Raw genomic sequence first — 72,089 nt, 5'->3', positions numbered from 1 at the left:
TAATGAAAATTCGCCAAAAGCTTACAGGGGCTCCCAGCCGGGAGGGGTACTGGCGGCCGGTCCACCGGTTGGGACAACACAGTACACGAATGATTCAAAAAAAACTCCCAAACACTTTGAAACCAACCAAATCGTTTCACAACAAGTATTTACGTATCCTAGCATGATTCTAACTAGGAAACACAACATGTTTGAGATGATACTTGACCATTACGGATTTAAATGATAAAGCATGAGACTTTCACCCAAACATGTGAGAATTTACAAACAAGCATGTTATTCAACATCCAAATTAGCACAAATCATGGAAGATACAACTTTTAACATTCATATGAGTATAACACTACGTAAACCACACAATTTTAACATAAAAGTCGAGTAACCCATCACCGTTACCTTTTTGCACTTCAATCTTCCAAAGAGTCGTCAATGATGTAGCTATCCTCTTCCGGGTTGTCTAAATCTTCCCCTAAACACAAAAATAAAAGAATTAAGTCAAGAATCCACATCCTTGTAAGATGAGAATTTCAAAACAAGGGGAAAGATGGCAAGTTTCTTACTTAGAAAGAAGGAGAACGAGACAAGGAAGAGAATGGCGCGAAAAAGAACGAAATTTGTGAAGAATTGAGTGAGATATGATGATTTTAGGGTTGAGTAAAGATGGTTCAACAATGGTGGTGTGTTTGTTGTGAAATTTCAGAAATTAGGAGTGAGGGAGATGAAGTTGTGAGGGTTTAGTTGGGGTTTTGTGAAGAGAAAATAGAAGGAAAAGGCCCATGAGTCAAGGTAAGCCCAATAACTCAAAATGAGTCAGTTTCCACTAGGATTTTCATCTCAAACCTACTATAATTCAAGACAGAGAATATTATTATTAGAATCTACACTATTATCCCCGTTATACGACTACGGCGATATTTTATAAAAATAAGCTTTAAATTATAATTATTTAATAAAAATCACTTAAAAACTTATTTAAAATATAAGAAAAGTGCGGGGTGTTACAATCATCCCTCCTTTTAAAAAGTTTCGCCCTCGAAACTTGATACGAAAGGCATTACCTTACGAAACAAACTAGGGTACTTGACATGCATGGAAGCCTCCGGCTCCCAAGTCTCCTCTTCTACATCACCACACTGCCACAAAACCTTTACCAAGGGCACCACTTTGCTCCTTAGCTTCTTCTCCTTTTTATCCAAGATACGGATCGGTCTCTCCTCGAAATAAAGACTAGGCTCCAGCTCGGGAATCTCATTTTGCAACACATGACTAGGGTCACTAATGTATTTCCTAAGTTGAGACACATGGAAAACATCATGAACTTTACCCAAACTCGGGGGAAAATCTAATTTATAAGCCACGGCACCAATCCTTTTTATCACTTCATAAGGTCCAATGTACTTCGGACTCAACTTCCCTTTCACTCCAAACCTCTTTACTCCTTTCATCGGGGATACTTTCAAGAACACCTTATCTCCAACTTCAAACTCCAAGGGTCGACGGCGAACATCGGCATAGGATTTCTGTCGATCTTGGGCGGCTTTTATTCTTTCACGGATGAGCTTCACTTGATCAATTGTCTCGGCTAACTTGTCAGGTCCTAGATCACGAACATCACTTGCTTTATCCCAACAAATCGGACTACGGCATTTCCTACCATAAAGGGCTTCATAGGGGGCCTTCTTGATAGAAGCGTGATAACTATTGTTGAAAGAAAATTCCACCAAAGGTAAGCTCTTCTCCCAACTAGAATGAAAATCAAGGGCACAAGCACGCAACAAGTCTTCCAAGGTTTGAATCGTCCTCTCGGATTATCCGTCGGTAGCATCATGAAAAGCGGTACTCATCAACAACTTGCTACCCATAGCATCTTGCAAAACTTTCCAAAATCTCGAACAAAAACGCGGGTCACGATCCGATATGATCTCCTTAGGAACACCATGGTAACGAACGATTTCCTCAACATAAGCACTAGCAAGACGGTCTAAACTCCAAGTCTCTTTGATAGGAATGAACCTAGCACACTTGGTCAACCTATCCACAACCACCTACACGGCATCCTTTCCACCAACGGTCTTAGGCAAAGCCATCATAAAATCCATGGAAATGGACTCCCACTTCCATAAAGGAACATCCAAAGGTTGTAGCAAACCACCGGGTCTCTTATGCTCAATCTTCACTTGTTGGCAAGTAAGACAACTTCCAACATATGACACAATGTCATTCTTCATGTTAGGCCACCAAAACTGAAGCTTCAAATCTTTATACATCTTGTCTCCTCCGGGGTGAATCGAATAAGGGGATAGATGAGCTTCATCTAGAACTCTCTTCCTCAAATTAACGGCATCGGGTACATACATGCGTCCTCGGTAACGAAGGTAACCTCTAGCATCAATCTCACAATCCTTAGCTTTCCCTTCAAGAAGCTTGGCTTGAAAACTTTTAAAGGTAGCATCGCCCACAAGGCTATCAAGGATCTCACGGTGAAGAACGGGCTCGGCAATCATGGCACCAAGGTAATCAAAACCACTCTCCACAAGTTGAAAACTTAACTTATGAAACTCAGCACAAAGGTCATCGGGAAGCACACGAATAGCACTCAAGGAATGAGCAGACCTCCTACAAAGGGCATCGGCAACCACATTGTCCTTTCCTTCATGATACAACAACTCTACGTCGTAATCATTCACCAATTCCAACCATCGTCGTTGTCACATATTCAAATCTTTTTGGGTGAAGATATACCTCAAACTCTTATGATCGGTGTAGATACGGCAATGAACTCCGATGAGATAGTGTCTCCACATCTTCAAAGCATGAACAACGGTGGCTAACTCCAAATCATGAGTGGGGTAGTTCACCTCATGAACTCTCAATTGTCGCGAAGCATAGGCAACAACTCTCTTATTCGGCATGAGAAGACAGCCCAAACCCATCTTAGAGGCGTCACAAAACACATCAAAATCAACTCCATCCTTGGGCAAGGTCAACACGGAGGCGGTAGTCAACCTCTTCTTCCAACTCTTGGAAAGAACCTTCACAAGCTTCGGTCCAAACAAACTTGGTCTCTTTCTTCAAAAGTTGAGTCATCGGTCTAGCAAGCTTGGAAAAATCTTTCACAAAGCGACGGTAATAACCCGCCAAACCCAAGAAACTACGGATCTCACCAACATCGGTTGGACTCTTCCACTCAATCACGGCCTCAATCTTCGAAGGATCTACCATGACACCATCCTTAGATATTACATGGCCTAGAAAAGACACCTTAGACAACCAAAATTCACACTTGGAGAATTTGGCAAACCACTTTTGACGACGGAGGATCTCCAAAATGATACGAAGATGATCGGCATGCTCTTCTTCGGACTTGGAAAAGATAAGGATATCGTCAATGAAAACCACAACACACTTGTCTAAGAACTCACTAAAGGTCCGGTTCATTTGGTCCATGAAGATAGAAGGGGCATTGGTTAAACCAAAGGGCAACACCTTAAACTCGAAATGTCCATATCTCATGCTAAAGGCGGTCTTAGGGATATCGGACTCACGAACGGGAATTTGATGATAACCGGATCTCAAATCAATCTTGGAAAAATTAGAAGAACCTTTGAGTTGATCGAACAAATCTTCAATTCTTGGTAGAGAATACTTGTTCTTGATGGTAACACGGTTAAGCTCGCGGTAGTCAATGCAAAGTCTCGTGGATCCATCTTTCTTCTTCACAAAGAGAACGGGAGCACCCCAAGGTGAGGCACTAGGTCCAATGAATCCTTTCTCAATCATCTCATCAAGTTGATTTCTCAACTCCTTCAACTCGGTTGGCGCCATACGGTATGGGGCTTTAGCAATCGGACCGGTTCCGGGTACAAGGTCGATAGAGAATTCAACATCACGCTCGGGAGGAATTCCGGGCAATTCCTCGGGAAAGACATCGGCGAAATCACAAACCACGGGCACTTCTTCGATCTTTGGTAGGGAAGGGGAGGGAGAAGTCACCACACATAGAAAGATTTGGTAACCTTTCCTCTTCATACTCCTCAACTTCAAAGCGGAAATCAACTTCACACCTTCTTGGGAGCGGACTCCTCTATAGGACACGCGGGTGCCTAGCGGACTCTTGAGGCAAATCTTTTGGTCTCTACACTAGAATCTTGCATCATACTTTGACAACCAATCCATACCCAAAATTACATCCAATTCCTCAAGGGGGAAACGAAGTAGGTTAGCGGGGAACAAGGTTCCCGAAATAGAGATAGGAATGTCGGAGATAGAAAGGGAACAAGAGAACATTTCTCCGGAAGGTAAGGATATAGAAGTTTCCTCACTAGGAATGGGCTCAAGGGCTAGTTTTTCCGAAAACTTGGAAGATATGAAAGATAAAGATGCGCCGGTATCAAATAAAATAAGGCAAGGTTGATCAAAAACTGAGAACATACCTGTAATGATATCAGGATGAGCGGCGGCTTCGGCTCGACTTATGACAAAGATGGTTCCTCTTGACCTAGCATTTGGAGTAGGAGCATTCTTCTTCTCGGGGCAATCGGCAACACGATGTCCGGGCTTCTTACAATTAAAACAAGTCAAGGGCTTGCCATTGCATCCAATTCCGGGGTGTAGAGCTTGTCTACAATGGTAGCACTTATGGTCTTTCTCAAGCTCATTGGTTGAGGTGTGGGCTTGTACTCTAGGTTCTTGAACTCTTGGTCCTTGTCCTCTATGGTTTTGTATCCTTGGCACAAACCTCCTCTTGTTGGCATAGTTTGGAGTAGAAGGCACAAATGGTCTCTTGCCATGAAAGTTAGAACGGTAAGAAAGAGAAGAGGAGTGGGGCTTGGCTTCTTCTTCAATGGCCTTCAAAGAGCTTTCGGCCCAAATGGCATCATCATAGACTTCCACAAAGGTAGTTGAGTTTCTTCTCACCATGCTTTCCACCTTAGGATTCAACTTGTTCTTGTAGAAGTAGACACGATCCTCTTCATCTTTCACGAACTTGGAGGCATAATGAGCAAGTTCATTAAATTTGTCAGTGTTGGCTTGAATTGATAGCTTTCCTTGCTTGAAGTCCATGAAATCCTTCAACCTTTGTTGTTTGAGCTCCTTAGGGAAGAAGCGCGTCTCCACAAGTGACTTGAAGCGGCTCCAATCAAAGTTGGGGTCTTGAGTAGCGGTAGGGCCGGTCAACGTCCACCACCTATCGGCTTCCTTCACAAGAAAGTGAGAGGCTAACCTCACCTTGTCCTCCTCTCGGGCATCAAAGAGGGAGAAGTTCTTCTCCATATCACGAAACCACTCCGAGAGAGCAACGGGATCCACTTCACCACCATAGGTCCTAGCCTTGTTTCTTGCTAGTTGACTTGCAATCCAAGCATAGCTTCCTTGACGGTTGGCTTCATTTGGAGGGGGAGCGGGTTGAGCATTTTGTTGATTAGCAAGCACTTGGGTGAGGGCTTGCATGATAGCATTCTCCACATTGGTTGGTCGCACCATCTTTTGTACAAGACTAAACATGTGAGAACCTACCACAAAGAATACACAAAAAGGCTACCAACTTAGGTTCTTAATCCTACCCATCTCTCATTCATTATTCAAGGTCAAGTTAAAAATTTAAGTTGGGGTACACGTGTGTACGTCGGAAGCAACATATGCTCTGATACCAACTGTGATACCCCTCGTTAAGGCAATGAAAGTAAATAGTAAAATGCAGCGGAAAACACGGGGTTTTTAGAACTTTTTTAGGCTTCTATTGAAGTCTAACGTGAGGTATCACTAACAACGATAAATAAGTGTAGTTAGTTAAATTTAAGTTTATAACACAAGTCTATTTATTGGGGAAAAAATATCCCGCGAATGAACACGAGTTTAAAAGTAGGTGAGTCTATTAAAGTGATAACTAAATAAGGTCCAGGGTAAGAAATCGCTAGCTCACACGGTCTTCCCCACTTAAGCTTCATCACCAACCTGCCATTCATAATAAATATGAAAGCCACAGTCAGTGGGGAATAACTCAGGGCTCTCCCAGCCACAATAAGTCAAAATACAAGAAATTAAGAATTTAATTAAAGAAAACAAGCACAAGGACAAATACTTACGGTAACAAGGAAATCACGATTAGCAGGCATAGTGAAATAAGAATAATTATGCACTTATGAGAGAGGAATCATTAGGTCAAACGGGCACATATTGACTCGACTCAAATGTAAGACAAATACAAAGTATAGATGGAGTATCCGACTCAGAGGCTACCTTTAAAGCATGTTCGAGATACCACACACAAGACTACATCCTAGACTCCAATCTCCTGGTAGGACGACGATCATAATACAGTCCTAGTCTAAACCTGGCCAGACTCTCGGGATGGACGACACCCGATTCGACATGCGTTGACCCATCCGCATCCAAGACTCAAAACATGGTATACATAACCGTGACCGAAAGGTCGAGTAACCCCAAATCGGAACCTTGTCACCTAACCGTGACCCGTGGCCCGAAGAGGCGGAAGGATAGCCTAATCCAGAAACATGGCACCTAACCGTAACCAAGGGTCCGGAAGGGTAATAAGGAGTGTCAAGTCGTCACACAATGTAAATCATCACACTTGGATCCAAACGAGAACAACACTAATTTTGCATGATCATAACATAAATAAGTCTTAAATTAACCAATTATCAACAAGGAGGAAGATACATGCATAAGTCAATGATTATTAGAAGTCACAAGTGAAAAGAAGCATACAGGGGACTCCCAGCCGGGAGGGGCACCGGCGGCCGGGCCACCGGCTGGGGCAACACACCAGTATTTGAAATTAATAAAAACTTACAGCGCTCTCCCAGCCGGTTGGGGCACCGGCTGTCGGGCCACTGGCTGGGAGCACATGCCCAAATTCAAAAGTCACAAAAACTTACAGGGAACTCCCAGCCGGGTGAAGCACCGGTTGCCAGCCCACCGGCTGGGAACACATGCCCAATGTCAAAAATCCACAAAAGTTTACAGAGAACTCCCAGCCGCGTGGAGCACCGGCTGCCGGCCCACCGTCTGAGAACACAGGCTTAATGAAAATTCGCCAAAAGCTTACAGGGGCTCCCAGCCGGGAGGGGTACCGGCGGCCGGTCCACCGGCTGGGACAACACAGTACACGAATGATTCAAAAACAACTCCCAAACACTTTGAAACCAACCAAAATCATTTCACAACAAGTATTTACGTATCCTAGCATGATTCTTACTCGGAAATACAACATGTTTGAGATGATACTCGAGAATTACGGATTTAAATGATAAAGCATGAGACTTTCACACAAACATGTAAGAATTTACAAACAAGCATGTTATTCAACATCCAAATTAGCACAAATCATGGAAGATACAACTTTTAACATTCATATGAGTTTAGCACTACGAAACTACACAATTTTAACGTAAAATTCGAGTAACCTATCACCGTTACCTTTTTGCACTTCAATCTTCCAAAGAGTCGTCAATGATGTAGCTATCCTCTTCCGGGTTGTCTAAATCTTCCCCTAAACACAAAAATAAAAGAATTAAGTCAAGAATCCACATCCTTGTAAGATGATAATTTCAAAACAAGGGGAAAGATGGCAACTTTCTTACTTAGAAAGAAGGAGAACGAGACAAGGAAGAGAATGGCGCGAAATAGAACGAAATTGGTGAAGAATTGAGTGAGATATGATGATTTTAGGGTTGAGTAGAAATGGTTCAACAATGGTGGTGTTTTTGTTGTGAAATTTCAGAAATTAGGAGTGAGGGAGATGAAGTTGTGAGGGTTTAGTTGGGGTTTTGTGAAGAGAAAAGAGAAGGAAAAGGCCCATGAGTCAAGGTAAGCCCGATAACTCAAAATGAGTCGGTTTCCACTAGGATTTTCGTCTCAAACCTACTATAATTCAAGACGGAGAATATTATTATTAGAATCTACACTAGTATCGCCGTTATACGGCTACGGCGATATTTTATAAAAATAAGCTTTAAATTATAATTATTTAATAAAAATTACTTAAAAACTTATTTAAAATATAAGAAAAGTGCGGGGTGTTACAGCCTTAGGAAGCATTCCTATTCCTTCTTGACCTTAGAGTTCATGAGCTCTTTCCTCTATGATGCGGCGGCTAAGACCGTCCAATTTCGCCTCATGAACACTAGTTTCCTCTTGACCATGGACATGTTTGCTACCCACCTTGGCCTTGCCCGACCGGAGAAGGGAGCCCTTAGGGATATCCCGACTGAGTGTGGAGCCAGTAGTTACATTCCTTGCTTTACCGGTAAGAATGCCCCTACCTCTAGCAACATGGTGATAAACGATGTTCAACATGTCACCTTGAAGATCTTTCTTCGTGCCTTGACTTGTTTGCTCTATGACCGGAAGGATGTGATTAAGCTTAACTCACATGAGGTGATGTTGCTTGTTGCCTACCTTAACCCCACCCGAGGCCCGAGAGTTTCTTACAGTGCCCCGGCCATAGTCTGTGCTAGCCTAGCTTTGATGGCCACCTCTGGGACTCGTTACTTGAGTTGTGGTGCTATTGCCACACGGTTGGCTGAGAGGTTGACCACCTTTGAGGCCTCCTCGGCCTTTACACCCATGGCCCCGTCTGTGCCTACCTTGGACCGTGAGTACTTCCTCGACCAGAAATGGCTGAGAACTTTGGAGGGTGGTGGGTTGGCCAGGAGAGTTTGAGGTATGAGCTGGATGAAGATATCTAACCCTGAGCACCTTCCCGTGACTGAGCCCTTGGCAGCGACGGTAGTGGCAGCGGACTCCGATGATGATGAGGAGGCTCCTGCGTGTCAGTCTTACCTCATTGATGAGGGTCTTCTGGAGGTGATGCAAGAGCCGACTAAGAAGGAGCAAGCTAGACCCGAGGATAGGCTGCATAGAGTGGGGAGGGGACCGAGACGGGTGAGAGAGAGTCACTGAGAACCAGCCACAGCAGCCCGTGCCTCCACAGCACCAGTTTCCCAGCTACCCTTCGTTCTTTAGTCCTGAAATGAGGGTGAGTGAGCTCACGGAGAGGGTATCTGCCACCTTTACGCTTCGGAACCTACACGAGATGGCGTATGTGCAGGGCATCGGGACTGCTTCGGCCCAAACGGTGTGATGGAGAGGTGTTGGAGATGATAGTGGAGTCTTCCACTCTTTTGGTGTGGATCCGACTACTTGGGGAGAGCCTCAGAGTTACCCTTACGGTTGTTTGGCACCTTGGCGCGTGGGAGCAGGCTCAGGGGTTGGAGCCACCGCGGGTTAGGAGACAGGAGGAGCTGGCACATCCGGAGGTGGAGGTGGAGATGAGGAGATGGAGGAGCCTGCCGTGGAGTGATGTTGCTTCTTTGGTTTCATATATACTCGTTTTCATGGATTTGTCGTAGTTAGTATTTGGTTTGTTGGTACTTTTGTTAAATTTCGGTTTTTATTTGGCCATAAGGCCGTATTTTGGATGTTTTTAGAACTTGTGATGCAGGAGGTTAGTGTCGGAAATGAAATTTCCGACTTATTATTTGTTTCCTTGGTTTTACAACACGCCCATTTGGAAGAATGTGACCTGTGATTACTCGATCGAGTGCCCCTCACTCGATCGAGTAACTGCAGGAGGGATTTAAAAATGCTCTCTGGACTCGACGTACTCGATCGAGTAGCTGATGAACTCGATCGAGTAACGTCAACTCGATCGAGTAACTTATGAGCTCGATCGAGTGCCACCGGATATTGGTTATTTCGTTCTAATTTTGTTTTGGGTCTTCATGCTTGTGTACCTTGCTGATCATATGTTCCTATATTATTGTTGGTGATCACGTGGTTGTGTTTCAAGTACGGTTTTTATGATATAAACATGGTTTTGTGCTTCCACACTTGTTGACATCATATACTAATTTGCCTCGGGTAACATGTTGAACGGTGGTTTTAATTTTGTTGCATGTTTTGTAAGACTGCATAAGCAATTAATTGATGTCATGTATGATAATGGATGGCAGAATGTGTAATTATGTGGTTCACTATTCCGATGGTTTTCATATAAATGCATCATATTTATGTAATGTCAAGGAAGTATCATGGTCGTTGTGAGTCTCAATGTATAATATGATTTGTTCATAATGTCAATGTGGAATAAAAAAAAAATTAACGCCTTGGGTAATAGTTACAGTTGTTTTTATGGTGAACTTCGGTGACAAAGTTCCTTTTAAGAGCGGAAGAGTAATGTCACATGGGAAAATGACTTAATTATGACAATCTTATAGTATTTTAAGTAGTTGTTTGAGTAATTAGTAGTGATTATTGTATAATTGTTGGCAGTTGTTGATTAAATTAGCATGTTGTTGTATTTCGTTTCCAAGTAATTGTTCACAATGTTGGTATATAGTTGAATGGTAGTTGTTAAATAATCGAGTTGTTGCTGCATGGTTGAGTAATAGAAATGACTTAAAGGAATTAATGTAAATGAATGATATGTTGTTTGTGGGTAAGTGGTCGATAATCTTTTGCTTTTGGGCGTCTTGATAACTGGTAATTGTTGACAAGTAACTGATGGAGGAATAAACAGATGGTCGTGTTGGGTTATACTTGAGTAATGACATGAGATAGGTGGAAGTAACGTTGTGTTGGTTTGTTCTCGCGTATAATCTATGTTTGACAATTTGATAGGAAGTCTTGTTAAGTGATGTGTGCTAAGGTAGATGATGATGATGGTCGATGAGCATTCATATCGAAATGGTAGTCGTGAGCGTTTGCACTTGTCGTTGTCGGGGTGGGTGGTTGTAGGTTACCTTGGTTCCTGTTGTCTTGTGCCATGGGGGAGGATGAGTTGAACTTCGGGGGACGAAGTTCTTTTTAAGGGGGGGAAGATTGTAATAGCCGTCCTTTTAGAGACCCATTGACCGACGTTGACTGACCTTAGACACCTATCTTAACCTTCGGAAACCTTATGATGTTCTGAGCCTTTAAGTTTGTGTTACACGATCTAGCGGAGGCTACTCGATCGAGTAGTTTGGGCACTCGATCGAGTAGAGGCCACTCGATCGAGTAAGTGGGTTACTTGATCAAGTAACGTGAGTTCAGCGGGGAATTATAATTGTAAAATCGTGAAACCCAAATCATTTCTCCACCTTTCTTCCTAAACCTAGATGCCGTCATTTCACTCCTCCTCCACTATGGTTCTTCTCCTTGAGGCCTTGAGAGTGATTACACCATAGGGATGGGATGCTTGAGTCGGGTAGCGGTCTTGACGCCGGATTGCTTCGCTTAGGTATGTTGTCATCATCATCATCGTTTCCCTTGATTTCAGTTATGGTTATGATAGTAGTAATAGATGGTTATGCTGGTTGTTATAGGTGGTTTTGGTGGTTGCTTGTTATCTTATGGTCGTGCGCGGAATCGCTGCGGTGTGCTAAAGGTTGGTTTTCCTACTCGGTACTGTTGGTGGTCTAGAGTGTCTATTATTGTTGTTTGGTTGGTTTAATGTCAGTGTTGTTGGTGTAGATTGGTTGTTGCAGACCGTTCTTGTGGTATAATGTGGTGGGTTGTGATTGTTTGTCTGTGGTTCTCGAGGTGCGTCCTCTGCTGAGTTGAGTCACTTGCGGGAGTGGCTTTACGCCCTTGATTCGCCCTCTGTGGAACCCGCCACATAGGGGATGTGCACATTAAGGAACATGGGTTATCGCTCAGATAGATGAGTGGGGCTTAGGTGGGAACGGCTGCGGTCCCCCACTGGCAGGACTGGACATTCGGGCAGTCGGAGATGTGTGGTTGGTTGGAGGAGGCAATGTGTGTGCGTTACTGTATTTGTGTTGTGTCTGCTTTTATACTTGTTACCTCAGTTACTGACCTTGTGTGGTATTGTTGTGTTTTCTTCTTGTGTTGTGTCTGCCGTGATCCACTATGGTGAGCAGTCAGTCTTAGCAGGTTGAGGTATGGATCGTAGTTGGGTGCTTGGAGGGACGAGTCTATCCGAGTCTTCGCAGAGATAGTTTTACCTAGTTAGTAGTTATCACGAGTTGTATCTTTTGTATCGTTTGTTTGGTTTAAATCACTTGTAATATAACATAATCACTCTATTATCGACATTTGACTATTACTGTCCTCGGACAACCGAGATGGTAACGCCCTTATCTGCTCGGGAAGGTCTTGTTAATGCTCCTTGGTGGATGGGGGTGTTACAGTAAGGGCCTCAATGCGACTTCGGGACATCTCCTAAGTCTTTGCGGTAGCTCCAAACAACTCTCCCCGGGTTCATTTTATTTAGAATCCCTATATTCATTGGGTTCATTAGTTTTAGGTTCCAGAATCGTCGCTCTGATACCACTTTGTGACACCCCCACATACCAAGGTGCCTTACCAGGACCACCCTAGCATGAGAGAGCGTCACCATTCCCTCGAGTAGTGAAAGCTCTTGATACAAACATGAATATGTACCGCGGTATGGTTGACGTCAATCGCTATCCATCTTTAGGTCTAGATAATAATTTGGACCGTCCAGACGGAACGATTTGATTGGGTTAAGTCTAAGAAGGCCGAATAAAATGACCTAAGAAGGTCGAGTAATGAAAATCGACAACTGTCTTGTATAAACTATTCCCTAACCTTGTTCAAGTTTCACCCTGGGTAACACGTAAGTGTATCATTCCCAGCGGAGTCGCCAAACTGTGGACATGGACCACCCGCGCGTTGGTTTCAAGGCGGCGGCACTTCTCCCACGGAAGCTTGGTTTGCATAAGCACGTCATGGGCCGTTACCGATTTGTGAGGCATTGAAACCGGTGAAATATTGAATAAGCCTGCATTTGTGGAGTTGCCACCAATTTATTGTGAAAAAATTGGATACCGTTCGAATACCTCGTGCCATGTCAAGACACAAAGTAATGACATGAACACTAAGAACTCATTACCCTTAGCATTCTATGTCTAGAATGACTCTCGAGATGCCAATGGACACGGATGTCCAGAGATAACTGGAGTAAGGGGTGAGGGTACGTATTAGGAAGCTCTTTAATTCGAACACCTAATCCCGCCCGCCTCGATAGCGGCCTCTACTAATGATTAGGGAAATCGTCCATATTTGATATGTCGTCGATGTAATGCATGCAATGCAACAAACACAGATTAATCCTAGCATGTGAAATTAGACTATGTCGATTTACACGTATTTTAGCAAACAATTGGGGTCGAGGTAGACGTTAGATTAATTACATGTGAAGGCCAAGTAAATAAATCATACATAATAATGATAAATAAATAAATAAATAACAATAATTAAAATTACAAAAATTACAAAGTTTATTTGATCTACATCAAAAGCACGCTCAAAGACGGGATTTCAAAGAAGAAAATAAAAGTAAAATAAAATTAGAATTAAAATATGAGAATACGTCAGATTAGAGGTGATAATACGGATAATAGTTGATTTAAACCGTAATTAGAAGCTACGTCAAAGCGAGAAAGAGTTCAGGGACAAAAACCAACCCAGAACAGGCGCAGCATCTGCTGCGTCCTTTGGAAGAGGCGCAGCACTTACTGCGTTTGTTCTTGAGTTGGGTTCTGGCTGTGAAGTCAGAATCGCGGATTGTTATCATTCATTGGTTTATTTACGTCGATTATTGATGTATGACTCGAATTGAAGTGCTTTAACATGTTTATGTATACTAATATCGTCACAAGTCGGATTAGAGAACAAGTTCAAATAAAGTATTACGGCGATTTACATAATTATTATTATACGATGCCAGATTTCATAAAGGTCGAAACTTTGAACTTGAAAACGGAATTAAATTTGGTAAACTGAAATCAAATAAAGAAAACTATGTACAAATAACGAATTCTAAAGACTCGATATGAGAAAATCGAACCTTTAAAATCCGGGTTTGAATAGATGACAAAAACCCGCAAATATTGAATTATAAGGGATTTATGTCGATTTAAGAGTTGCAATCAGAAGAATTAGTTGAAATACAATTTTATGTACTGAAAATCACAAAAGGAACGAAAGAATAAGAGAAATAAGAAAGTTGCAGGAAGTCGAGGAAAACGAAGAAGAGCAGGAGCAGCGGCAGCCTCTGGAAGTGGCGCAGCAGATGCTGCGACTCTTCACAGAGGCGCAGCTACTGCTGCATTTCTTCTCGACGTCTGACCTCCGTTGTTTTATAAATACGGTTTTAAAAGATGAATTTTGAATCGGTTTTTGAGTGTGCTTTTGATATACATCTACATTAATGATACAAAAAATATAAATACAATAATAAAATAGGATTTTACACCCTCAGACTTACATGTTTGACGAAACGAGATTGACTAAAGTTAACGTTTAGTGTTTGCTCGACTCGAATATGCGTGGAAAGTGCCCTCGTTTGAGGATTTAAAAGATTGTTTAAGTTGATTAAGTGGAGTTGGTCAAATTGGTCGGTCTATGCAACATGACTGGGACTCAGAATGATCTGAGCTTACGTGGTTGAATGATCAAGCACATAGGCGTCGAAAGCAATAGCGTAGTCTAGAATGCAAAGAGAGAGCAAGAAGGGGCGGAACACTCGCGTGCCAAATTTGGAGGCCGTAGGTCTCTATTTATACTAGACACATGAAAGAGTTTAGCAATGACACGGATACGGAAACAAATCACGGAAATATTCTGAAAAGCGTGAAAAGAGGACTGGAGAAGAGGCACAGCAGCTACTGCAATCCTTGGAAGAGGCACAGCACCTGCTGCGTCCATTCCCCAGAGGTTTCCCTCCTCAGCAAGAAAGAATTCCGCGTTTAATTATGGAATTTCGGTAGATCTATACTTCCTTATTCTATAAAACGCAAGATACGGAAAGATATTTACTTAAAAATATTAATTTGAATTTAGGAATAAATATCCAGAGAATTCTAGAACATTCCGGAATATTCCGAATCGGCATTCAAACGGTTTTTAGAAAATGAAGCGGTTTTTGACCCGGACTCCAAATGAACTCTAATTATTGTTAAAACGATCGTATCGATACGTAGATGACGACCAAGGGGTTGACTCGACTGTTTGAGCTATCACTTGTCGATGAACTTACGAACTATCATAAAATCGTTTCGTGTATCAAACATGCGGCCCAATCATCACTGGGTGGTTGGCGGGAGGTGCAGGAATAAGGTATCTAAAGAGCCCCCACTTTGACTGAGGCTTGGACAAGGCGAAAGTCAAAGTATAGCCATCAGGTTAATCGAAGATTACAACCTGATGACTATGGCGACGCGAGGCGGCTCAAGGGGTCTGAGCCAAGGACCTGTCGTCGGGAACATTTTAGAGTTTGTTGACTATCGGGGAGGGTCGTTTAAAGTCCATTAGACTACGTAAGGAAGCTCGCCAGCCATAAGAATAAATCATACCTGAGACTTCTTTGGGTGAAGGATTCGAAGGTAATCATGTTCTCCAGAGAATTTTATCTCAAACTCCGTGGGGAAGAATCATATGTTGTGTCGACAACGGCGCGCCCTTGGCACTGCTGAGGAGAAAATCGACAACGACGCGTCCTTAGCATCGTTGAGGAGAGGTGTTTCACCGACAATGGCTCACCCTTGGCACCACTGACGAAAATAAAGGATCGACAACGACGTGCCCTTGGTATCGCTGAGGAAAATAAAGGCGTCTTATTGACAACGGCGCGCCCTTGGCACTCTTGAGAAAAATAAAGGATCAACGACGGGCCCTTGGCATCGCTGGAATAATAAAGGTATCTAATCGAGAACGATGCGCCCTTGGTACCGCTGAGGAAAATAAAGGATCGACAACGAAGTGCCCATAGCATCGCTGAAGAAAATAAAGGTATCTAATCGACAACGGCATGCCCTTGGCACTCCTGAGGAAAATAAAGGATCAACAACGCGCCCTTGGCATCGCTGGGGAAAATAAAGGTATCTAATCAACAACGGCCCACCCTTGGCACCGCTGAGGAAAATAAAGGATCGACAACGACGCGCTCTTGGCATCGCTGAGGAAAATAAAGATATCTGATCGACAAAGGCGCTCCCTTGGCACCGTTGAGGAAAATAAAGGTATCGACAACGACGCGCCCTTGGCGTCGCTGAGGAGAAAATCTGCTCGGGTCATCGCAAGCGAAATTCCGATAAAGAGGAGAAGCCCATGAACCATATTTAGTGATCATGAATTCTCGCGAGGAATAAAATTTCGTGGTTATCTGTAGTCTGTTGCAGAAAAAATGCCGATCCAGACGAAGAGAACGTCCAAAAAAAGAGCCAAATGCCGGAGAATCCACTTGCGTCGATCTCAAGCGAATTCTGGTAAAAACTTGAGGTTGAATCTACTTGCGTTGGTCTCAAGGAAATCGTGCTTCCGAGAAATACGTGGGCTGTAAGCGGCAACAAAATCTCGCTGGGGAACACATCGACGATTAGGAACATCTTGACCGCCATGGAAGAAACCTTGAGCATCACTGTGAGTACTACTAGGGAATATCTTGACTGCCGCTGGGGAGAACGAAGACTTGGGCGAAGCCCCCAGCTGGAGCAAGCTATGCTTCTTGACTATCTGCATGGTTTGTAGCCACACAAGAACACAATCTAACAGGAAAATAGCACATAAACACATGAGGAAACACACAAATTTTGAAAATCGTGCAAAGCATGAAATTTGCTGCTTGTAATGCGTTATGCATATTCAATGGGCTTTAGACATATGACTGACGCGAACACAGACCTTATGCGGACGTGAAATGTAGACTTAGGTTTGACTGACGTGACACCGGAATAAATTTAACAGACTTTGCTTAAGTATGCGCAACCCCTAGCCAAATGTAGGCGATATCAGTTCCAAAGGTAGAAGAATTGCAAGTATGATGACGGCATATAAAGGCAAGGCATGAGCCATGGATCAGCTGTATACTTGGACATCTTTTGACATCGTTTGCTGTAAAATAGACTCCTCTTAAGGCGCGATAACTTGGAGAATCGATCTAAGACCTTTGTCATTGTCCGGACCAGGCACTAGCTTGACTTAAAATAAGAGAGGAATAAATGAATAGTGGCATCTTGGAAGAGAAGCCCCCAGGATGAGAATATGACCCTATTGTTAAAAAAGAGACTGGGCGACAAAAAGGAGCCTCCTCCCCCCCCCCCCCCCCCCCTAGTAAAGAGGTAGAAATGGAAATTGTGGTTGGAAGGTTGATAATTGAGGTTGAAAGTTAGAAGTGGGGATGGTTGAAAGTTAAAAGTCGGGGTGGTTGTGTCCTTGAAGACTGCCTACGTATCCACATGAAGTGAAATCAAACCAGGTCGTAGTTTTGAGGTTTTGGTTAATTTTATTTGGGTGTTGTGGTTGTATCCTTCTTGTGTAAGAAAGGACTGCCTACGTATCCGCCTGAAGAGGTGAAATCAAACCAGATCGTAGTTATGAGGTTTTGGTTAATTTTATTTGGGTGTTGTGGTTGTATCCTTCTTTTGTAAGAAAGGACTGCCTACTTATCTGCCTGAAGAGGTGAAATCAAACCATGCTCATAGTCCAGGGGTGTGTCTAAGCTATGTTGTAAGTGCATGGGTCAGGAGAGTATATTCCTTCGGTGACTCGAAGAATCAATTTGAGATAACTCCCTCTGATCATAGACCAAAGAGGTATAACTAATTTTGTAAAAAATTCGTTATCGTGTGAGAGCACTCGAAAGTGGACCCTAAGGATGGATATGGGTTCGTCCCATCCTAGGTAGCAAAGTATCTGAAGACTCCGTGTCTAGGTCAAGGTGAAACTGGATTGGATATTTGGAATATGGGGCTCGGAAATACGAGGCTTTGATTAGCAAATCTCTGGAGCTTGATTTTGTGGAGTTGAGGCTCGATGGGATTATGGCTTGGAAATGGAGTCTCTTGGCTTGATGTAGCCTGAGCACATAAAGGTAGGTTAAAATGATGTGGGTTCAAGTTTTCATGTCTTGGCTCTAAAGGATGGGTATACTTGACGAGCTTAAGAGGACTCTCAAAATTCCTAACTATCTCCCTGTAACGGTCTTGAGAAGGACTTAGGGTGTGTGATGGCCTAAGTGAGGGTGCTATCTCACCATCTTCATTGATGTCTTGATTCTATAGACTTCAGCAGTATTCCATTCGGCATTTGTATTTCATACTCGTTCTTGATTCAGACTCAGATTCTTGGTCTAGAATATATCTCGGCTTCTTACTTGGATTTTTTATTCAGGTTTTGAAGATAACTTTGACTTTGGATATTGACATTGACTTGCTTGATTGGGCCTTCTTCTTTTTTACTCTTTTGTCTTGGATTACGGGCGTAATTGCGGCCTTGGGTATTGACACCAGTTTCTCTTGATTGAGCTTTTGTCTTTGATTATGGCTCGTATCGTTTTGGATTTGCTTGCATAACTTCGGCCTTGAGCCTTTATCTTTGATCATGGCTCGTATTGTCTTGGATCTGCTTGCTACCATGGATTTGGGTCAGACTAGCACCTTTAGTATAAAACGGGTTGGTCTTTAGTAACACGGGTTGTTTATTGTGGGGAAATGGGCTTGCCTTCCGTCATGGATCGTTAACAAGGGAGATGGTCTAGATTCGTCCTAGAATCTCTTGAGATATGCTCGTCCTAAACTGGGGTATAGTGAGTTTTCTGTTGCCAGACGTGGAATAGGTAAGAAAATGGACACGGAGTTTCGGGTCCTCTACAACTTGGAATGGAACATCGTTTAAGTGTTCTCACATCGACTGACATGCGTTGTTCGTTTTAAAATGTCTCAAATCAATTCTTGTTGTCACAGAAAAGGGGTAAAGGAAGAGATAGGATAAAATATGTGGATTGAAAAGTGTACTTTTATTGAAATGTAATAAATGTATAGACTCGAGAAGACATGTGACTCGTGGGACAGCCCCCAGGTTGTCACTAGGAATGGAAATGGACACGAAGAAAGATACTAGAAAAAATATGGGGAAAAAAACCTAGGACTCGGACTCAGACTCGGACTCGGACTCTGACTCGATCTTAGATCCAGGCTCGTAATCATCGGCCCATGCTTGAACATTTATTCTTATGGAAACTGGCTTCGGCATCTGATTTTGAGCAATCATCCATTTGAGCCCTCGTCCTCATCATTGGGAACACTGGAAGGATAAAAGTCAATAAGAGTTTCCTGATAAGTGGTATATCCATGAGGATTACCTAAGCTGCCTTGTGGGTTAAAGGTTGAGAGAGGAAACTTCGCACTTCCTATCATATCCTGGATCGCATACTTGAGCTTATAGCATATCTCAGTATTATGTCCTTTGCCCCTGTGATACTGGCAATGGGCGTTACTATCCCAGAACCTAGACTTCTTTTCTGGATCTGGTGTGGGACTGTTAGGCTTCAACATTCGTCGCTCCATGAGTCTCTGAAGGACAACGGTGTATGTAATATTAATGTCGGTAAATTTCCTAAGAGGTTTATCCTTCTTGTCGGAAGCCTTTGTGAATGACCTTGGAGAGTTGTTAGGTTTGTTTGGTGAAAGCTCCATGAGGTTGCCTTTGTTGATTTTGATTCCTGGATGAGAAGAACTAGGAATAGCTCACTTTTTGCTTTCTCCTTAGGACTGTCAGGTTGAGGGTTTATCTGGACACTTTTCATCTTGAGAGGTTGGGCATCATGCTTCTTACTCATTTCGGCAAACTGGTTTTCCATGTTGGAAAGCCGAGAGTTTAAGTTATCAATGGCTCTTTCTAACTTGGAAAATTTATTGTTAAAGGCAATGGAAAGCATGAGCATTCCATTTTGGATATCGTCTTCCTCGAGCGCTTTGATCTCTTCGTCATCACGAGGATCGAGGAGATGAGAACAGTCTAGGGATGATTCTTCATCATGTTTAGTGATATTAGACCCAAGAGGGTTGATCCTCTCGAATTGCTCGACAGAAAGCGGCACTGGAAGCTTGCCCTCTTTGATCATATCTTGGATGGTGTGTTTCAAGAGAAAACACTCTTCAATATCATTGCCTCTACCTTGGTGATATAGGCAGTACTTGTTGCCCTTCTAGAGGTTCACTTGCTTCTCTAAAGGTGGATCCGGAGTCGGACCTATCGTATGTAGCTTGCCTTGGGTAAAGAGTCTCTTCAAAGCATCGGCATAAGACATGCCTAAATCGGAAAGTACCCTTTGATGCCTCCCAGGTTTCTTTTCGGTTGTTTTCGACTTTCTAGGACGACAGTTATTGCAAGAAGTAAGTTTTGGACGACCTAGACTAGAGTACTCTCTAGGTGGCGTGTTCTTTTCCACCAACTCATTTTCAAGGGTGAGGACGCAAATGCTCAAATTTTCCACTGTAGCTTGAACTCGTAGGACCATGGCATAAACGTCTTAGAGAGACACGGTGATTGTGGCTTGAGCTGATTTGTGACTTCGCTGATTGATGGAACTTGTTGGATTCCTACTCGACAGAAATGACGCGCATTACAACTCTATTCGACATGGAATCACGCATACTAAGGCAATAAGCAACGAACACAGGAAGGGACAAGTAATCACGAGGATAAGATGACGAATCTAGATTTGACTTGTGAATTCGTGAAATATCGTGAGCGACTTCTCGTGTTTGAGTTCACGGTGCTTGACTTTAATTTTAGACTCGAGTGTTGACTTTGACGGAGTGACCCTTATATGGTTGACCTTATTGACGGGATTGATGACACGTGTTGATTCTAGACTCGGGTATAAGTGTAGATACCCGAGGTGTGCTTATAGGTGTTAAGAAGATGGCTGCAGTTTAGACTCAATTGAGCCTCGGGACGTTTCATTAGGGAGGTTTCGAAAACACAGCTTTGAAAGAAAATGGTTTTGAAAGGTGAGCCCCATTAAGTCTTTTGTGTACGATACGGGCACGTGTGACACGAGGTGTCGGAAATATTTAAATCTTAACTGAATTGGAGTAGGGGTCCAAAATGATGGCGTGATGCCTTAGGATTTGACTTGAATTTGAAAAGACCCAAAATGTAAAGGAAGACGGGTTTATGACTCGACAGAGTTCCGTCTAGGACATAGTCGGTCTGAATTTTGTTGACTCTGACTTAGCCCAATTGAATTTACATATTTACATTGTCTGAAAATATTTTGATTTAAAACGTTTTTGATTTTTTTTTTTGGACTTTCATGTTTTTTTTTTTTTTGCACACTCACTCAAAAAAGACTCGACTCGTGAAGTGGGTGTGTGCCACTGTGTCAAGTGGGATTTGAAAATGAAAAATTTTAAAATGTTTGTCCTAGACAACTGTAGTGTAGTTGTAGGAGTGCTGACAGAGTTTCGGCATATTTTGCGTTGTTTTTTAAAATGTTTATATTTTGAAAAGGATTTTATTTTACAAAATTTCGTCATGGTTTTGTTTACAAAAGGTGATCACGTATATGATACAAATATACATATGGGCATTATAACGGTATGGTGAGTGCATTTAAAGGGTTTTGGCTTAAAAGGTGGGTTGCCATACCAAGCAATCAAATCCTGGTCTGTGGAGAGGTCCGTGCCAAACATGAGTAAGGTCGGTTCCTAGTCCATTCCCTCGAGTAATGAAAGCTCTTGATATAAACATGAGTATGTATCGCGGTATGGTTGACGTCAATCGTTATCCATCTTTAGGCCCAGATAATAATTTGGACCGTCAAGACGGAACGATTGGTCGATTGGGTTGGGTTAAGCCTAGGAAGGCCGAATAAAATGACCTAAGAAAGTCTAGTAATGAAAATCGACAACTGTCTTGTATAAACTATTCCCTAACCTTGTTCAAGTTTCACCCTGGGTAACACGTAAGTGTATCATCCCCAGCAGAGTCGCCAAACTGTGGATATGGGCCACCCGCGCGTTGGTTTCGAGGCGGCAGCACTTCTCCCATGGAACCTTGGTTTGCCAAAGCACGTCATGGGCCGTTACCGATTTGTGAAGCATTGAAACCGGTGAAGGTTGAATAAGCTTGCATTTGTGGAGTCGCCACCAATTTATTGTGGAAAAATTGGAAACCGTTCGAATACCTCGTGCCATGTCAAGACACAAAGTAATGACATGAACACTAAGAACTCGTTACCCTTAGCATTCTATGTCTAGAATGACTTTCGAGATGCCAATGGACACAGATGTCCAGAGATAACTGGAGTAAGGGGTGAGGGTACGTAATAGGAAGCTCTTTAATTCGAACACCTAATCCAGCCCGCCTCGATAGCGGCCTCTACTAATGATTAGGGAAATCGTTCATATTTGATATGTCGTTGATGTAATGCATGCAATACAACAAACACAGATTAATACTAGCATGTGAAATTAGACTATGTCGGTTAACACGTATTTTAGCAAACAATTGGAGTTGAGGTAGACGTTAGATTAATTACATGTGAAGGCCAGTAAATAAATCATACATAATAGTGATAAATAAATAAATAACAATAATTAAAATTATAAGAACTACAAAATTTATTTGATCTACGTCAAAAGCACGCTCAAAGACAGGATTTCGAAGAAGAAAATAAAAGCAAAATAAAATTAGAATTAAAATATGAGAATACGTCAGATTAGAGGTGATAATACGGATAATAGTTGATTTAAACCGTAATTAGAAGCTACGTCAAAGCGAGAAAGAGTTCAGGAACAGAAACCAACCTAGAACAGGCGCAGCATCTGCTGCATCCTTTGGAAGAGGCGCAGCACTTACTGCGTCTGTTCTTGAGTTGGGTTCTGGCTGTGAAGTCAGAATCGCGTATTGTTATCATTCATTTGTTTATTTACGTCGATTATTGATGTATGACTCGAAATGAAGTGCTTTAACATGTTTATGTATACAAATATTGACACGGCTGTCGCAACCCTATCAAAAATAAAACCAACTGGCTCTAACTAATGCAGCAGAGGCAAGTCGGGTATAGTATCCACGATGTCGGTTCACCATGATATTGCACAAATCAGCTAAAGATAGGTCAATCGGTCTGATGTGAGAAGGGTAATGGAAAGGTCCTCTCGGTCCGCTATCCACCCTAAAATACTACTAACTTAGCTCTCGCCCTCATTAGTGTAGTCTATTGTTCATAACAGGTCTATCCATTCCAATCTCTCGATCTAGGTCTGAACTTAACAAGATTAATTACTTCAGTTGCATGCATTCAACCTAATAATTACAGTTATATTGCTAATGAATCAATTCTCACAACAAAACTTCCCAAACCAAATTATCATCATCGTTATACTACCATGGTTCCCCTAATCCTAGCATTAAGGGATTAGCTACTCATAATAATAGGTAAAGCAATAACGAAAGATAAAGCAATAGTAAGCATAATATAGAAGGAAGAGAAATAATACTAGAATAAAAGAGAAGAAGGAATTACAAAAAGTTCAGATCTGGAAAGGAGGAGGGTAACGTTTGATTAATGCCGAATGAAAGATGATTAAAAACCTAATGACCTCTTCTCTTTATATAGAGAAGATATTTTATTAACCTAAAAATAATTAAAATATTAAGCGAATAAGTTTACGCGAGAAAATCTCACGTCAGATAGCAAACAACTCGATCGAGCAACTCCAACCAAAAACCTCTCGATTGAGTAGATACTCGATCAAGGAACCTCCAAATAGCTCCTTTTGATCGAACAAAAGAATCATTCGATCGAGTACTGTTCCTATTCAAAAGCATTCGATCGAGCATAGAAGCAAGTAAAAACTCTAGATCGAGTAACTGCCACTGCACCAGCTCATTGCTTCGTTGATTTGTTTCCAAGATGACTTCACGCTTCTTGAGACGATAGTACTTCCGCTCAGAATCCACTCATCTCCCAAATGCAAGCTAAAGGGACAGTAAAAGGCTCAATTCCGTTAATTTCTGGTCCATCCCTGCAAATAAAGCCAAACGAACCAAAGTAGAATATTCGGGGCATTTCGTAGCCTAAAACTACGAGAACCGCATAGAAATACGTGCATAAGAAGCTTATAAAGACTATATAAAATGCACGTATCAAATCTCCCCAAACCAAACATTTGCTTGTCCCCAAGCAAAATATATGCAAACTAGTGGAACGGAATAGAAAACTCAAATCTAGCCACAAGTGCCCACTTAAACCAATTTAAGGCAAATAACTAATACTTATAGTAAAACAGTCAAGTGCAAACGAGTTGTAGGATATTTATAATAAAGCTGAACCGTCGACCTTGCAAGACCTTTAAAAATGGACTCTCACGGATCACTCTTCTCTCATGAAGCAAAGGGTAAGCATATGAATGTAAGAGAAGAAAAATAGTCGCTCACCTAAACTAAGGCACACATTAACATGCATGCAACTGATATGATAGACAATTTTGACTACCGTACACATACATTCCATACAAACAAGGTCCGTCACAGCCGAGTACTTACATAAGTATGGAAACGTGAGGTAATGGGTGTAATACTACGGTTTTATGAGTCTCTGGGTACTCTATCGAGTGGGGCTTACTCTGTCGAGTAAGTATGTTTTGGTATACGAAACAGTGTTCTGTCTGTAGGGTACTCGATCGAGTAGCCTTGGCACTCGATCGAGTAAGCGGCACTCGATCGAGTATGTTACTTACTCGATTGAGTAAGTTGGTTATCGGGTAATATTTTGACGGGTTTTGTTAATAATGCGAATTAGTATATATAATATGCCGTTATCTTTCATAAACACTTTTATAAACCTTATACACTCAAAAAGAGATTGCAAACTACGTTGTTCTCCCCATTCGCATTATTGGCAAATCCCGGAGCTAGAGAGGTCGGATTTCGTTGTTCTTTGCATCATAGTGATCCTTGCGTCAAGGGTAAGATCCACGTACCATTTTTATAGCATTTGGTTGACTTTGTTTAAACCCTAATTTTGGGAATTGGGGGTTTTTATGATTTATTGTGTTGTTAGTAATTGTATGATTATGTGTTAGGAGGAGGATTCGTAGAGGAGAGATTTTGAGACAGCTGCTAAGATCGTCTGCTGTGTGTTTGCATTCCAGGTAGGGTTTTCCCTACTCAGTATTAGTTACATGATATGTGTGGTGATTGTGCTGTAGTTAGTGATTGTTGATTGATTCAGACGGTTGTGATTGTATATTGTTGATTGATTCAGACGGCTATTGATTTTGGTGTTATGGTTATTGTTTATCTGTCTGTGTTCTTCGGGGTGCGTCCCTGGCTAAGTGGAGTCACTTGTGGGAGTGGCTTCACGCCCATGATTCGCCTTCTGTGGAATCCGCCACAGAAGGGATGTGCACATTAATGGACTTGGGTTTATCGCTCGATGGAGATGAGCGGGGCTTAGGTGGGAACGGCTGCGGTCCCCCACTGACGGCAAGGAGTAACCTGTTGCGATGGGTACTCTGACAGGGCTACACACTTTAGTGTGTAGTCAGTTATGAGGAGTTGATTATGGAGACTGGGGTTGATGTGACGATTGAGATGTTTGTGTACTTGTTCCATTGTGGCATTGTTATTGTGTAATTAGTACTGACCCCGTTAAATGTTTTAAAAACTGTGGTGATCCACTCGGGGGTGGTGAGCAGTTATTGAGCAGGTATGAGCTGATGCGTATGGGATATCTGGGAGGAGTCACCACGATGCAGTTTAGAAGTCTTCCGCTGTGTTTGATAGTTTTATAGTCTTTTGATAGTAGACAGTTTTGGAGAACTTGTACCTCTTTATCAGTTTTGGTTTTTGGCATGTAATCACATTAAACGTTATTTACTATTTAAATATGTTTCTTTATTGTCTGATGATTATCATTGCCTAGGGTAACCGAGATGGTAGCACTTCCATGCCTTAAGTGGTCCTGGTAAGGCACTTAGAGTATGGGGGTGTTACAAAAATGGTATCAGAGCGACGATCCTGAAACCTGTAACTAATGAATCTAATGAACATAGGGAGTCAATTAAAATGAACCCGGAGTAAAAGTTGTAGGAGCTAATGCAAAGGCTTGGGAGACGTCCTAAAGTCGCGAACTCGCCCTACAATTTTGAACCGATCACGTGGGGTATGTGTCGGGATCGTTATGTGCTTATTGTGTGCTTTGTGTATCTATATAGTAGTACGTTGTGTGAATTAATGGATGCATGCATGTGGAGGATGGGAGATCTGAGTTGAAAGATGATGATGACGTGAATTGTATGTTGGTTGACTATAAAGCATGAAAGTATAATGATTGATATATATATTAATATATATATATATATATATATATATATATATATATATATATATATATATATATATATATATATATATATATAGTCGGGATCCGGTGAGAACTCCTAAATATTTGAGGATTGAGGATTAGTGAATACAATATCACGGGTTCTTCAATACAATATCACGAAAAAAAGTAGACTTGTCCAAAAAAAAAATTTTTTTTGAAAAAGAAAAAATAATATTTTTTTTTTTGCACAGCTGTTTTTTTTTTCGTGTGATATTGTTTCGAATAACCTGTGATATTATATTGAACAACCTGTGATATTGTAATGAAATCCTCAATCCTCAAAAAGATAGTGTATACTCACATGATCCCATTCCTATATATATATATATATATATATATATATGTTAGAATTATGAAAGGAAAATTGTTTTGTTTTTTTTATATATAAAGCAATGCGTAAGTATGTATGTTGTTGTTGTCGTTTTGTGTAAGAGTATATAAAGTTGAGAGTGTGAATTGAACATGTGTTGGGTGAATATGTTGAACGAATATGGTGGATAAATATGAGGTATGATGGATGAATTGGTGGAAAAAGATGAATAATCGTTGTATGATAATATGATTTCTGATAAAGCATGTTATATGATGGAAGAGATTTTATAATGTTGATTATGCTAGTAACATGTGAATAGGAGACTTGATGTTATATATTTGTCATTTTGTTTACGTAAAGTTATAGAATAAAAACATGTAGGCAATACATGCTTGGTAAGTTGAATGATGTATGTGCATAATGGATGTTGTTGCTTGGCTTTTTAAGATAGTAACGTGTGGTCAGGGATACTAAGAATGTGTTTTATGGAGACTAATAAGATGCCCTTATGAACAACAGGGTGATATAGAAAAAATCTTAAAATTCGATGAAGATAATATTGATGAATTGGCAAAACTTAAGCAAACAGTATATGATACATGGGACACGTGGTCAGCTCTTTTTAAGGAGCCGCTGAATTTGAATTCAGATATGGTGAGACTTTCTACTTTTATCAGTGATATTGTTATGTATTATGTATGATATTGTTAGCAGTTACTAATGATATTGTTCTTAAAAACAATTCTTAAATTCAACTGTGATATTGTGCATACTATTGTGTGATATTGTTACTTCTTAATTGTGATATTGTCTCCCAAAAAATGAAAATGAATCACTTTTTTTTTCCCTAATATTTGACAGTGTGATATTATTATGTACAATGGTTGACATTGTTTTATAGCTTCTTAAAAATAACAACAATCGATAGGGATGTAAAAGTCTGTTAACATTGATATTGTTTTGGTACAGACTCTGATATTGTTGGGTACACTGGTTGATATTATTTTACAACATACAAAAAAACTTCAGAGGGACAAAAAATATTATTAAGAATGATATTGTCTAGTATGTACTGTGATATTTTTATTCAGATTTTTGTTAAATTGTTTCCTAATATTATTTTCATCTAAAGGTGTTCATACCTTTGGTCTACGAAGAGCACTACGTCTGTATCTGTGTTGATTTGAAGAGGCAGAAAATGTTCTATTTGGACAACAGAGAGTATGATGAATTCCAAGACGAGGAGCACGTACACATGGCTCATATGGCTGTAAGTACAATATTGAAAACAAAGAACTAATGGTATAATGGTTTTGTTCGATAAGCTTGAAATTGAAAAGTTGTTTACATTAATCATATACAGGCGACTCTTTATGGTGACTACCTCAACACGAAAGGTATTGAAAGTGGGCTAAAGGTGAAGGACTACGAAATGAATAATGTGAAGTTTCATTGGCAATCGAAAGAGTTGAACCTGGACTGTGGACTATTCATGATGTTTCACATGATGTTCTTTGTTGGTGAGCCTTTCGATTGTGAACTAAGCGATGCAAACATGAGACAGATTATGCGGGGAGAGGTGGCGACAAACGCTCGTATTGAGTGATTTGAATAAAGATAGGAGTCGTCCGGAAGAGAGTTACGACCTTTACGCCACAAAAGGTATACTGTTAACTAAGTTGCTGGCAAAAAGACAAAGAGGGAAAAAACAAAGCAAGAGAGAAAAAGGTGGGAAAAACAAGGTTCAGACCCCGCTATCAAAGATAAAAGGTTATATTTTTAAACACTGACTTCTACATTGAAATTTTTTTTTATTATTATAAATACAAAATATATATTAAATACTGTAATATTAAACGTTTCTAGCTACTGGAGAAGATGGTTCTGCCAGTGTCGTTGGTAGCGGTAAAAGGGGGAAATCCGATGGCCTTGGATGCACGTTGAACTGTGGTGTGGCTGATCCTAAATTTGAGTTCGTCTCAAGATTTATGAAGTTAAACAAGTCGCTGTGTGCAAACATGTTGACTACGAGGAAAGAAGTGATTGACTACTGCCTATTGGAGGACCCCGCTATCAAAAATAAAAGGTACTTCAAAACATATATTTTTCTGCAACTTTTTTTATTAATGGTCTGATAATATTTGCAATGATATCTAAGTTTGACAAAAGAATTACAAAAGGTGATATTGTTGCTAGTGTCATGTGATATTGTACGTTAATGGGTTTGATATTGTTTTAGAGTAGAAACTGGTATAAAAGCATGATATTGTATATAATCAAGTGTCACATAAAAGAAAGATGTTGTTCTGATTTTTGTTCACTTATTTTTGATATTGTTGTGGTACATAGTGTGATATTGTTACATACACAGTATGATATTGTTAAATTGATTCTGAAAAATAAGTAGGGCTTTTAAATTTATAAATGCTTTGCCAAAGTGACATGTGATATTTTTTTTAAATGATTGTGATATTGTTTCAAATTAGACACCTTTTAAATAAGTGATATTTTCTAGTATTGGGGTGATATTGTCTACAATCAAGTATGATGTTCTGATAGTGGTTCAGAAGGGCACTGATATTATTTAGCGTGGACTGTGATATTATTTAGTGTGGACTGTGATATTTTTTATCAGGATCACCTTTTAAATATGTGATATTGTTTAATTTTGATATTGGTTATCAATGTCACAGTTAATCTGACAATTTTTGAACATTGGTGTTAATGTTTTGAGCAGTGAGGTTGTTGCCAAGTTCAGTGATGATCAATACCTTGCAAGACAGGATATATTGTCGTTGCTTCCAACTGTACATGTCAACAACAATGTGATTGAATGTTGGTCACTAATTCTGAATCACATTGAGCACACAGAACCCTGTGAAACAAGTTTATTGTTTTTTGGAATTCGACACATGGTAAGCTGACATTCTGTTTTGATTTATAAATATTCATGCTTTGATTAAAAATATCACTTATTTAAAATGTGATATTGTTGGGGTACATAGTGTGATATTATTGCATACACAAATTGATATTGTTTAATTGATGCTGAAATTAGATAGGGATTTAAAATTGATAAATGTTGCCAGCGACAAGTGATATTGTTTTTAAATGATTGTGATATTGTTTCAAAGTACACACCTTTTAAATAAGTGATATTTTTTAGTATTGGGATGATATTGTCTACAATCAAGTATAATGTTCTGATATTCGTTCACATCCTTACTGATATTATTTACCATGGACTGTGATATTTTTTAGTATGCACTTTGTGATATTGTTTATCGGGTCACACTTCAGAATCGTGATATAGCAAACGTAAAAGTGATATTGTTTATACATATTCACGTTCTGATTAGAATGTAGTAAATCTTAAATGTAAAGGATTTCTTAACTTATATATATACATATATATACACTACAGGAATCAATAGTAGATGTTACTAAAGGCAAAGAAGCGAAGAGGGAAAAGATATTCAAAGAATGGGACAAATTCATAAGAAGAAACACAGTTCCATGTAACATGGAAGCAGATTTGGTTTTTATTCCGATGGTGTTGCAAGAACACTACTTCTGTGTTTGTGTAAATTTCAAAACCGAGACGATTGAAGTGTTAGACAATACAGAGTACGACAACTGGGAGCAGACTGAAATATACAAGGCTGCAGATTCGGTGGTATGGTTTATTGATATTCTTGCTAGTGACATGTCATACAATTGTCTGATATTGTGGCTAGGATAGGTTGAGTGTATACAGTAAATGAATATGATTCTTTGACAAAATAATGCCTAATAGTATAACTAATTATTGTAGGCCTATCACATGAGTGATTTCCTAGCGAGGAAAATTGTTGACGAGAGCGCAACGTAATAGATTTTGATGTTGTCAACACGAGTTTCAATTGGCAAAAGAAAGAAGCAAACAATACTGAATCGGGAAACTTCTTAATGATGCACATGATTCGCTATGAGGGGCGATTGTTTGAAGGCGATTTGCGATCAAAAGTGCGAGGCGCTACTACTGGTTAGAAATAGCAGCGGCATTACTTTTAGCTGACATAAATAACATGAGGACAGCGCTGATTGGGAAAGTTAAAGAATTTACAGCGGGAAAGGGAGAGCTTTTAAATAGATTGAAGGAAATGAGGAAGAATAACGAAGATGCAAAAGGCAAGGGCAATAAGATAAAAGCCAAGGATAATGTTGTTGAGAAGGACAATACTGTGGAACAAGAAATAACAAAGGCAGAAGGTCCGCCAAAAGAGAAGCCCAATGTTCAAACAAAAGCCAAGGAGGATGCTACTAGAATGCCAACAATTAACACAGAAATACCCATTCTTCGCAAATCTCCAATCAGAAGGTAAAAACCAAAAATCCGACTTTTACATTTCTGATATACAATCATAGCATTACGTTTCTGCTTTTATTTGAAACAGACACAAAGGTAAAAATTTCACATAGAACCATAACATGGCATTTTTGTTTTTACAGGCTACCTGAATCCAAACAAGATGGTGAAGATGATGCGAAACACCCCCAATCCAAAGATAAACGATCAAGACAACGCAAACCCTAATAATAGAGGACGAGGGAGAGGTAGAGGTAGAGGAAGAGGACAAAAGTAGGGCTAGGAATGTAATCTTTGGTAGGACAGACATGTGATATTGTTCCAGGAGTTGTGTGATATTGTTGTAGGTACAATGGTAGGAAATAGAACTTTTTTTTGATCAACTCTTAGTAAACTGTGATATTGTTTCAGGAGTTGGGTGATACTTTGCTTAAGTTGTTGTGATATTAGTTATCAGTAATAATAACAGCAATCAAGGTTCTTAAAATCTTTTTCTCTTTGATATTGTTTTGGTACCCAGTGTGATATTGTTCCGTAAACATGTTGATATTGTTGTATTTATTCTCTAAAATAAATCAGGGGGTAGGGTTTGAAAATTCCTTTTTAGTTGGATAAGTTTTGATATTATTGCACTCACTGGTTGATATTATTGCACTCACTGGTTGATATTGTCTAGTATGTACTGTGATATTTCAAGGGTTTGACAAAGTATAACTTCTTTTTGTTCAACTTCTGGAAAACTGTGATATTCTTTCAAGGGTTGTATGATATTATGTTTTAGTTGTTGTGATATTAATCCTCAGGAACAACAACAGTGGCTAAGGATATAAAAATCCTTTTGTTGTTTGATATTGTTAGGGTACATACTGTCATATTTTTGAGTACACGTGTTGACATTGTTTGAAAATTGTGATATTATTGCACTCAGTGGTTGATATTGTCTAGTATGTACTGTGATATTTCAATCATATTTTTGTAATATTGTTTCCTAAAAACATCCAATTGTAGTGGTAATATTTATGAACACTGGTGATATTGTTTCACTTGAAATGTGATATTCCTTAGAAGTATTGTACAATATAATACAATATAATAAAATACGTATACAAGCAAGTGTAATGTTGTGATATTGTTTAACTATTATGATGATATTGTTTTTGTATCAACTGTGATAAACCTTCAAATGAGGTGGGATAGTATTTAATAATGGAAACAAAACGACATTAGTAATTATGCGGTTTTTATAACGTTGATACCCAAAATGGAAAGAATACAAAATTGATGCCATTTGGAATGACATACAAGAAAAAATTGAATAGTATAAACAATGAAAGTTCGATTCTGAAAGTTGATGATGTTAAATAAACTTCCTCAGCATGCAGAAGCCCTTAATCACTATCAACAAGTGAAGAAATCTGCAAAACAAACAGACAAAAACAGTGACATAACGTTAGTAAGAAGTTTGACAAAGTATAACTTCTTTTTGATCAACTTCTGGTAACTGTGATATTGTTTCAAGGGTTGAATGATATTATGTTTTAGTTGTTGTGATATTAATACTCAGGAACAACAACAGTGGCTAAGGATATAAAAAACCTTTTGTTGTTTGATATTGTTGGGGTACATACTGTGATATTTTTGAATACACGTGTTGATATTGTTTGGTTGATTCTGAAAATAGATAGGGATTTAAAATTGATAAATGTTGCCAGTGACAAGTGATATTGTTATTAAATTATTGTGATATTGTTTCAAAGTAGACACCTTTTAACATTAGGATGATATTGTCTACAATCAAGTGTATATTCTGATAGTGGTTAACAAGGTACTGATATTATTTACCATGGAATGTGATATTTTTTAGCGTGGACTCTGATATTGTTTATCAGGGTCACACTTCAGCAACTGTGGTATAGCAAACGTAAAACTGGTATAATAAAAGGTGTAAGACAAATTACTTACATCGGATTCATGATCAAACGAGTGTTGTGATGTATCAACAGCTGGATTAGGGCAATTCCGCTTATCATGATGTGCCATTTGTTTACAATTATTGCAAAATCTTTTCGGCTTTTGTGCCTTTGCAATAGACTGATCTTTCTTGGACATCAACCTCTTGCCAGTACCCTTGTTTTTTGATTGAACAGGAGGTAGTATACGGACCTCAGATGAAGACTTAACCCCAAGGAGCATCTCCAACTCTTGGTGTTTAGTCAATTTTTCAAAGACCAGACTTGAAATTTTGTCTAAATGTCTTCATAATGAAGTCGGTTCATTTATGTGATTTTCAGCAGAGATTTGAGCAGTGTTAATGTTGAGTAGAATTCGGACCAGACAGTCGAAATCAAATCAAAGCTTAGTGACATCCGACGAAGTAAAATCATCCAACAATTGACCGTGAGCATCATACAAGGGCATTTTTTTAGTGTTCTTTGTCCACCTACGAGAAGATACTTATCGGTATCTTTTTGGTCCCTTTACCTGATAAAATCCAGGATGATGTGTTTACATATGTAGCCCTTCCTCTCAAACAGCTTGCAGGAACATGTTGCATCAAATGTTGAAGGATTAAATGCGACAGTGTAAGTCTTATTGAAGATAGAATCTTCAACTTCTAGGAACCTTGTACTGCCCTCCCTTGAAGAATCACCAGCACTACATGAGTTTAGAGAATCAACGCACTGCTGTTGGAATTCATAAAAGAGAGCGTGCGTATAAACAGTCGATGCATGAACCTCAAGGCTAAGAAGGGTTTTGGTTTGAGGTAGGGAGTGATCACTATCTCTGTCAAGAGATTTTTGGGTGTAGCGTTGCTGATCCATAGCACTTTGAAAGCGCATCCAAAACTCAACAAGTGTGCCATGAGGATTCTCAAACCGCTTAAAGAAGCTGTTTGCGCTCTCAGAGCGTTGCGTTGTTCTTAAAAGACAACCAAGAGGAATATCACGATAATACGCCGGAATCCAACGTTGCCGCTGGAAAATGATATTGCAACCATGTATTATCTTCCAATTGAAACTCACCGATCAACGAACACCACCTCTCTTCGAAGTCGAAGGCTCTAACTCAATCCCAAACAACGAAACTCGGACGAGTGACGAAGTCATCTCTTTGGTCAATGTCGTGCCTACCTTTTCAGGTAATTTCTTCATAATATGCCACATGCAATAGCGATGGGCAGCGATCGTAAAAGCAGCAGGGACTGCAATTTTCATAGCAGGACATTGATCGGTAAAAAAGCAATGGGGTTCCTTCCCACCCATACAATCTAAAAATTTTGTGAAAATCCATTTAAAATTCTGGTCATTCTCCCTAGACATAAGCGAAGCGCCAAAAGTGACGGACTTCTTGTGATGATCAACACCAGTAAAGGGAGCAAAGATCATGTCGTACTTATTAGTTGAATAGGTTGGGTCAAAAGTCGCCGCCTCACCGTATAGAGCGTAATTACGACGTGCTGCTGCATCAGCCCAAAATACACGAAACAAACACTTATTCTGATCAATATCATAGGCAAAATAAAAACCTTCCTGGGTTTCATGAAGGTGTTCCAACTGGTCTACAAACATTTGAGCATCCTTAAGACCTATAAAACACTTGATTTCCCTTCCAAAATTCTTAAACTCAGTCAAAGAAGCTCCAATATTTTCATAGCCATCAACATATTCCTTGACGGACCTGAAAGTAGAGGTTGGGCCAATATTAACCTTGCAATTATCAACGATGGTTTGTTTATGTTGCAAAGCAAGGTTCCTATATTTTTTCTGAAATTCTCTATACTTGAGTGGAGAGAGACGGTGGTTATGGGCAGCATGAAACTGATCAACAACAAAGAATGGCACTTGAACTTGGTCAATTTCTTTAATAATAAATCTAAAGAAAATCCTAGCTTTACAACCAATCCTAGTAACCTTAGTCTTCTTCGGATTAGAGGCCTTGACCATTGGCTCCTCCTCCTCACCAGTAATGGGTAATATTGTCGGCTTAGAATCCCTAAATCCTTCCCGGTGACACACAATCAATTTTGTCCTAATATCTCCACTACTACGAAACCTTTTCGTTGAAGATTTCCTTGGTTCAAAACCACATGCTATTGCATAAGTCTCATAAAACTGTATACCCTCGTCTAACGTAGCAAAAGTTTGTCCTATTGTAGGTGTAAATTCAGTTGCAATATTTCGACCCACTCTTGAGAACCTCCAGGCGTCACCATCAAAGAAAGACGATTCCCGGATGCACCTCATCAACGTCTATGCATTGTGGAGAAGGAACAGTACCACAGGGGACAACAAAAGTATTTTCTACAGCAAGAGAAGTTGAGTAAACAAATTATAACAAATATAACTAGATTATAACAAGACTATGATATTGTGAAGGAATGCATGTGATATTGTGCAACATAAAACGTGATATCTTGATGAATATAAAATAAATACGCAACCGTATTGCGACCTATGATATCTTTGTGACGGAATACATGTGATATTCTGGAGCATAACATGTGATACAAATATAACAAATATAACTAGATCATAACAAACTATGATATTGTGAAGGAATGCATGTGATATTGTGCAACATAAAATGTGATACTTGATGAATATAAAACAAATACGCAACCGTATTGCGCCTATGATACTTTGAAGGAATACATATGATATTCGGAGCATAAACATGTGATACAAATGCACTGAACCGATTACAAGTCATGTACTTTGCAAAGATATGATATTGTAAAGGACTCAATGTGATATTCTGAAGCATAACACGTGATACTAATGCACAGAGAGTAATGACCAAGAATGTCTGCAGACCTTTGATACTTGTAAAGAATTCAATGTGATATTCTAAAGCATAACATGTGATACTAATGCACAAAAAGTAGTTGCGAGTCATGTACTAAAGCCTATGATACTTGTAAAGGACTCAATGTGATATTTGTATAAGGAAATGATTCTAATGAGCAAGAATCGGCAAACAAAAACTACAAAATGTGATACTTTTCGAATTAGTTATGATAATCTTTATCTTGAATAAAAAGTGATACAAAAGGAAACTGTTAAATAACGATTTAAACTTGAAGTAAACACAAGCAGTGAATGCAAAATAAACTTGATGATTAACAAAACAGACAATGAGTACATTATTTGTTATACGTCAATTAGAAGATGAAAAAAACAGAGATTAAATTTTAACGCAACAAAAATAGCAAAAACTACATGTTGAATAAAGTATATAACCAGTACATGATTTTAATACATAAAATAGCACGAATTGATGAATACGTGACTGATGTTGATGAATTATAACATCAATTATAACAAAAAACCAGTAATTACACAACGAATTCAGTCGAAGATACAATAACAATTAAACATCGTGCAATAAAACAGGAAAACAGAATGAAAAAATTAAAACATAAAAATAAAGAAGCATAAAACGATGAATTACCTGACATTGAATATGTTAAAACTGAGGAAAAAATAGATGAAGACGAATGATGAAGAAAAAGTGAAGGAGAATAAGCAACTGAGACGAATTTTGAAGAAATCGCTGGAAATCAATCACGGATGATGATGAACACGGTGAAGATGACAAATGAGAGCGAAGAAGACAACTACGCGCGAAAAATTGACGGCGTGAGAATGAAGAGTGTGATTGCGGAAGAGAGAGAGAAGAGAGAGAAAGTAAATGAATTCAAATGGTGAATTTGAGCTGATAATAGGGTTTATATAACAACTTTAGGAAATTACGAAAATACCCTTACTAATAGCTTGATATAAAGCAGTATTGTTATGACTCATGTGTGATATTTTCGATGGACTCATGGACTCAAATAATTAGGTAGGACTCATGTGATCCTAATTCTATATATATATATATATATATATATATATATATATATATATATATATATAGAGAGAGAGAGAGAGAGAGAGAAATTGAATCATGTGAGGCACCCTTCTTAGGGTGTGGTAGCTGTACCCATTCTAAATCGTTAGATTTAATATTACAGACGCACAAGATGTTGACACGTGTCCCCATAATAATTCCTAACTAACCGCACCTTTCCTCTCAAACAAAATCATTTACTCACCCTCACTTTCTCTCTCTTAATCTCGTCTTCATCAACTCTCCGTTTTCGCCATTCTTCTGAGCTCCGTCTTCGCCATTCACTCAGATTTCGATGCCATTTTCTCGCTGAGCTTCCTTCCGCCATTATCACTAAGCTTTTTGACCTCCATTAACATCCGGAAGTTAGGTAATTTCAATCACTCATTTCGATTCAACCCGATTTTATTCCTCATTCTTCACAAAAATTTCGATCAACTTATTTACTTTGTTAAATTCTCTATCAACTAGTACAATTACTGATTTTCTTTCTTTTTTATGCAGGTTTTGATCGATTTGAGAGGAAATCTTCGTTCATTCCGTCTTTTTCGATTAATCTCGTCTTCGCCATTATCACTGGCATTTCCTTCCGTATTTTTTACACTAACTTTCAATCGACTTAATTAATTGGTAAAATTCAAGCTCAACTAGTTTAATTACTTATTAATTTATTTTGTGCAGGTTTTAATCATTTATTGAGCCCAAGTGTGCACAATAGGAATGCATACAATTAATTGAAGATGATTTCTCTGCTTCTTCATAAGATCCTTCCCCTTTCTTACTTATTTACTACATCGATTTCAGTTTTTGGTTTGTTAATCTGTTACGTTTTGGTGTAAATCTTATTAAATCACTTTAATTGCTGAGTTTTGATCTTGTTTTAATGTTTCACTTCACTTCACTTAAGTTAGTTTTAACACCTTATTGTAAAACTATATTCAAACTTTGTTTTCCTATTTTTGTGAATCTTATATCTTATTTTGTGTAGCTGGGATATGAATTTGTGAAACTAGAATCTGCTACTGTAAACCTTGGACTGAATCCTTGCTCTTGTATCTGATTTGCTAAATCTTATGTAGTTAGTTTAATTACTGAGTTTTGCTCTTGTTTTACTATTTTCCCTCACTCACTTCATCGATTTTCTTTGAGTTTTCTTCGCATTCCTACTCTGCTCGATTATGCTCGTAGTTTATATTTCATTGTTATTGTTCACTGTTAGTTTTGATCATTATATTAGTTAGGCCACTAGTGGTCTTGCAATCTCTCTCTTTTTCATGTGAAATATTGTGGATATCATATCTTAGTTAGGCCACTAGTGGTCTTGCAATCTCTGTTAGATTGATTGGAATGGATTATCCAATGAGTGTATGGAATAGCACTATGGTAGTTTGGGGGGTAACTGGTATCTCAGTTTAGTTTTAAAAGAGGCAAGGCACATCGAGGTGATGAGTGTTTATTAGACACAAGGTGCCAGCTATGAGGTGAAGGTTCACGCCTATTTCGCACGACACACATTGTTTTTACTAATTTTACAAATATATTTGTGTGCATTTCTACCATTTTGAATTTGCTCGTCACCTGATCCAATTCTCAATAGGTGTTGAACCTCTCTTATGTTTTCAACACTGTTCCCTTTGTTCTTATACGTGTGCTTTTTGTGACATGTATATTCGACCAAATAGACAGACTTTATACTGGAGGCTACATGGCCAAAGGAGGTGGAGTCTCTGGCTAGGAAATTTTTACGTAATCCTTACAAGGTCCGCTTTAAATCTGTTTCCAGGAGGAATTTTTGTTCATTTTCATCACAATTATGCCTTTTCAGTCTGTTCAGTTAAATCTTACCCCAAACATATATGTCATGATCTGATACGTAAGCCAAATCTCATATATTGCATTGATTAAGATTTTCTTTCATATGTCCAGAGGATATCTATTGCATACTTAGCGGCTGCATTATGTGAGATTTGGCTTCCTTGTCGAAAGTGGAAAAGATTCGGAATTATGAGATTCAACTTTATGCATTGGTGAGTTTTAAATGCCATCTCATATTAAAGACTGTGAAATTTTCTTCCATGTATGCGGTGTATGCTGATGCAATGTTGCTATGTAGGTGTGTTGTTGGGATTCTTTGTGCCGTATACAGTGGGCTTATTTATGGCTTATATGTTCTTGATTGGCATATATCAAACTCAAGTTCATCTTTTTCCCCATCAAATAGTACCGTGTTGCTCGAGGTGAATACTGCTAACGACTTCTTTACAAATAATTATATGCTGATCCTGAACTTTCAGTGAAAACCTTAGAATGAGTTATAACAAGTATTAACAAGACAATAACTCTTGCAGACTGATGTCTCGTATGTCGTTCTCTTAATTCAGTTTTATTTTACAATTAGACCAATTTGAATTTTAGGTAAAATGTGGATCGAGAGGTGACCTTAGCCCTGCAATACAGCAGGAATGATTGATCGCCATGTGCTTGGTGTTAGTCACCTTTATGCCAAACCTGCTTTCAGAAACTTGAAGGTATCTTTTCAAGATCTCTGGTATTCTTTGGTACTATCGGAACTAAATGTATCTAAAACATAACAACTGTCTACATCACAGGAATGTAACAAAACCAATATCGGAATTCTTGAGAGTTCACCTTCATGGTGTCATGCTCCGTTTGATCCGGAAGGAATTTTGGGGTAACATGAATTTTTTGTAGTTTCTCGCATACCAAAGTGTTGCGACTTGCGAGTTCTTGATGCTGTAATATATCTGTGACTGCAGGTCACTTACAGCTGCAGTGACTTGAATCATTGGACTTCAGTTTGGTCATATTCTTGTACACATGCAGGTCAAGACTCTTTACGCCTTCTTCATCTTTGATTTTTTGTATAGCCTTCTTTTGTTGAATATATGACATTTCTGTGATGAATGTGTTGTCTATATTTTCATTCTGATTTTCATTTCGATTCATCTCGATTTCATTCTGCATCCATCACACTAATCTTCAATCAACTTATTTTATTTATGAAACTTGGTCATAAATGGTTGAGATCCCCTATTTTGCTCTTTTTCTTATTTCGTGAATCATAGACCTTATTTTGTGAATCCTAAAGTTTATATTGTGAAACTACAAAGTGATTTTTTGAAACTTGGTTATAAATAGTTGAAATCACCTATTTTACTCCTTTTCTCATTTCGTGAATCATATACCTTGTTTTGTGAATCCTAGAGCTTATATTGTGGAACTAGATGGCAGTTTTGTGAAACTTCGTCATAAATGGTTAAAATGACCTATTTTGCTCTTTTTCTTATTCTGTTAATCCTGGACATTGTTTTGTGAATCCTAGAGCTATATTGTGAAACTAGAAGGTGATTTCGTAAAACTTGGTCATAAATGGTTGAAATCCCCTATTTTGCTCTTTTTCTTATTCCGTGAATCATAGACCTTATTTTGTGAATCCTAAGATTTATATTGTGAAACTACAAAGTGATTTTGTGAACTTGGTTATAAATAGTTGAAATCACCTATTTTACTCATTTTCTCATTTCATGAATCTTATACCTTGTTTTGTGAATCTTAGAGCTTATATTGTGGAACTAGAACGCGATTTTGTGAACCTTCGTCATAAATGGTTGAAATGACCTATTTTGCTCTTTTCTTATTCTGTTGATCCTAGACTTTGTTTTGTGAATCCTTGAGCTTATATTGTGAAACTAGAAGGTGATTTTGTGAAACTTGGTCATAAATGGTTGAAATTCCCTATTTTGCTCTTTTTCTTATTCCGTGAATCATAGACCTTATTTTTTGAATCCTAAAATTTATATTGTGAAACTACAAAGTGATTTTGTGAAACTTGGTTATAAATAGTTGAAATCACCTATTTTACTCCTTTTCTCACAAGCGTTCATCTTCGTCAAAGCTTTTCTTTTATGATCTGCATTGGAGCGGTGTCAAGGTACAAGTTATGCCTGATGCGAGGGAACGGGTCTTGATTATTGTTCTACTTGATGATACTGTTATGTCTTATGTAATGACTGCTATATTTTTCTTTGGAGGTGTTGATAAGATAATTCCTTAAAGTTGAATGTGTACCGGTGGCTTTCTTGCAGTCCTGCAGCTGGTGCCTTATGACTTCTGTCCCTATCGCCAAAACTACCATGTGAAAATTAAGATTATCAATTTGTTCAGCTAAAAATCCATTTCACTTCAGTATAAACAATGGTAAGCAAGTCAGAAAAGCTTCCTTTTTTTCTTTTATTTTAACTCCGGAATTTGAAGGAGTGTATATACTAATTATTTGACCGTTTTATTAGTCCGTCCAGAGTAATTGATCTCTTTCTTTATCCACTACAGGTGTGGCCTTTATGCTGGCGTATATACGGCTTCTGAAATTATTAAGGGAAGTTGACTTGGTATCCGAGATTCGCTTGGATATGTGTTGTGTCATGTGTGGCAGAAACACTGCTAGTAAATCTCATGTGTACTGTACACTCTTTTCCGCACAATATTGATGAAAGATAATCAAGGCATAGGTGGATGCGGTTGAGGTTACCTGAGCACCGTTTTGGGCAGCAGATCAATGATGCAAGTTATGTTATAGTGGGCTAGGTGAAGAGTAATACGAGGAACGAGATTGGTCAAGCATCCGAGTAGAGGAACAGAAAAAAAGTATGGATAGATACGTACTAGTTGTTAAATGTAGAAGGCGTATATATTTGTTGAAAAGATGATTGAGGCACCCTTTGTAATCAATCACTATATTCTACATATCTTGTTTCAGTAGATGCAAGGTTTAGATCTCCCAAATATAAGATCACTTTCTTAAATTTGTTGAACTGACTGATCATTTCCTGCATAAATGTGATGATTGAATTACTTAGGAATAGTATATTTTCAGATCGGTGTTATAGTTTTGTTGGGTCTTGATGATTGAGGCAAATGCAATTATACATTAGTTTCGTCACATACTGATAGTTTATTGTTTGTTTTGATAATGTCTAGGACGCTAAATTCAAGATTGGTGATACAAGCAAGTTTTCAGCAGCCTTCTGGTATCGAGAGGATGGAAATCCATGGCATGGATCCGGACACTACACTGTCAGCTGTGATTGGCTACCATTGGATTTTATCTCAGGTGGGTCTGCTCTAACAGCTACCGGTGCCTCGCCAAATAGCTCATGAGATGCCGCCGCGTTCTCTCTTTTACTGTCTTTGGTGGCATTCTGTGTGTCTATTTTCATGGGATATCGAGTCTCCATGCACAGAGGTGCGCCTTTTACGCCCATAGATCGTCTTTCATCTGAAATGTAGGAAATAGGGATATGTGTATGTTGTAAGTCGTTTATCTTCCATTTTTGTTTGTGTGATTTTATTTCCATTCTTTTTATATTCAAATGTACTTTTACTCCACTTATTACTATTTGTTATAGTCACATGGAGAACTATCGTGATCATGTACTCGACAAGTGAACTTTGGTTTTCATGAGTTATATGTAATCAATCAGCTGGGAGCTAGTTATCATTTTAGATAGTTTTCGACTCTCTGAATTGTGGCGAAGGATGAAGCTAGAGCTTGTTCACATTCAGCTGCACCCTTTGGATTTGGTGACTTTCTGAAGGATCCTGTCACGAGTTAGTAACAACTCAAACATAAAACACATACATAAGTAAACGGTTTCACATTGAGGTCCAAGTTTCACAAAATCACCTTGTAGTTTCACAAATTAAGGTTCTTGTTTCACAAATTTAAAAAAAGAAATTTCATTGGTAAACGATTTTACAAATTGAGGTCCAAGTTTCACATAATCACCTTCTAGTTTCACAAAATAAGAAAATGAAATTTATTATGAAATTCCTAGTTTCACAAATTAAGGTTCTAATTTCACAAAATAAGAAAAAGAATTTTCATAAGTAAACGATTTCACACATTGAGGTCCAAGTTTCACAAATTACGGCGTAGGATTCACAAAATAAGAAAAGAAATTTCAAAAGTAAACGATTTCACACAATGAGGTTTAAGTTTCACAAAACCACCTTCTAGTTTCACAAAAATTGAAAAAGAAATTCTTTCATGAAATTCCTTGTTTCACAAATTAAGGTTCTAGTTTCACAAATTAAGGTTCTAATTTCACAAAATAAGAAAAAGAATTTTCATAAGTAAATGATTTCACACATTGAGGTCCAATTTCATAAAATCACCTCCTAGTTTCACAAATTACGGTGTAGGATTCACAAAATTCCTTTTTCACAAATTAAGGTTCTAGTTTCACAAAATCACCTTCTAATTCACAAAATAAGAAAAAAAAATTCTTAAGAAATTCCTAGTTTCACAAATTAAGGTCGTTTCACAAAATAAGAGCACAAAATTCCTAGTTTAACAAATTAAGATACTAGTTATTTCACATTATGAAAAAAATGTCCAGAATTAAGTATATTGTATCCATGAAATAACAACTATGTTATTTTATTCACACATATATAAATTACAAAGTAAAATCACACATATTAACAAAGTCGATAATTATTTACTTTTACATATAGAAATTACACAGTAAAATTACACAACAATATATATAATTATAACGGAAAATCCGAATAATAGCGGATTATGCCTTTTGCCTGAAGCTGGCAATAAATTCATAGAGATGTTAACTTCAAAGAGGTGTTGATGTACTTCATCAAAGTGAGGATTTGTTGCATTATTCACATTTTCAATCCACTCTTGAACTTTCTTGTATGTACCAATTAGCCCGTTTCTGTCTTCATCACCCCACATCTGCCCAACATCATACCAAAACTCATTAATTATTAGTAAGCTCTTTGATCATGATAGATGAACCAACTCAACCAAAATCTTAAGATGATGGTTGAGGCCCAACTATTATAAATATTCCTATTACGCTCCCTCACTCAAATGCCCGTCGGGCTTGAAGAGTGGGTAGTTGCGCACCGGGGTTTCCACTTCGAGTTTTTGAGGAGTTTTGAGGTTTTGGTTGAGTTGGTTCATCTATCATAAATATTCCTATTAGATCAATCTTCTTGTCTTAATAAAGCCTTCACGATATATCACTAGGAGACGAGCAAATTTTCTATTTACATTAAGCTGCATGATTTCGAATACCAGGTAGAGACCTGCAATAGAAGGTTCGTCATTGCTTAGCAAAAACTTGGCGTCGCTCTTAAGCCAGACTCTCTCAATTATGGCGAAGGATAAAGCTAGAGCTTGTTCACATTCAGCTGCACCCTTTGGATTTGGTGACTTTCTGAAGGATCCTGTCACGAGTTAGTAACAACTCAAACATAAAACACATACATAAAACTTTTAACCGCAACAGAGGGAGTGTTACGAGGTTCACAAAATCATGTCTAAGTTTCACAAAATCAGATCCTAGATTCACAACAAACCAAACATATATACATCGTATAATTAACTTTTCACCGTGACGGAGCTACATGGGACAAACAGAAACTTTATGGTATTAGAACCCCAATACCCATACTATCAAACACCATTTCATTCCATTCCGTCTTCTTAAACCAAACTACCCCTAAATAATCTAATCCTGGAAATAAAAATTTGCTTTGTAAAACAGAGAGAACAGGAAAACTAAAGGGCGTAGCTGAAACAGTTGATTCCACCAAGTAAGTTAAGTTTTAAATAGAAAATAAATTGTAAATCTAAATGTTGCAAGAGATCCAATTAAGCCATCAATATTTATCTACAATGAATGGAATGCAGCAATGGTTTAATTATCCAACAGAGAGTTAACTGTTAAGAGTCCCCAACAAAGGATTTCCTCTGTGTTCTCGACACATAGGTTAATAAAATTTAGACAATGACAATTAAGAGATACGAATATAAAGTAATATACCTGATAAGCAACATTGTCACCAGATGTGGCTGGCTGACACAGAGCTGCACTAGCAATAGAACCAGAAGCTGACAAGATACAAAGCTCCCGTTTGGCTTGTTGCATAAATGTTAATTTTCTGACTGATATCTTGTGATCAGGATTGACGAAGTTAAAATCGACAGTGTAAGCTTTTAAAGACATAGAGCCACTTAACATCAGAGACATCCACATCAAATGAGCAACAAAATGATTGAAGTTTGGGACAAACTAAATAAGATAGATGCTTTCAGAACCACAAATAGAGTCAGATCAGGTAATGAAATAATTTACTCCGCATATGAAACACATAAGTCATTACAGTCTTCACAAATGACTAAGCTTTAAAAAAAATACAGCAATAAGATGGAACATTTCACAATTCAAAGCGAACCGTGATACGAGTCAAATTTTACCGAAATTATGTCCTTTAGCGACTATTATAAGGTTCACAAAATTATGTCTAAGTTTCACAAAATCAAGTCTCGGATTCACATCAACAAAAACATAGACATCTGATTCATATCAACAACAGCATAGACATTACACCGCGACGGAGTGACTATTACAATGTCCTTTTTAAGATTCAATCAACCAAGTCTTAGATTCACAAAATTAGGTAACATATTCACAAAAACGACTCAAATCATAAACTAAACACACAAAAAAAACGAAATATTTCACAAATCGAGCCTTAGATTCCACTACAATCACAATATTTCACAAAGTAAAATTGAAACACGAAAATATAATTAAACAATATTATACAATAATTACACAAAAAACGAAATACCTGTTTCAATAGAACTATTATCATCAAGTATTGTGATATCTACAATCTCCATAGCAGTTAAACCTGCAAGTCATCAAATAAAAACAATGTAATAAGTAATACAAAATCGCGAGGTTAAGGAAATCGCTCAATTTTGATCAAAATCGAGCCTTATATTAAGGAAATCGCTCAATTTTAATCAACAGCCTTATATCATCGCGAGTAAATTAACGCAATTATACGAATATGCTCAATTTTGATCAAAATTATGAAATTACCTAGAAATTAATCGAAATCTTCTTTCAAAATTGCTTAAATCACGTTGTTGTATGTTATTTTTATGAAATCTACAAACTGTTTCCCGGAAATCGCTGCTTCGACTCTAAGAAAACAAGATATTTGAGAAACTTTGGGCGATGATGTTTTTCTGGTGACAGTCGTGTGAATCAAAGATAAAATTGAAGTATTTGGATTTTTTTGTGTTTTATTTTAGAGAGAGAAAAAATATTTGGGCTTAGTGAAAAGATTAGGATTAATCCCAAATTTTAAGCCCAATGATCAATTAAAAACCAGTCCAATGAAGGAATTTGGTGAGGCCGGCCGCCTCGCCATAATTAATTAACCCTCACCGGATCCGGCCTATATATATATATATATATATATATATATATATATATATATATATATATATATATATATATATATATATATATATCAATACTATATATTAATTCCAAAAACCAAGGGACTTCCATGTAATTAAATAAATCTATACACATTAATTATACTATATAGTTTTAAATCGCTAGCGCTGTGTGATGGACCTGAACAAGGGACTTCAATATAAATATTATATAGTTTTGGTTAAAAGTATAAATTTAGAGAATATTAGAATATGGCGAGTTTCCTTAAATAAACGGGTCCCACTTATGGTATTAATTAGTATAAATATGTTAATTATTTAACATACATAAATATAATATAAGTATATGTTATATTTTGGAAACTATTAAGAGGTAAGTAAATTAATTCAGATTTCCAAAAAATATAATATTCCATAATTCATTAGATTTGTAATTTAATTAGTAAATAATAATGATTGCTCTTAAATAATATTCTAATCTAATATTTCAGATTTATTTAAATATATAACTCTAATACAAAATATAATATTCCATAATTCATTAGATTTGTAATTTAATTAGTAAATAATAATAATGATTGCTCTTAAATAATATTCTAATCTAATATTTCATATTTATTTAAATATATAACTGTAATACAACTAGATAATCAACTATTATGATAGTAACCTAATATATAACAACAGGAGTAGTGAAAGTCATACTAGCAGCAACGTGAGTAGTGAAATTAACAATAATAAATGCGGGAGTAGTGAAAGAAAAAAAATGACGGCGGGAGAAATGAAAGTAATAGTAATCACAACACATGTAATGAAAGTAATAGTAGGAACAATGGAAAGAGTATGAAAAATTAACTAACAATTCGATTTTAAGAAAATATTAATTTATTTAAATATACGAGATTGACAAAACTAACGGGTTAACTGTAAAAATAGCAAAAATAGTAAAACAAACAACAGTAACCGAAGAAGTAGTGAACATAATAGTATTAACAGGGGATGTAGTGAAAGTAATAATATTAACAGCGGGAGGGGTGAACGTGTCTCATAATTTGTTGATTAATTTTACCTCTCATCATAATTTCAATATATAAATTGTAAATGTATGTGTTAAACAAATTTAGAGAAATCATATTTCATAGAAAATAAAATTTAAATGTTAAATAGGATATATTAAAAATATATCCTATTTAAAAAAAACCCTAGCTATTTTTCTTCAAAAAAAACAAACAAAACAACCCTAGCTATTAACCTCCTCTATAATAAGGTAACCGGTAACCCTCTCATAGAAATTCAACAAAGGAAGAATTACTCAACATGGATTTTTCTCTGCAAGTTGCCGAACATATCATCAATGATAATATAGCCATGAGCGGAAGCGTGGTTTGCTCTCCGGCGTCCACTACAAGGAAAAGGCTAGTTAGCAACCAACTGAATTAGTCGCTAATGTACAAAAAGTAGTCGCTAAAGCCAATTAGCGACCAATTAGCGACCAAATTTCAGTAGTCGCTGTAGGCCCAGTCGCAGATTCTAGTTAGTCGCAAAATTAGTCGCTAATCTGCGACCAACTGAATTAGTCGCTAATCTGCAACCAACTGAATTAGTCGCTAATCTGCAACCAACTGAATTGGTTTCTAATTAGCGACTATTTAATTGGTAGTAACTTAGCAACTAAAAGCTATTTGTTGGTCGCTAAATGTATTTCAAATTGTAAAAAAAAATACATACTCCCAACCCATATTAGGCTGAAAGTAATGCTTAAACCCACAATTTTGACGTAATTAAGTATTGATTTCCTCGTTTAAAAATATTGATCAACTTTATTATATGTAAAACCCAAATTACAATATACACTATTGATATTCTTGCACAAGAAAACTATTTGTACAATTTGAGACTAAGTTCTTCATCCTAAATTTGAGATTCATCCTAAATTTGAGATGTTGATTTCTTCATCTGCATCAAAGAGTGTACCTAAAATGCAAAAGGCACACAACCATATTAAATTTACTTGGTGTAAAGATTGAAAATATCATACTAAAGCTACCAAACAATAACAGTCGACCAACAATAAGACCAATATTTTTTGATATAGTAGCAATAATGGTGGAATATTCAAGATCTCACCTTAAAAATGACCAAACCCAGAGCAAATGAGAAGTGTACTCGAAGATTAATGTTGATTTCGATCTATAAATTTATATGCGTGATCTAGCCATCATTTTTGGAAGGAGAAACTAATATTTGTTCATACTAAAGGTATTCTATTGAAATGATAAAGATTAGAAGAAACTAATGTTGTGAAAGAAATTAAATGAACTTAAATCATATTAGAGGTGGATAAAGAGGTGAAATGTTGAGTTGATGATGATATTTATTTACTTTGTGAAGAAAGATGGAAAAAAAGAGCAGGTTAGCAAAGTGTGCGGCTGGCTAGAGGAGTTAAAAACCCTAGGACAGCTAGATACATTCATTTTGGCGGAAAACGAAATTTTAAGCTTGAATTCTCCCGCCCACCTTTACTCTGCTCTCTTTTTCGTTTCGTTTGTATATATATACGGAGTACATTACACTCATTATTAAATATTATATAGAGTATAATCAATATTTTTTATAGGAATTCTTACTTAAGACGGTTTTAACTTAAAATGTCTTTTACATCCGATTAATATAAGGATGGACATTAATGAGTATGTGAGAGGTCTTTGGTTAAAACGGTCTTAAACAAGACCAACTATAATTGTAAAAAAAAAGAAAGGTTTTTCAATCTCGCATTAAATATCATACTTATATATATATATATATATATATATATATATATATATATATATATATATATATATATATATATATATATATTTAACAATAGTATTTTAAAAACTCAAGACAGTTATAATTACATAGAAATTTTAAAATTTAACTTGGTCTTTAATTAGAAACTAACTCGTAATGGGATGCTAACTAGCATCTAGTATTTGCAACCAATGTTAAAATGGATGCTAATTAGCGACCAATTTGTGAGTGGTTGCTAAGTAGCATCAAATTTTTGCAACCAATGTTAAATGGATGCTAATTAGCGACCAATTTGTGAGTGGTTGCTAATTAGCATCTAATTTTTGCAACCAATGTCAAGTTGGTTGCTAATGAGCAACCAATTCGAAAATGGTCGCTAATTAGAAACCAATAATTAGACGCCATTCTTAGAATACTAACTGCCGGTGCCGAGAACTCAACGCTATCGCAGTTGCTCGAGCGGCTTGGATACGACAATCTTCAGGAGTTGAACGAGGCGGCTTCTAAGTTATCCGAGGCTCTTAAGGAGGTGGACGACAAAGATGCGCCTAAGATATCCTTTGTTAACGGGTTGTGGTTGGATAAACGGTTCTCCTTGAAGGCTGAGTTTCAAAAGGTTTTGAGGGATGTTCATAATGCTCAAGCTAGAGTTGTTGATTTTGGCAATTTGGTAAAGACTCTTTTGATTGCATGCTCACAAGTTTCATTAGTTAATCCGTATTAATTATTTGTGAAACTTTCTTGTTAACAAAATTTTGATAACTTTAATTTGGGTTCAATTTAATAACATAGATTTCAAACGATGAATAAATGAAGTCTATAAAGAATACGTGAATCATAATCCCTCCGTCCCGGTCATTTGTTTACCCATTTCATTTTAGGGCGTATATTTTTACGGGTAATTTGATTACCCCATGACACTATTGATGTCCACTTAAGCGCTACGGCCATACTCCTATTTAATAGGCTCAAGCTTCAATTCCTTCGTGTATACTGTAGACTGTAGTAATTAGGAAGTGATAATGAATAAATTTAATTCACTCTTCTAATATGAAGTTCACGTATAATAACCTAAAATCAAGTTTTAAGAGAAATGTCTTTAAACGAAACTTACTGACATCCGGTATAAACCGTATAATAGCTTAGAAAATAAATTAGTCTTAACAATGTCTTGTTTCTAAGTTCTAACAAACTCTATTCCTGTCATTTTTAAAAGGGTGATAAAGTAGTGGACGACGCAAACGCATGGGCTAAAAGAGAAACGAAAGGATTGATCAAACAATTTATGTCAAGAAACAGTATTAGTAATGACACTTCAATGTTATTGGCTAATGCTTTGTACTTCAAAGGAACCTGGCAGAGCTCATTCAACTTGAAAAATACGAAAAATAATGTGTTCAATCTTTTGGATGGACACAAGGTTCGAGTTCGCTTCATGAACCAATTCCATAAGCAATTCCATTATGGAACATTTAAGGAATGTCAAATTCTAAGGATGCCATACAAAAGCTGATTATCCCGGAATTACTCAAAAAAGACCTTCTCAATGTATATCTTCCTCCCATATGAGAAAGATGGATTACCGAATCTCATCGAAGAAATCAAAATTGTTGAAAATCTTTTCAAGGACAAAGTCAAGCTCGATAATGTTACAATCACCAAGGTCTCTGTCCCAAAATTTAAGTTTGAATCTCATGTTTCTCCAATTAAGACTATGAAACAATTGGGGTTGACTTTACCATTTGGAGAAAGTTGTGAAGATTTTTTAGGAATTATCGACGTCCCTGAACCACTCTATGTAAGTAATATAGTTCAGAAGTGTTTTATCGAAACTAATGAAATAGGTACAAAGGCCGCAGCTGTCACCACGGCTCGTACGGGGACCGGAGGAGGATGCCCTTTTGGACCGCGTCCACCGGAAATCATTTTTTTGGCCGATCATCCATTTATGTTTATGATTAGGGAGGATGTTTCCGGTGCTATACTTTTTGTTGGCACTGTGCTAAATCCCAAATAAACTGCGGAGATTGTATTCAAATTAGGGTTGTTTTTACTTTTTTGGATTGTTTTAATACCTATGCTATTTTAATTACTAGGTAGAAGAATGGTACTTTTGATGAGTTTTAAGTTGTAGCCATCTCTTATTTTAAAAGGGAATACTCTCTCTTTCTAAATATAAGTTGTTTTAGAAAAATCAATATTTTTTCAGTTTATATGTTGATTTCTATTATACATTCACCTCAGTTTAAGCTTTTAATTGATTAATTGGAGAGAAATTACCAATAAGAGTTGGTGTTAAGGAGAGTGAAGTTTTCTTTTCAAGATTTCTAAGTGTTTTGAATTATACCCCATCTATTCAACTCCACTTTACAAGTTTGTTTTATCACATTTGCCAACGCAACTTTTCCGCTTTAAATATCATTAGATGCGTATTTGCAAAAATTATAACAGTTATATATTTTTAATGTACTTTTAAAGACGAATTAAATAAGATCCCACATGAATATATTTTCACTTATGTACGCAAAAGAGAAACTTGTAAAGTGGAGTTGAATGAAGGGAGTATTTAATCAATGTTTTTTGCTTTTATAAATTCTTTTTAATTTTTGTGCACAAGTCTAAAAGGTCTTATATAAAAAAAACGGATGGAGTTAACATTGTTGTGGGATTACAAAGAATTCACCATATTATCATTCAGAGAGCTGCATATTAAATTGTAAAGAAAAAAAATCATTCATTCTTCCTCAACTTACAAGTTTCTACAACAATGATTTTTAACTACAAGAAAAAAGATGATATATATTACAAATTCACACAACCAAGATGAGTGATTAGTAAAACACTAAAACCACATACAGAGTACATTTCATCTTTGACATACAACACACATTACAGAGGAGCATGGAACCAATTAGACTGATGAAAACAAGCAAATACTAAACATTATTGTCAGCTGGCTTGGTGTAAGGGGAAGTAGGATGGGATCCTGGGGGAGGCATCGGAACCCCGAAAACTTGGGCATGAGCTTCTTGTCTTCCTCTTTTTCTTCCAAGGAAGTAACACCCAAATCCCAACAATATGCAAAATAAGATTAATGGCAGAGATATCACAACTACCAACCCCATTTGCTATTGTTTGACACAATTCAAGGAAATAAATTAGTAGAATAGAAAAATGAGAGAGGAGATCACAAAGAGATGAAGAACTTGAAAAGTTTGAAAATGGAGTGTTTGGAATATAGATTCATTTGCTTTGGGTATTTAAATTATTATTGCTAGGTGCTCAAACGTTCAAATGTAACGGATACTTCAATATGGGTCCACATGTTCTATGATTAGTATTATCCGTAATTCCGTATCATTTTCATTGGCTACTTTAACACAGCCCCACTAACCAATAAATCATAGTCCGTCATTTTGTTTTGTGTGTCTCAGTTATTTGTTATCCTTTTTATTTTAAAAATGAATTTGATGAACAATTTGATCATTCACACTCAATTTGTTACACTTCTCATTTAGTAATTTCCCTTCTTCCTCTTTCCTTAATTTTTGTGCCAAAAGCAAATGATAATAATTAACCGGGACGGAGAGAGTATTTCCTTCTATTCCATATATTCCTCCCCTTTTATTTGCCCTTGGATAAGGAACTCAATTTATAGAAAACTTCACATGCAATTGAATTTGTACCACATTAAAATTTTCGAAAAAAGAAATAAGGAAGAAAAGTTGAATAAGCGTAATAAAGAAATAAGGAAGAATACATTAAATAGGCACAAAATCTCACTTTAGACGGACACTATCCGTCTAAAGTTGTAGAAACATAGTGTCACTCTCACAAAATGAGAGTGGATGGTGCAAGTGGGTGGGAAATAGATACCCCACTTGCCCTCCCACTTGCATTTTGTGAGAGGGCCACTAGCCGTCTACAGCTTTAGACGGATAGTGTCCGTATACAATGAGACGGATTGTTAAATAGGAGGGAGTAATCCGTATTGAATTGGTGGCGACAAATTCATTTTCGTCATTTTTTTTACAGTTGGAAAATAACACAAATTTTATTGTACGACTGTCGTACGTGCAACGAAAAAATGTGACCACAGTTTGATAAATAGTGATCATTTTTGGGTAAACAGTGACCACTTTTTTTTATGACTAAATATGTGACCACGGTTGAAAAATGTGACCGCAAATTCTATTTTATAACTAAAAAATGCCTTTTTTTTTCAAAGTGGTTACTATTTACCAAAAAGTAGTTACATTCTCCAAAAAATAAAAAACACGGAAAAGACTGGAGTACATGAAAATTGCTCAGAAAAATAAATGTATACATTTCGGACAAACTAAACATTGTTAATAATGACAACTAGTTTTAAGCCCGTGCAAAATTGCACGGGTATGTATTTAGGCCGGTTTTAATGTTTTTGGATGTATTTTTTTTTTGCATTTCTATTGTACTTATCTAGTTGGTCTAAATCAGCGATCTATATAATTAATGTTTAAACTTTTAACAAATATGTGTTCACATGCAATGATGCAATGGTTTAAGAGGAAATAACAAATAATTTTTTTTAAATATATGGTACTATCTAGTTTTTAAAAATTATGCATGTATATTATTCCCATTATGTGTAATTCAATCCCGTAATTAAATGTAATTTCTTCTCGTAATTATGTAATTTTATTATTATTTAATTTTTTTTTTTAAAAGTATGTAATTCATTTATTTGTAATTAGTTTCATTTATTCCGATTTGTAATTCATTCCACTTATATGCCATTAATTTAGTTTATTCGGAATGTATAAAATTATTTCATAGTATTTGTTCTAAGACGGAATTTGCCGCATGTTTGTATAGCCGGAATTCTGAAGAAATAAATAGATTGCACACTAACGGGTCCCACCATACATGTATTTCCAAAAAAAAAAGGTTGAATTAATGACGTGGCACGCCCTGGATTGAGTAAGATAAGATTTAATGCAGTTTCGGATTTCATGGTTGGACGGTCCAAGTGTATTTATCATGATGATAATAACGTTGCCTATCATTCGTACTTGTAGAAGTAGAAATTACTCAGTAGCCTATCATTGTCATCTTCCGAATTCGGAGTGCGAGGCTGATAGTTAAATTGCCAGAATTTTTGCTCCAAGTACATAAGTCCTCGGTGATGAACGGCTTTCTATATAGATCTGAGAGGATTATTTTTTTAAAAAACAACATATTTTAAAGTGTTTCGACTTATCTTATCGTGTTTTTATTATTTAAAAATATTTGTTATAACAATTGTGAATTATTTATAAAAAAATTTATTAAAAAAATTTTATTAAAAATTTTTTAATCTCTTGTAAATTAAATGAAAATTTATTTATTTATTTATTTAGAGTAAAAAAAAAATAGCTTTCAATGCTTGTAATTAAAAAATAAAAAATAAAAATAAAAAATTTTATTAAAATTTTTTTAATAACTTGTAAATTAAATGAAGACTATATTAACTCGATTTCCTATCATCGTCACCTACCAATTTCGGTGTGCGCGGCTGATAGTTCAGATGCCGAGTTTTATATTCCAAGTACATATGCCTTCATTATTGATATTTTAAAAAAAAAAAAAAAAATTGTACCCTGTATTTTTAAAAAAATTATGTTGTGATTTTGTTACTGCATGGTAAAATTATTTATAACAAAAATACATGTTATTCATTTTGTAATTCATTCCCGATGTATGTTCGATCCGTATATAAGTGTAATTCCTTTCTGAAATTATGTAATTTTATTATGTAATTTTGTTTTAAAAATTATGTAATTCAATTACGTTTACTCGCATTTGTAATTAATTCTGCGTAAATGTTATTCATTTTCTTTACACGGAATGTATAAAATTTTATCATAATATTAATTCGAAGAAGTATTCCATAAGATGATTTTATATAATTTGTTGCGAGACGGATTTTAGCGCATGTTTTAAAAGACGGATTTCTGAATAATTAAATAAGTTGCACACACATGGGTCCCACCATAATCTGGATTTTTGAAAAAAAAAAAAAAGGAAATTGCATTAATGACGTGGCGCGCTGTACAATGAGTATTGTCTTCTGAATTTATATAGATAAGATTTTTTCGTCCTCATAATATCCTTACTTATGTATAAATCTGAAATTTTATAGCTAGTATATCTATAACCCTTAAAAAACCTAAAGATAAGTTACTGTTCCCAGAATAGTAACTTTGTCCGTTATTCCCCATTTTGCCCTTGTCTTTTTTTCTTATTGTCATCGTGCTTTTTGTCCATCATTGTTGTTTTTGTCTCTATCTCACTTTCAAGCTGCCATTTCTACTACTCGCTCTTCACTCATCATATACTTGCCCGACTTTCTTGTTACTCAAAATTATTATCGATCCCTCACATGCATTTTCTCGTAATATAATCTCACAACCGATATCTACAATTTCAATAATCAAACCAACAACAATGGCGATCGAGAATTAAATCCCCTTATAGGAACATGTAGCAAGTAAGTTACTCTGTTGATTCGGGCGATTTCTTCCTATTTGTTATTTTAGGGTTTAGTTTTTGGGTCTAAATTGATCGCATGCAATAATTTAGGGCTTTTTTGGGCTTTGGTTGTGAGTGTTGTTCAGCAAATCGGCTTTGCATGCTGTTAATGAAGCATGGTTTTTTTAAATAATGATGACTAGATGGGTCCTATTTGAGCAATGGTGAACGATTTTTCTCCCTTTATGGGTTTAATTTGGTTTGCTGTTGTGAATGCATATTAGTCCTTCGACTCACTATGTCAAATAATAGGTGCAATAATGGTTAGATAAGGTGATATACCGTTGTAATACAAAACACGGAACCGTTATTACATCGACTGTTGTTATTTTGTGACCACGATTGTTAAAAAGGTGGAACCGTTATGAAATGTAAATAATGGGTTCAAATAACCGTAATACAATATTAAGAACGGTTCAAAAACCGTTGTCTATAATATTGAAACCGTGGTAGTATTAGTTGGAATGCTCTACGGAAACCTATGACAACGGTTTTACTGAAACAAAACCGTTGTAAAATATTAAATATGACAGCGGTTTATGCTTATTAAACCGTTTTAAATGTCATGAATTCGACAACGGTTTTATTTCGTTATATTATATTTTTGGCCATAGCATTATGGATAAATATGTCAATGGGTTTCTATTTAAATGCGACCGTTGTCAATATATTTATTGACCACGGTTTTATTTTTAACCGTAATCAAATTTATAAATATTTTTTTAAAAAAATTGTTTTAGCAGGTTCCAGCAGCTGTGCATTGCAAAAATTCAATCCTGCAACATCAGAATATTACACAGATTGATCTATTCAACCCAACATCAAAATATTATAAACAGGGTGACCAAAACTAAATACACATGGCTCTATATACACACACATACATAATGAGCAGACTATTGACCATCCGTTAATGAAAGAAAATAAGTGGCCCACTTATTTCTCATGTCGGCGATGTCTTCCTTCGAATAGGTTGGGTCTTTGTTGTTGATTGAAGGTGGGAACTACAAATTAAAATATACTTAATCAAAATAGACAGAATAAGTGGAATATTACACAGAATTAAACCCAAGTTATGTTTGAAATAGTTATTAAAACACACTAACTGGTGACTCTGTGCTGGTATATTTTCGGGTGATAATCTCCCACATGTACCGACAACAGTAAAAGACGCATTGTCTGTCGTCTGGTTGTAGAGGAGACTATTATATAAATCACATACAAATAAGCTAAATTAGATCAACATCTCGCATAAACATAAATTAAATGATAGGAGTAATTATTAAGAATACACTAACTATTATCCGGACAATAGTTGGACTTGATGCTCCAATTGTTCGAAACATACTAATTCATAATTATATACAGGAAATTATAATTAGCATTTGGCTCAGTAATATTGATGGGACATTAAAATGAGCCTAGTCTTCAATTGTCATACAATAACAAATGACATTATAATGTAAGGTTGTAAACTTACTCAGTTATCATCTTTACAAATTTCTCAGTGGGACTATGTCCGCAAGAGTCAATCCAGTACACTATGCTTTTTGTCACATTGATTGCCGTTAGCAGCCAATGCTTGCTATGAAATATTGAAAATTGAACTGTTAGTTCATATACATGCATGTAAGCGTGTTAATAAATGAATAGAATCGTGATTCATTATAATAAAGTACTATACATACAAATTCTCATTGCATGGGGCAAACCATAGGCTTTTGGGCGTCCTCAACCGTTGAGCAATTTTATCGATGTATTCTCCGTATGTGTATCCAATCTTCTTTTGAGAGAACAATTCAGGTGACAAGAATCCGTAGTCATGAGAAACATAGTTCCCCTCAGCGATGTGTGTACACAGGTACCTATTATGTCAAATGGAACGAAGAATGTTATTTTCATTGATGATTTAAATAAACATCACTATTCGTAAAACCAAATGACAAGTTTTATTAATGAACTTACTTCATCCAAATTACAATGTGCATAGCATCTAACTCGTCAAGGTCGAGAAACTGACACAGTGATTCCCCATCCATCATAACAACTGTACCTTCGCCCACAACATCCTGTTCGATCTCAATCATGAGTACATCCCCCGGTAGCTACCATCCTTTCAGCCAGTTGATGCAAAGTTACGAGCGTTGTTATTGCTGTTTAGAAGTTTAGATGTTTGCTGCTGTTTAGATGATGTTGTTGTTGTTAAGATGTTTTTTATTGTTCAGATGTTTAGTTTGTTCTTGTTTAGATGATGTTGCTGCTTAAATGTTTGTTGTTTAGATGTTTGTTATTTAGAATCATGTTAGGTGAAAAACAAAATCTTAATAATTAATGAAAATCTGTGACACAGATTTGAAGGCCCAAATGAAGTTCAATATCTTGTCGATCAAAATGGATGAGATGATAAATCAGGAGTTGTTATCGCATTACGAATAGAAAAGTGAAATGAGAGCCCAAGAAATAGATTAAGTGGTTGAACAAGTGGAAGAAGTTCCTGAACTAAAGAAGAAGAAAAAGAAGAATGAGGAACAAGATGAATTAGAAACGACAAAAGTTGATAAGGAGGTGTTTGATGAGCAGGAGGAAGGGGCTGAAGAAGAAGAAGAAGAAGAAGAAGAAGAAGAAGAAGAAGAAGGTGAATGTAACAACTAAATTAGAAGAGGAGAATAGAGCTACATTGAAACAGTCTCTGGCTGTAATATTTAAGCGACATGAAAGGCTGCTGAGAATGATAATGCGATGTTAAGACGGAAGGAAGATGTTGATTAGCTAAATAAGAGCCAAATGAAGAAGAAAAAGAAGAATGAGGAGGTAGAATCGATGAAGAAAACAGTTGCACTAGGAGAGGAGGAAAAATTGGCTGAAGTGAAGAAGAAAAGGAAGATGAAAAAGAAGAATGAGGAGGTGGAATCGATGAAGAAAACAACTCCATTAGGTGAGGAAGAAGAATTGGCTGAAGTGAAGAAGGAGAAAAAGATTGAGAGGAGGAAGAATTAACTGAAGTGAAGAAAAAGAAAAAGAAGATTAAAAGAAGAATGAGGAGGCTGAATCGATAAAGAAAACAACTGCACTCAGACGGGAGACTAAAGTGAAAAGGAAAAAAAGGAGATGAAAAACAAGAATAAGGAGGTGGAAGGTGATGATCATAAGGAGGTCGTTGGATACGAGGAAGAATTTGCTAGAGTGAAGGTGGAAGAGGATGAGGTACGAGATGCAGATTTGGTTAATACAAATAGTGAAGAGGCTGGAATAAAGACAATTAGGGAACTAAAAGGTGAAGCAAGGAAAATAACAGAAGAACTTAAACATATGTTAGATAACATTAAGCAAAAACAGTATCCCAATCATTAGCATTACTCAGTTTCTCAAGTGAGGACGGATTATCTTCTGAGAAAGGAGTTTAATATCGAACTGAATTGTTCTTTTGAGCTTGTCAGTTCATCTCGTAAACCTATGAGCAACGCGGTTAAGGATGAATGTAGCAAGATGGGGGTCACACTTGAGAGTAAGTCCTCTTAATGTCAATTTGGTGTGTGTAACTAGAGCTGCTCGCCTACTATTTCTGTTCACCAACTTTTTCGGTTTCTTTAGGATTGATATATTGGATAATATGAGTGCTTGGTATAGCGTGTTAGCCTTTGTATGTTGTCAACTTGTGTAGACTGGAGACTATAAGCTGAAATTCGACTTTTCATCACAATAACTAAAGGCCAACTTAACCTTAGTTGAATACTTCTATGTATTGAGAACTCTCTCAGCTACTCGAATTTTTTAAAATCCCGCCACTACAACAAATTGACTCTGGCGCAACAAATTATGCCACGGGAATGCATAATTCGTGGCCTAATTTTGTTTAGCCACGGGAAAAATTTTATTCACTATCTTACAAAAACAAAATTTATGCCACGGGAGAACTTCTCCCGTGGCGAAAATCCATTTGCGCCACGATTTAGTCTACAACCGTGGCTAATAATCATTTTCGCCTCGAACTATGACACACCCATAGCGAAATGTATTTAGCCACGGATTGTTTCGTGGCAAAGATTTATTCAAACTTAAAAAATATGTTCATGGTAAGGCAAACATAAAAATTGCTTGTTAAAAAAAATACAAAAGCTGAATGAAATTTTATCAAATACAGTAATATGAAAATAAATTTAAAGATACGGTTTTGAAATATTTAGCTTAATTTCATAAATATTTGGTATTCTAATGAGAAATTGGAAACTTTTGTAAAATTATATACTAGTAAAAAAAAATTATCATCTAAATTTTTTACTTCTTATAGATCGAATTTTTTTTTCTCATAACATCGATAATTTCATGAATATATCTCAATGTATAATTTGTTATTAAAATCGTGAATTTCTTTTAATTTGATTTAGTTTTTTAGTTAAAACTTTATAAACTTGACTAACTTTCTTGTAAGATCGTATCACATTTAAAGATATATATAGCGTGTTACCTTCATAGAGAACTGTGGTAGTAATACCAAATCAAACAATCGAAATAACATTTTATTAATTATTAATCACAGGGTCGGAGTTAATCAAATTAATTTAAATCTTTTACCGTGAAAGTCAAAACTACTAATACAAATGAATAATTAAAGATGACTACAAGTGGAATATACTCAGCTACTAATTAATGGAGATCGTATCGTGTTTCCCATTCCCGTACTAACAACCACATCTAGCAGCAAACATTTCATAAACATGTACATAACACGTCAACTTAAGGTTGAGTAAAAGTAAACCAAACTAAAATTGGACAATCATACCACACTGACTAATCGACTATACCCATAGTTGATAGGATGTCGCAACCTAATCAAAAATAAATACCCTAGACACAAATGAATGTAGTAATAGGAGTCGAACACAAGGAGACGAAGTTGCTAAACAAGTTGTTATGGAGTGAATTCTATCAAGGTCGGTTATCGATTGATTGTTTGTTTGGGTTTGTAAAACAATGATAAAGCAATGAAAGAAATCAATAACAAATAAAGAGCCTAGGGAAGTCGGGTTACACATGCAAATTATGTAAATGCTCAAGTTAAACATAGGAGTTGATAATATCGTTAATTGTTTAGGTCTTATGACAACCACCTCTCGGCCTTATTGTCAACCATAGAACGGGTCCTAACGAGCTCTCGCTATGGCTAGGACGGTCTACTAAAACATGCTTAGTCTAATTCATTTTCATGCCTCTCGACTTATAAAAGTGAATTAACAAATTTAACCTAAGATAGTGGCCAACAATCAAAGACTAACAAAACAATGCAAGCATGTTAAAGAAACAAATGAATTGATATTAAAACATCCTATTTCAACAATTGCAAATACTACTCATGCATGGTTCCCTTAATCCCTAGACTAGTGAATTACTCATGCATAATGAAAACTAATCTAATGACAAATGATATAATAAAGATGAACATACTAGATAGAAATGAAATAATAATACCTTAACAATTGGAAATGAGCTTGGAAATAAAGAACAAGATAGAACAAATGGAAATAATAACTTGTAATATAAATTGAAATGCTTAAAGGAATGTTTGTAACAACTAAACGAATGCTTAAAGGAAATCTAATCTAAACTACATTTGATTCTGAAAATTAAGAATAAAGCATATGGAAAAGTGTGTGGAAAAGATGTGGATACAACACCCTTTATATAGGACCAAATGGAGTAACGTAAAGGAGTTAGAAAAGAGGCACCCCAATCGGGGATACCCCACCCCAATCGGGGTCGTGGTGTTCTTGATCGTTTCTCTTAATTCCGTCTTTAATTTGCAAAGGGAATTCAATGTGGGCTATTAACTTGTCTTTAATCCTCCGGTTGAATGCTCATATGGAATCAAAATGGCACCCTAAGCTCCTTGCTCTCAACTTCTTTATGGGCTTCATTTTATTTATCTTTGTCCATCGACCCATTTGGATATCTTCATGCTCGGGTTTCTTATTTCTTCCCAAAATGCCCATATACTTCCCGGTATGCCCTTACATGGTTAAGACTTGCTCTCATTAGCCTCGTGAACTTGGGTAATTGCTAATTTGATGGGAAAAAGCTATCAACGGCTTCATTTCCTACAAAATGCATTGAATACGAGCAAAAACACCTAGAACACGAAATTAGCTCACAAACACACTAATAGAAGCGCAATAATCAAATAAACCGAGCTAAAATACGGGGTTAAACTATTCATAAAATGGACCTATCAATAGTAAAGACTCACTGACTATAAACAGTTTGACAAATCTAATTCTCAATTCTCATATTCGTGTTACGATAAATTCTACTTAAGATAAGTGATCAATATTCAATGTTCGACTAACAACGACGCTGCTAATTTTGTACAACTGCATTTTATTTGAAGTTAATAAAATCCCTACTATTACAGTCTCATTCAAAAATTGATTTATAACTTTATTTGGAAGATATTTCTAAGAAAACAAGAATCTGAGATAAAATTAAACTTGGTGAAAAATAAATTTTGAGTAAACTTTTTTAAGAGTAAAAAAGAAAAGCCAGTTAGATTAAAAATTTACTAAATAAAACATGTATGCTAAAAAAATGAATGTACAAAAAATTGATCTCCAACAAATTAATAAAGAAAAGAAAAAGTATAGTGAAAAATTATCGATGAAAAAACAATATGTAAAATCTTTGTTTTTACTGAAAATGAGCGCATCTCAATGAAAAATAATAATATAGAGATTACAATAATTAAAAATAACAGGTGTAAATAGTGTGGAAAAATTGAGAAAAGAAATGATCAATAATAAAAAAGAGAATTCAGTTTGAAAAAAAAAATTGTTTTATGACGGGTTTTTCCGTGTGTGTTTGGCAAAAGTGACCACTTTGAAAAAATGGTCATTTTTTAGTCATAAAACGTGGTCACATTTTACCCAAAAACGGTTACTATTTACCAAAAAGTTATCACATTTTTCTCGTTGCATGTACGACGGTCATAAAATAAAATTTTAGTAGAAAAATATATGAAAAGATGAGAAAACGAGAAATTAAAATAAGAGTGTCGACATATAAAAAAAATAAAAAGATTGTTAGGAAAACACGATGAAATTTACTTTTGAGAGAGAATAGTTTTGTTAACTCCAACAAAAAAATGACCTCAAAAGCATAAGTCGAGATGTCAATATCGAAAACTTAATTGTTTTGTCAAAAATATTGTTTTTTCCGAAAAAAAATGTAAATCATCTAATATTTTTGAAATTAGTAATACTAAAAGTAGTTTTTGAAAAACAAAAATCAATCTAAAAGAATTCAAAGTGCTAATTATATCAACAAAGTTAGCTTTCAGGTAGCTCATCATCAGAACTCCAAAGTTAAGCGTGCTTAGGTGAGAGTAGTGAATCGTTTTAACTAGTAAAACAAGTACCAAGTTGGTGACAGTTCCATATGTGATAACATTTTTATTTTGACGAAAAATAAATATTTTACGCTTTATTTATTAATTTTTTATATATTTTATTTGCCATGGGAATTATTTTTTGCCGCGGGAATAAAGTTATTGCCACGAGAGTTATTAGCCATGGGACTCCGTGGTTAAAAATTTAGTTCTAGCCACGTTATTGTTTTTCCCATGGTTATATTTTTGCCACGGTCACTTGCGCCCCAGAAGGTATTTCCGTGGCAAAGTGCTTTAGTCACGAGAGCACTTGCGCCATAATATAGCCGTGGCCCAAGTGCTTATTTGCAGTAGTGTGCTGTCATATATCTCTGCTATTCTTATTTAATTCCTAAGTTATAAACAAAGCAGGACAAGACAATGTCACCCGTGTTCATCTATGCTAGAAGTAGCCTTTGTTGTGCTTGTTTTTGTGCAGTGTGACACTTTGTTAGTGCAGGTGTTGTTTTGGTGGGAACTAGTTAACATAGACATTGTTTGGACAAACTATCCTGCCTTTCGGTGCTTTAATAACATTGATTATATGGTCTTTGTTTCCAAGTAGACCAGTGTCTTTGCATAAAGGTCTACAACTTGGCGTTCCTGAACGTAATGAGCCATCGAGATCCTAATTAAGAGCAACGAAACCAATTAGAACCTTGACTTTATATTTATTTTCAAGATTACTAAAGGATTACAGTCATTGTATGATAGCTTATCTCATGTGGCTTGGGATTAATCACATTAATGAGACTCTACTTATTCTAACTGGTCGTACTGGAAGGTAAAAGTTTTAGACATGTGGCACGCACCTAAAATGAAGTGCGGAAGTAGTGTAGGTTATAAGTGCTCACAAATTTTCAAATTTGACATTGTTTACTTTTATAAACTATAAACGAGTAACAGTGGTAAGTATGTTGTTGCTAAATGAGTTGAGCTATATGTTAACCCTTGGTTTGAATGGAGAAACGTCGAGGGAATAAAGGAGGGGAGGAAAAGCAGAAGATTCGATGCCCTATATATGGAATTGTGGATATAGTGAAAAAACTGAGATGTTCATTTTCCCTAGATAGAAATTAGATTACAGGAGTAAGTTTCAACATCTGAAAGACTGTTAATGAAAATCGACTGGAAACTATAAGCTGAAATTCGACTTTTCATCCAGAATTGAAGGACAGCTTAACCTAAGTTGAATGTATTGAGAACTTAAATCATCTATGCTAGAAGTAGCATTTGTTGTGCTTTTTTTTTTTTTTGTTATCTGCTGTCATATATCTCTGCTATTCTGCAGACAACATGCTGTTTTACGCTGACTTGTCTGCAAGAACAGGATATGATATGGTGTCGAGTGTGTACTGTCAATGAAAATACCCTCTCTTCGTTCCATCATCCTCCCTTTTCCGTTCTCTCCTTATTTTATATATCCTAAACAATGGTTAGTATATGTGCTTCAATTTTGGTGTTGTAAAACTTGATTCCACTGTGTCAATTTATTACTCCTGCAAAACATGTTCATTTTTACTGTTATCATGCACTTCCTGCACCCCTACCTTCGCCAGTTATCAGCTATAATTACTTCAGTAGTTCAGCAGCTAGAAATGGTACGCAGTTGACATTAAAGTTGATCATACGCAGATTCAGGTCCAACACTGGTTGAGCGGCACCCCAAAATGAATAATTACAACAATTCGATCCATATTCATGCGGTCAATCTTACTTTGTTAGTGTCATTCTGCCACCAGTAACCAATTACACATTGCATAGGCATATTTTTTATCTGGCTTACCACTAAATTTTTGAGTGTCGATCCACTTATTAAAACTAGCAAATTCGTTACAAAGAATGAGCAATAACCCAGCAATACAAATGATTGTAATTACATCTTATCATTTACAGATTTCACAGGGCGAGATCGTTTGGTCATCGTTGACGCCAATCGAAAACACTCATAAACTTTTGACCTCTTGATTATACAATGGGGCTAATACGTTCATTAACATTCACCCATTACAGTATTACACACAGAATCAGAAGACGGTCTTGCTTAAGTGATTCCGCGTTTTGGTGACAAAATTCCTCAAATATTCGTATTCCTTTGGGATCTTGCTATGTGTCATTACTAAACATTAGTAGTGTCAAGTGTGTCTTGATAATTATGTTTAGAGAACGAAGATAGAACATTAGTAGGGCTCTCTCTTCTAAGAGATGCATTTTTGTATGTGAAATCACTTGGAATTGTTTGGGTTCAAGGAAACTAGTATCAACTAGGTTTAAACCCGTGAAATTCACGAGTTGTTCTAATATATGGTTATAAAGTTGAAATGATTTCAACATATATGAATTAAACACAATAAATTATATTATATATGTGTTTGTTTTAGTATTAAAATTTTAGATTTAGATCAATTGAATAAATGATCAAATATCATATAAGAACATACTAAAACGCTTTTAAACATGTAGGTAACTTATCGGGATTTCGTGTTTTTTAACCAATAGGTAAGCATGGGGGGTGGGGGGATTGTACGCCGTACACGTGTTTTTGCGGTTCTATTATATACCCCTCATTTTCGCAAATTATCTCTTATACGTCCTTCTTTTCTAACATATAAATATATAACTAGTTTTAACACCGGTGCAATGCACGAGATGCTATGCACCTCTTATTTGATTTACTTTGAAGTTAAATTTCTTTTGTAATGCTATATTAAGCTATGGGGGTGTAAATTAATATATTTGTAGTATCATGTAAAAATAAGCAAGTTATAATTAGGGTGAATATACGTTTCTATTTTTGTTTTCTTCATCTGTTAATGCCATATAAAAAAAGTTATACCAACGGTGGTATTATAACTAAATTACTCCCTCTGTCCCGATCATTTGATGTCTTTCTCCATATTGGGGTGTCTCAGTTAATTATTGTCCTTTATATTTGAAGAATGAACTTGATGAGCAATTTGATCATTCACACTCAATTTGTTCCACTTGTGATTTAGTAATTGACCCCTTTCTCTTTCCTTGGTCTTTGTGCCAAGAGCAAAAGACAACAATTGACCGAGACGGAGGGAGTATATTTATTGAGTTTCTTGTTAACTTGTTAAACTATGTATATATTAAACTTATGAAGCTTAGCGTTAAACTTATTGCGTGCAAATTTCGCGGCGTCTTTAACTTGAGATATGTGAAAAATATCTTGGGTTTTCTTATTGCATTAGTAATTCTTGTAAGATGACTTGACAAATTGTCAACATTTCACCTGCTTTATATTCTTATTCTTCATATATACATAGTCCAAATTAACACAAATTACGGAAGGAGTACCAGAAATATAGTGGTATCACTACTACAGATACAGGCTATAACAACGGTTAAAAACCGTTGTTATATAAAAAAGCGGACGTTGTTAAAGCGTCCGGTTTTAACAACGGTTGGTTTTTCTAAGAAACCAGTTGTGAAAACTATTAACAACGGTTAAAAATCGTTGTCGTTACGAGACATTCGTTGTGAAAAGTGTGACTAATTTTTGGTGGGAAAGTTATAACAACGGTTACAATAGAAAAAACCGTTGTTATAACTAAAGACAACGGTTTTTTTTTAAATAACTGTTGCTGTTGATTTAAAAAAAAAATAAAAAAATAAATTATATATTACTAGATGCATGCATTATTAATTACTGCCCCTTATGCTTCCGATGCATGCATTATTACTGCCAAATCCCTGCATATGAAATGACAAAATATATGGAATGCGAAGGGTTATAAGATTTGAAACAGGATATGACACAACTTCCTAAACATATTAATTAAAAAACAAATCAAACGACACATTACTAAGTATAAATTCATTCCACTATCTCAATAACCAATCCATTATATCACTATCTCCACCCTAAACTCCAAACCCTAAATCTTTAAAACCTAATAAACTCCAAACTTCCTTCAACAATGAATGATACCATTCGTTTTACATGCATTATGACCGAGTACAACAAGAGTTTCATACGCCGCTTGCTGAAAATCGAGAGGAAGCACATGCTCTTCCTTGAGGAAGCTCAGATCGCACTCAAGGACGCCAAAAAAATGGCTTGTTAGAGCCGCAGATAATGCAGCTATATGACGATATTGCATCGCGGAACGAAACCTCCAAATAGCAAAGGAGGAGAGGAGATGAGAATTCATCCCTATATGAACATCTAAGAATTGTATTTTTAGCAATGAAATAAGTTTATATATATATCAATTAATTAAGTTTATGCATTCCTCTCCATCATCTTCTTTGTTTTATTTTATTTAATTTGTTTTACTAATAAACGCAGAAAAACTAATTAAGCGAATAATAATTAGAGAAAGAACAATGACGGAGAAAAACACATGCAAATAAAATAATAAGAGAAAGAACAATAATGACGGAGATGACAAACCTAAAACCATAAAGCGATAGATATTTATCTAATAATTAGAGAAAGAAGACGATGACAACAACAGTGACGGAGATGATAAAGCGACGATGAGAAAGAGACGATGAGAAAGAGTGTGTTTGTGTGTTTGTGTTTGTGTTTATGTTTATGTTTGTGTTTGTGGCTGTAGCTGATATGTGTTTGTGTGGTATATGTTGTGGTATTTGCTTGAAAGTATTGACAACGGTTATTACACATAAACCCGTTGTCATTAGATAATATATTAACAATGGTTCCTTTGAAAACTGTTGTTAAAAAGTATTAACAACGGGTTTTAATATAACCGTTGTAATTACTTTTCACTAATTTTGCGCCAAATTATTAACAACGGTTATAATGTATTACAGAGTAAACTGTTGTTATTAGTTTTTATATTAACAACGGTTGTGCAAGTTTGACCCGTTGTTAAAACTAATAACAACGGTTAACAACACATAACCGTTGTAATTAAGTTTAGTAAAATTCCCGCCATCCATTTTACAACGTCTTATGGTGATTTTCGTGAATAAGCGTTATTAAAGGGCCATTGTGGTTGCCTGGATTTGTAGTAGTGTATATTAATATGCAATGAAAGTAATGAAATTCACATGATCATTAAATAGACATCCAACATAATCTCTTCCGTAGCAATTTTAAATAATATGAGAACGAATATATATATAAAATCAAACCAACATTAAAATTTTAAAATGTACAATCAAGTTAAAATGAGGATGATAAGTTTCTTTTTTAGAATTGTAGTAAATCTTGATTCAAGTCACTTTAGGAAATTATGGCCGCTTTTGCCAAAAAAAAAAAAAATACACTAAACCAACTGAATATAAGCTCCTTGAGGGTAGTTTTAAGGGACGGGAACATGATAGTGTTTCAAACCAAGGCGAGGAACGCTACTCATCGAGACCCGCATCTCGGAAATGCATCGCGCGTTATTCAAAGTTCTATCTATGTATGCGCTTTAGACCCTTGACAACATGACACTTATCTCTGGCTCTCTGCGCTTCACAATGATCCTTCACTTTCGCCTTTTGTATAATTTCTACTTCCTAAATTGTCGTTGATCTCATCCATCGTTTGCCTCATCCCATTTGTATCCATTCAAATGCATATCTGTGATATGGGAAATCATAAGTATCACTGAAATTTAATAATAATGTGCACAAATGAATTGATTCTAAAACGGAGCAATTGAATACTATACAACAACAAATCATTCAAAGAACATAAATCATAACCTTATAAATAAAATGAAATTTATTTATTACCAAAGAAATACGTACACCCAACAACAAATGTATCTTTCTAGTTCACCCATATGACCTATCTACACTACGCATAACACATATCTTCACATATGTACTTCGTACTCAGCAACATACAAAGTAAAAAAACTATACGGAAATTCGGAAAATAATGAAAATTGGAACGTAACATTAATTCCTCACACATGGCTAAACTCAAATACAGGAATTACAAAAAGGAATAAAAGGAAGAAATAAACGCGAGTTAGAGAGATGGGAGAAAGATTAGATGAGGAAATAAAAAGGTTATAAACTTCATGAAATTAATAAAATAACTTGCTTTTTTTATATTCATTAAAAGGAAAGATGAAAAGTTGAATAAATATAACCAATTTAGTAATGGGGGAATATGAAAAACATAGAGGTGTTAGAGGAGATAAAAGGTAGAAATGAAGTAAATATCTTAATCTTAATGGCGACAATTAAGAGTAAAAGAAACTATCAAGTAACATCAGAGAAGCGGTGAACACAAATACACAATAGAAGGGTGATGATGTGGCTAGTTTGGCTAGGTGAATATTCATACGTGTCAAGATGTTGCATGGGTAGTTTGTCTTTTTATAATATTTATAGATAGACTATGCGCTGTGACTATGTGGGTATGGATATATATTGAATATTTCATATTCATGGTTAGTGAGGAGTGATGCTGAATTGACTTCATACCCCATTCATATTTACTTGCTTATCCGTCAATAATTAAACTAATTTATGATATTGTTACAAAACTTTATACATTGTTTATTCATGTTTTTTAGAAAATCGGTTAAGACTTAAGTTATATAATGTGGTGCGTGGTTGTTACCAATGCTTAGTAATGTTGATTAGACCTGTCAAATTCGGACCCGGCCCGAAAACCCGACCTGACTCGAACCGTTTTTTCAGGGTCAAGACCTGAAAATTTCGAACTGGCAATCCGTTCGATCTGTTATTTTAGGGTCTAAATCCGAATCGTTGGATCAAAGATAAATCAATAATTTTATTAAAATATTATTATTTATATACTCCCTCCGTACCAATCCAAAGGTAACGTGATAAAAATGGGGGAAATCAAGAAAAGAGGGTAAAAGTGCTCCTAGGGTTTCCCTGTGGAGATTCCGTCTTGGCGTGTCTTCGTTTTTCTTCGAATCGAGGCCGCCTCCTACAATCTCTTTCGTAGGGTTAGGGCTCTATTATTCTTAACTGTGACGAGATTCCATTCCTGTGATATTCCTTTGCCCTAATGGCAGAATCGAGTTCATTTCGGCGTAGGGAAGGTAAACAAATCATGGGAGAACAGGCTGATGATGAGGAGGATAATTTCGTCTGGGATGTTGGTGATGACGAAGGGGAGAAGGAACGATCTGGACTAATGCTTGTTGGGAAGCTATGGGCATCAAAATCAACAAATGTTAGGGCTGCCATTGATGTGATGACCAAGCTCTGGAACCCTAAGGGGTCGATAATAGGTAATATCATTGACGCTAAAAATAAAATCTTTGTTTTTCGTTTTACTAATGAGAAGGATAAACTACGAGTTATCAAAGGACAACCTTGGCACTTCGATAAATTCGTTTGGTGCTTGGATGAACCCTGTGATACAGGGAGATTGACCGATACTCCGCTTTTTCTTGTACCTATGTGGGCACGGATTTATAATTTGCCAGTGCGCGGACGGTCAAATGAAGCGAACCTAAGACGATTGGGAGAGCAGCTAGGTACATTTATTTGTATGGATTCAGTGCCAAATCCTGAGATCGAAAGGGCGGTTAGAATACGTATTTTGCATGATGTGCGTAAACCCTTAAAATCTACTGTCGGGGTACGTATGCCTACTGGAACCTCAGCACGGTTCGAGGTGAAATACGAGCGACTGCAGGCTACCTTCTGCTATGGGTGCGGGGTGTTTGGACATGGGGAAAAAGATTGTGACGAGGGTCCATATGAAGAAGGAGAATTGAGGTTTGGAGAATGGATGAGGGCATCGCCATGGAAAGTATCTAAGACGGTAGTGGACTCGATAGGGAAGGCAGCTCGGGATTTAAATAGTCAGTTTGACAAAGAAGCAGAGGCGAGAGAACAAGAAGCCATTGATACTATGATTGCGAGACTACAAAGAGTGTCGGTTACGACAAAGACGAACAAATCAGATGCAGGAAAGGAGGTGTTAAGGCAGGGTAGTGAGGGGACAATGCAGCAGAAAGAGGGAGCTTTGGAGGAGGAATTGCTGATGGTGGTCGAGGGGGAACTTAATGGCGAGAGTGGTGGTCAGGGACAGGAGATAGATAATGTACGGGGGCAGGTGAAAGGAGTGGATGATGGGAATGGTCAGGTGTTGGAGGGGGGAGTTTCGAATCAAAATCAGGAGGGACAGCAGGGGGAGGGCAAGAAAGGGGGGAAGTGGCGGAGACTGGTGGATGAGGATATACAACGTGCTAAGTTGGGGCACACTGGGGTTGGACAGGGGACTGTTTGTGGGGTTAAACGAGTAAGGGAAGGTGCTGATGTCGAAGGAGGAAGTAAACCAAAGAAATCTAATTCTATCATGGGTGTACGTTCACCTGAGGCGGAGGTTGAGGTCTCTCAACCCCGCCGGGCATTATGAATCTTTTGAGCCTTAACTGCAGGGGGCTGGGCAACTCCGATGCAGTAGGCGGCTTAAGGAATTTGCTCCGTAGAGAAGATGTAAATATTGTTTTTTTGTGTGAAACTAAGTTAGGAAGTAATGAGATGTTGAAAGTGTGCAAGTCTCTTGATGGTTTCGATGGGGTGGCCGTGGATAGTGTGGGAAGGTCGGGGGGCTTAGCTTTTCTCTGGCGTTCCAATGTTGTGTGTTCTCTTCGGTCTGCCTCCGTACACTACATGGATTTTGATGTTGAGTGTAATGGGAATAGCTGTCGGGTGACGGGGTTTTACGGATGGCCAGCAGTTCAAGATCGACACCTTTCTTGGCAACAACTTCGATTACTGGCAGGTCAGTCTGATGAACCATGGCTCTGTGTGGGGGATTATAATGAAGTTTTATACTCTAATGAGATGAAGGGAGGAAATAGGGCTCAATGGCAAATGAACAATTTTAGGAATGCGGTTGATGAGTGCGGGCTAAGAGACCTCCCTTACGAGGGTTACGAATTCACCTTTGACAACGGACAAATTGGGGATGATAATAGGCAATGTCGAATTGATAGAGCGATGGGCACGGAGGCATGGTTCGACCTATTCCCTTATGCGAAATTGATCCATCTCGACCGTGAATGGTCGGACCACGCACCACTGAAAGTGATTTTTGATAAAAGGATTAGTGAGGCGAGTGGAAAGCAGAGGCGTTTTCGATTTGAGCAAATCTGGATTGGTGAGGATGGGTGCGAGGATGTGATTCGTGGGGCATGGGAGGAAGAGGATGTGGACGTGCTAGATACCATTGAACGCTGTGCTCGGGAGTTGCACAAGTGGAAGGGGCTGAACTTGGGCAAGATTGTGCGCGATATCAATACCAAAAGAAAGAGGTTACGGGTGTTAAATGAAGGTCAGAGGACGAGGAGGGAGGTGCGTGAAAGGAATGTGTTGGTACGG

General features: G+C 36.8%; 2 protein-coding genes and 2 long non-coding RNA genes across 4 annotated transcripts; 1 reads left to right on the top strand and 3 right to left on the bottom strand.

The window, feature by feature from the left end:
* Positions 1-32,222: 32,222 nt before the first annotated feature.
* Positions 32,223-35,078, bottom strand: LOC141649086 (protein FAR1-RELATED SEQUENCE 5-like). The gene is made up of 4 exons (XM_074457786.1): positions 33,966-35,078; positions 33,316-33,809; positions 32,797-33,088; positions 32,223-32,249 (listed from the first exon to the last, which is right to left on the bottom strand). Exons 1-4 carry the CDS (start codon positions 35,076-35,078, stop codon positions 32,223-32,225), a joined length of 1,926 nt encoding a protein of 641 aa, XP_074313887.1.
* Positions 35,079-47,797: 12,719 nt separating this feature from the next.
* On the bottom strand, positions 47,798-48,445 carry LOC141646095 (uncharacterized). The gene is made up of 2 exons (XR_012545336.1): positions 48,155-48,445; positions 47,798-48,001 (listed from the first exon to the last, which is right to left on the bottom strand). It is a non-coding gene; the product is annotated as an uncharacterized LOC141646095 (long non-coding RNA).
* A 776-nt stretch (positions 48,446-49,221) lies between these two features.
* On the top strand, positions 49,222-50,915 carry LOC141646094 (uncharacterized). Its single transcript, XR_012545335.1, has 2 exons — positions 49,222-49,490; positions 50,037-50,915. It is a non-coding gene; the product is annotated as an uncharacterized LOC141646094 (long non-coding RNA).
* A 614-nt stretch (positions 50,916-51,529) lies between these two features.
* On the bottom strand, positions 51,530-52,071 carry LOC141646093 (uncharacterized). The gene has a single exon (XM_074454159.1). The coding sequence runs from the start codon at positions 51,943-51,945 to the stop codon at positions 51,757-51,759; it is 189 nt and encodes a 62-aa protein (XP_074310260.1). The 5' UTR covers positions 51,946-52,071; the 3' UTR covers positions 51,530-51,756.
* Positions 52,072-72,089: the final 20,018 nt, after the last annotated feature.

This window comes from Silene latifolia, chromosome 3 (genome assembly GCF_048544455.1).
Source record: "Silene latifolia isolate original U9 population chromosome 3, ASM4854445v1, whole genome shotgun sequence".
In the NCBI taxonomy this organism is placed as follows: Eukaryota; Viridiplantae; Streptophyta; class Magnoliopsida; order Caryophyllales; family Caryophyllaceae; genus Silene; species Silene latifolia.
The sequence above is the reverse complement of the archived record's forward strand: the minus strand, read 5'-3'. Positions and strand labels throughout refer to the sequence as shown.

Coding starts and splice junctions, on each gene's coding strand:
- LOC141649086 (XM_074457786.1), bottom strand. CDS start 35,078: ATGAGGTGCATCCGGGAATCGTCTTTCTTTGATGGTGACGCCTGGAGG. Junction 33,089..33,315: donor ATCATCCTGGATTTTATCAG/GTAAAGGGACCA, acceptor TTCATTATGAAG/ACATTTAGACAAAATTTCAA. Junction 32,250..32,796: donor CGTTTGATCATGAATCCGAT/GTAAGTAATTTG, acceptor TTTGTTTTGCAG/ATTTCTTCACTTGTTGATAG.
- LOC141646093 (XM_074454159.1), bottom strand. CDS start 51,945: ATGGGGTTGGTAGTTGTGATATCTCTGCCATTAATCTTATTTTGCATA.